Source organism: Leptosomus discolor, chromosome 8, assembly GCF_034619465.1.
Source record: "Leptosomus discolor isolate bLepDis1 chromosome 8, bLepDis1.hap2, whole genome shotgun sequence".
Taxonomy (NCBI): Eukaryota; Metazoa; Chordata; class Aves; order Leptosomiformes; family Leptosomidae; genus Leptosomus; species Leptosomus discolor.
Genome location: NC_141398.1, coordinates 45465213 through 45536926, shown reverse-complemented (window position 1 = coordinate 45536926; position 71714 = coordinate 45465213). Strand labels below are relative to the sequence as shown.

Here is a 71714-nt window from a genome sequence, read left to right as displayed (position 1 = left end):
TCCCTGGACTGGCCACAAAGCAAGACACTCAGGCAGCTAGTTCATGTGTAGCTGTGATGCTTACAGACACATCAGGGCCTCTGTGTGTGCAACTGAATCTTTCTTCACCATGTGGCATTTAATATCTTTCGTCAGTTACACCCATTGCACTCTGAGATTTTTATGACATTTTCGTGTCTCCCTTCTCTTCTGCCCTCTTTGCTCCATGCCCCATTTTTCGTGAGAGCAAATTCCTCTGCTCCCTCTCCTGATCCTTTTTTTCCATTTCATTTTTATATCATTTTCTTCTTATATTTTCTTTGCAGTACCTGCGGCAGCTACTTTGCAAGTCCCCTGCTGTGCAAATCGCCCTTCACAGAGGAAGATCTTCCTGTCGGTGACTGACAAGAGGTGCCAGGAGCAGGCTAGGAGACTTTTAAAACCCTTGAGTTGGCAAATCAGCAGGTACCTGTGTGCAATTCTGGATACGCCCCCAGCATTAGTTCCTATCTTGTATCAAAGAGTTTTTAGGATGATACGGCCCACAGGCAGAGTTTCAGGTTAAAAGGAACACACTCATAGTGCTTGGCTGCATCTATCATCTCGATTGCTTTTTGTTTTTTGGTGTTTTTTGTTTGTTTGTTTTAAATATAATGACACCAGCAGTTTGTTCTTGAGGAGATTTTTCGCTTGTGTTTTGTTGGTGTGCTTTGTTTTATTTTTTACAGGGATTGCATTTACAACAAGGAGAAATGTTCTTAGTACTGAACAGCTCCTGTCTGTCTTCTCCAAAGAAATAAAGATATCTTTTGTATTTTCCAAAGTGACAATCTTGAAGAGACTAAGATGCATCAAAGACTGAAGGGAAAGAGGAAGGCACCTGCTGTAACTACCAGTTTTATAGGGAAAGATGTGGGATTTTAGGTGAGACAAAAAACGCCCTGGACACTCCTCTCTCCTTGATGTAAAGGAGAAGGCAAAGGGTCTGGAGGAGTTTGGAAACTTGGTTTAGTTCCTGAACCATCTTAAAGAGGTTTTAAAATCAGTCCTAAGTGAAAGCACTTTGCACAAGAAGGTGTAGCTTTCGGGCAAAACAACACTTGAATCGAAAACCTGAATAAAGAGCATAGAATTTGGTCCACTGATCATTTGATCTGAGTGGCTTAAGGTTTTGCATGCTTCATACTTGCAAATCAGCTGTAAAATGCAGGAAATACAAGTAGCCATGGTCTGATGTTTCCCCATCTGTTCCCAATATTTAATAATTTGCTCTTTTCTCTGAACATATTAAGTTTATTTATGAATTTTAGAAATGTTTTATTTAATATAATGAGCTTAAAGCTATAATGGCCTTTTTGCTCCAAATTGCTCAAAGCACCCTTCTTTGCCAGATGGAGGGTATTTCTGGAGGAATTTGTGTATAAGGTACAGATGGACAAGACTCACTTTTTAGTACACCAGGCTTTTGCCTTGCTGTTCTGTGTGTTTCTACTCTCTAGCGCTTCTGTGCAGTGAGTGAGTGTCTTGAAAGGCCTAAATCCTTTTTTGCCTTGCTCTAAGGATGATGGAGAGTGAGAAGTAAACCCTGGTTCTCACAGCTGAGACTAACGTTTTACTAACTGGAAAAAACCCTTTCCCTTTGAAAAGCTTGCTAAGAATCATCCTCAGCATGTTGGAATCAGTAAGAATTTTGTTGAGCTGAACAGCACTAAACACAACTAAATGGCACTTCAGTTAAGAACAGCTTCTAAAACATTTTAGGGAAGGCATATTTTCATATACGAGATTATAAATGCTATGGGTAGGAAATACTGGAAATATACTGGATGTAAACGTGAATGTACTTAAAAAGTGGCAGAATACAATCTCCCAGATTTGTGCTGATAGTATCCAATTTTAGCTAATGCTGTGTCCACGCTCATTCTATGAGTGGGAGGTGGTTGTAGCTTCAGACTGCATGCCCTAGAATGCTACACTAAGAAGTGCTGACCTAAATACCTTTCTGGCCTCTGTGCTTCGTAACTTTGGTTTCTACAGCTCAGTCTCAAATCTTTTTATTCTGTAGTGATTATAATTTTGAGGATGTCTCAAACCGAAATTTGAATATCTGAAATAAAAATATACCAACGGCTGCCTCCTGCACCTGGTTATATTTATGTAGCAATCCAGTGAAGTGAATGAAAATATGCCTATTTATATAAAAATTGACTCTGCTCCAAAATGGGTTATTTTTCATATAAAGATACAGTTCAGTAAAGGCAAGTGGGTTTTTAATTTAACAATATGTTGTGTAGTTACTTCATTACAATGTATGGATTGATTCACAATACTTTTGTCTCCCAGCAAACTGAAGATAGGAATGGGAACCATCATGGGAATAGGCTATGTAAGTAAGAGAATCCTTTCTGGGTTTTGTTTCAGATTCATTTGCCCTCTGTCAAGACAATTTTGTTTACAAATCTGTAAGAACTTCTGTTGGTTATAAATTAACCTGTTTTACTCTTACCAAGATTCATAATTTTTCTAAAAAGTGACCAGGTTCCCACCTGAACTGGAAATTGGTAATTGAAGTAATTCTAATGTTCTTGGTGATTGTGGTAAGCTGATACATTGGTATTATAGTATTTCTTTAACAAATTAATTGTAATGGTGAGAATAAAATCAGTCTCAATCAACGTGAAAAATAGATCTTTTCGAATAAACCTGACTTCATTCTCTGAGAAAATTAAAAATCTGGTTAAGGAAAGTAACCAGATAAGGAACATATTTAGGCTTCTGTAAATCTTATGACTATTAAATAAAGAACATTATAGTTTGTCTATATGGAAAATGTTCAATAATTAAGAACTGGATGACAGACTTGTCTTACAATAGCTGTCAAGAAAAATTTTCATCATATAGCAATGCTTCCAGGAATGGTGTATGTCAATACTAAGCCTGGCATTAATCAATATTTTTCACTGTAATATTGCTGCTATGACACTGTTGATGGCAGAATGTCAAACAAGGGCAAACCTGTCCTTCCAGGTGACTTGGATTGCAAAGCAGGATTGCAACCAGAATAATAAAATCTTTTGTTATATAGCCAAAAGCAAAGTAATAAATTAAGTAACAGGGACCATGAACTGTGCCTCATGATTAAGACTGGTATTGTGAAAGCAGGTACTGTGAAATATGCTTGGGTACCATAGTGGAGAAGTAACTGAACATACAACACCAGTAGTGCAGCAGGAAATGGCACTAGAGAGAGCGTTCACCTCTGTGCACGGCACTTCTGAGGTAGTCCAGGACTATAACATGCAGCTCTAGCATTAGCTTTCTAAAATTATACTAAAAATGGGCAAGATGTAGGGACTGAACAGCAAGGGAGAAAATATATATGTTCAGTGGATCTGCAACCACAGGAGCTATAACTGATACAGTCCTTATCCCATGCTGAAGCATGGCTATCGATGCCTATAGGCTGTTCAGAAGCGATGGGCGATGAAGGAGGGACAGAGGCGTTGCCCTCTACATCAAGCAATGGATAGAGTGTGAAGACCTGTCTCTGAAAAATAGCCACGAGCAGGTTGAAAACTTATGGGCAAGAATTAGAAACTGAGGCAACAAAGGGAACATTGTGATTGAGGTCTACTACAGGCCTCCCAATCAAGGGAAGCCTTATGTATAAAGTATTCTTACTCCAGCTACAGGTGGCTCCATGCTCACAGGTTGTCATCCTGCTGGAGGACTTCAACCATGCCTACATCTGCTGGAAAAGTAGCACAGAGATCTGTATGCAGTCCAGGAGACTCCTGGAGAGCATGGAGGACAACATCGTAAGCTAGGTACTAGACAGCCCTACCAGAGGGGATGCCATACTGGACTTGATGATCACCAGTGCAAGTGAGCTAACTGGTGGCGTCAAGATTGGAGGCAGCCTGGGCTGCAGTGTTCACACACTGGTGGAGTTCACGGTCCTGAGGGATACGGGTCAGGCAAAGAGTTAAGTGAGGACCCTGAGTTTTAGGAAAGCATAATTTCAGCCCTTCAAGGGTTAGTCAATAGGATCCTCTGGAAAACTGCCCTCAGGAACAAGGGCACAGAACAGAGCTGGCAGATCTTTAAGGATGCTTTCCATAGAGCTCTCAATCCCCAGGTGTAAGAAATCAGGAAAGCAAGGCAAGAGACCAGCATAGCTGAATTGAGACCTGCTGGTCTCCTCCTGGCAAGAAGGAAATGCATAGACAGTGGAAGCAAGGACAGGTATCCTGGGAAGATCATAGGGACACTGCCTGGTTATGTAGTGATGGGATCAGGAAGGCCAAGGAGCTGAACTTGGCAAGGGATGCAAAAAATAATAAGAAGGGCTTCTAAGGTGTGTCAACCAGAAAAGGAAGGTTAAAGAAAGTGTAGGCCCCTGATGAGCAAGACTGGCAAACCAGTAACAATGGATGAGGAGAAGGCTGAGGTACTCAATGACTTTTTTCCCCAGTCTTCACTGGCAACATCTCTTCCTGCACTTCTTGAGTGGATGGGCCACAAGATGGGGACTGGGGTAGCAAAGTCTCTCTCACCATGAGAGAAGATCAGGTTCATGACAACCTGAGGAACCTGAACATACATAAGTCTTTGGGACCTGATGAGATGCATCTCAGATTCCTGAGGGAATTGGCTGATGTAGCTGTCAAGCCACTCTCCATGATATTTGAAAAGTCATGGCAGTAAGACAAAGTCCTTACAGGGACTGGAAAAAGGGAAACGTTGCACACATTTTTAAAAAAGGTAGAAAGGAGGGCCCTGGGAACTACACGCCTGTCAGCCGCACCTCTGTACCTGAGAAGATGATGGAACAGATCCTCCTAGAAGCTATGCTAAGGCACATGGAGGACAGGGATGGATTTGAGGCAACCAGCATGGCTTCACCAAGGGCAAGTCCTGCCTGATCAACCCAGTGGCCTTCTATGATGAAATGACTACATCCGTGGACGAGAGAAGAGCCATAGATGTTGTCCATCTGGACTTCTATAAAGCCTTTGACACGGTCCCCTACAACATCCTTCTCTCTAAATTGGGGAGATACGGATTTGATGGGTGGACTGTTCGGTGCATGAGGAATTGGTTGTACAGTCGCATCCAGAGGGTAGCGGTCATCAGCTCGATGTCCAGAAGGAGATCGATGACAAGTGGCACCCCTCACAGGTCCATACTGTGAGCTGCTGTCTAGTATCTTCAATAATGACATAGATGTTGGGATCGAGTGCACCCTCAGCAAGTTTGCAGATGACACTAAGCTGAGTGGTGCAGTCCACATGCCTGAGGGACAGGATGCCATCCAGAGAGACCTGGACAAGCTTGAGAAGTGGGCCTGTGTGAACCCCATGACGTTCAATGAGGCCAAGTGCAAGGCCCTGCATCTGGGTTGGAGCAACCCTGAGTATCAGTACAGGCTGGTGGATGAAGGGATTGAGAGCAGCCTGACAGAGAAGGACCTGGGGGTACTGGTGGATGAAAAGCTGGACATGAGCCAGCAATATGCACTTGCAGCCTAAAAAGCCAACTCTGTCCTGGGTTCCGTAAAAAGGACCGCGGCCAGCAGGTCGAGGGAGGTGGTTCTGCCCCTCTACTCTGCTCTGGTGAGATCCTGCCTGAAGTACTGTGTCCAGCTCTGGAGTCCTCAGCACAGGAAAGACATGGACCTGTTGGGGTGGGTCCAGAGGAGGGCCACAAAAATGATCGGAGGTTGGAACACCTCCCCTATGAGGACAGGCTGAAAGAGTCGGGGTTGTTCAGCTTGGAGAAGAGAAGGCTCTGGGGAGACCTTATTGCAGCCTTCCGGCACTTGAAGGGGGCCTATAAGAAAGGTGAAAAGAAACTTTTTTGCAGGGCTTGTTGCAATAGAACAAGGGATAACAGTTTTAAACTAAAAGAGGGCAGATCTAGACTAGATATAAGGAAGATATTTTCTACAATGAGAGTAGTGAAACACTGGAACAGGTTTCCCAGAGAGTTGGTAGAAGCCCCATCCCTGGAAACATTCAAGGTCAGGTTGGACGGGGCTCTGAGCAACCTGATCTAGCTAAAGACTGCTCACTGCAGGGGGCTTGGACTAGATGGTCTTTAAAGGTCCCTTCCAGCCCAAACTATTCTGTGATTCTATAATTCTTACAGATCTTGTGTCCGTGGTGGTATATGTGCCATGTGTCTGTCCACGCAACTGTAAACCAGACACGATTTTCTCTGTTCTTCATTTTGGGGAGAGCCTTAAGGGGCAAGGATTCCATCTTCCAGGTTTTGTGTTGTTGATTTTTATGGTAATTGAGCCTTGTTCATTGTTTCCATGCAGCACTAAGTGAAACTATTGCTCCACTTCATTACCTTGGGTCTCTCAAAGATAAGAATGAGCACAACTTAAGTGACACTGAAGTGTTGAAGACACTAAAAGCAGTATAAGTCTTCCAGTTTGAATTATGTTGTTAAAAAATTACGGCAGAAGTTGAGGTATCTCCCAGCTATATTCTGAACATCACCAAACCCTGCTGCACTGTGGCCTGTTAAACCCTTAAGTGTGTGTCTGTATAAAGGCACTTGGGAACGTTAATTCACAGCTAAAGTTCATTCAAATGGATTTTCCTGAGGTTTCCTGTTTAGGAAAGCCTAAATTTATTACAAGAGGTCTGACTAACAGCCCTGAAACCAAACTTATCACAAGAATAAGCATTTCTATGACATTCCTGCAACAAGCCCTCACCACTAATATTTTTCCTTGAACTCCCTGCCTCTATATCCTGAAAATAACACAGGTAAATCCCTAGTCTTTTACACATATTGAAAAGCCTACTAAATGAAAGAAATACCATAATAAATAGTCAAGTATAAAAAGGTGCTTTGCTTTAGGTGTTTCCCAGAAGTAACACAACAAAATTAAAATCAACTGATTCCTTTGGAAAAACACTAATACATGTCACTGCAGCATTCCTCAACATGTTTCTCTAAGTTTAATATGGTTTCTGGAATAGCTTTTTAGAATGGTTTTCACAGAAACTACTAAAGGTAGGAGATGTTACCTGAAGGAATAATAACAAAATTGCGCTAAGCAGGTGGTACAGAGGTCTAGGATCTAATTTCTGCCAGACTTCAAACGTGGCCATTCAGCTGCCTTTATGTCTTCTATGTGAGGATAACAAAAACAGCTTTGGAAAACTCCCATCTCTCCCTGTATACTTTAAGTAATTTCTAAGCAAACCTCTGAGATTTATTTTTTTTTTTCTGACAAAGTTAGTAGTGTTCTTAGAGCTGTCTAAAATATGGAGCTGCAATAAAATTTTCACTTGAAAAATTTCATTTTCTAGTAGGAAATCCTTACAGTTTATAGGGGATTGGGAAGTTTCCAGTCAGATTTTTTTTTTGTAAGAAAAGTAATATGAAAGAGTAATGACTTTCTTGCTGAAAATGAGTAAAGATTGACATTAAATTTTTGATTCACAGTGCAGCTTTCAGAAAGGCATTCTGGATTTCTGTGCAGCATACTATAATAACAGAGATATTCATCTTATATTAGTCTTTTTTTTTCCCTTTTTTTCCACTTTTTCTTTTTTCTTTTTATTGTGTCTATAACTGCTGCCTTTTTTTCTTTTTTCCGCCTGTGCACTTTGTTAAATTTTGCTTCTGTGTCAGCATTTTGTTATTCTTTTAAATCCTTCCCTTTCTTCCTCATAATTTTAAACCTCTCTAGATTTGACTACTTTCTTTTCTTTTTTTTCTTGTCTTTATCCTCTTTCTTTCTTTCATTTCTTCTTTCATCTATTTGTTTTTTTTCATAAGCTTCCTTCTTAAAAATTCTGCAGTTTCTTGTACCACTTTCTTCCCTCGTGGAAGACCAACAGTCAAGGTAGCCAGGAGACAGCTGCTCTCTTAGTAGCTAAACAGGTGTATTGGGTTTGCACGCAAGGTTTTGGTAGTGGGGGCTATGGGGGTGGCTTCTGTGAGAAGCTGCTAGAAGCTTCCCCCAAGTCAAATGGAGCCAATGCCAGCCAGCTCCAAGGCAGACCTGCTGTTGGCCAAGGTGATGGCAGCACCTTTGTGATAACATATTTAAGAAAGGGGAAAAAATTGTGCAACTGCAGCTGGAGAGAGGTGTGAGAATACATGAGTAGCACAACTAGGTCAGAGAGAGACACCAAGATCAGTGAAGAGGAGGGGGAGGAGGTGCTCCAGGCACTGGAGCAGATTCCCCTGCACCTGTGGTGAAGAGCATGGTGAAGCAGGCTGTTCCCCCATGCTGAAGCAGTTCGTGAGGAACTGTATCCCATGGGAAAGACTCATGTTGGAGAAGTTTGAGGAGGACTGTCTCCTCTGAGAGGGACTCATGGGAAGAGTGGAGCAGGGGAAGAGTGTGAGGACTCCTCCCCCTGAGGATGAAGGAGCAGCAGAGAACTGACTGCAACTCCCATTCCCTGTCCCCCTGTGCTGCTGTATGGGAAGAAGGTAGAGAAAATCAGGAGTAAAGTTAAGCCTGGAGAGAAGGGAGGAGTGGGGGGAAGGTGTTTTAAGATTTAGTTTTTATTTCTCATTTTCGATCCATGAGCCTTTCACTATACTTTCTCTCCCCTGTCCAGCTGAGGAGGGGGAGTGATGGAGTGGCTTTGGTGGGCACCTGCCCACTTGGGAAAGAGGGTGCTGATAGATGGAAACTGGAGTATCAAAATGCAGGCTGCAGTTTAGCCTGTGCAGAGCAAACCAGCTATCTTAGCTAACATATATGAAAGTTTTGGTTCTTTCTTTTTGCAGAAATGAATTAATTATTTTTTTTTTTTTTAGTTGTCTATTTCTGAGTACTGCAGCCTGTAGCTAGAAGAACATAAGAGATGTGGAAGGGCTGGAAGTCAGGGGACAACTCAGCCTGAGGACATCAAAAAGCACTTACCTCTCTGAGTGCTGGACAGGGTTAACATGCATATCTTGACATTTCAGTAGCCCCCTCTCTTCGTTCTCTGAAGAGCACTATTCTTATTGCCATTTACTTTCTTAATTTGCAGATTCTCTTTCTTCCCTGATGCATCTCTAACAGTTAGTTTTGCTCTGTAGGTATGGAAATTACCCATACATTTTTATCAAACAGTGTCAGGGCTCTCTTGATATGCCCTGGAAATTTTTAACAAATAAAATAAAGATAAATAACCAAGTGAAAACCTGTGTCTTCCTGAGGTGATCCTAAAAGAGAATCAGTATTTTTTCCACAGTCACAAAGATCGAAGAGCAGGCCTTTTTTTTTAAACAGTGTAGGGCTTCCAGTTTCACTCTATTGAGGCTACAGACCTTAGTCATCACTAACTCCTGTACAGGCAGACACCTGTGGAATCTCTGAGAAATGTCTCTGTTTTGGAGCAGGACTGTATGTTACATTCAGCTTGTGCTGCTGAAATCCTTTTGTGAGTTTCAAGCTCTACCGGCAAGTTGCTGCTAAATGCCCTTTCCAATACTTAACTTTGAGATTTGTAAAAATAGGCCAAAAATGTGTCCTGCTATTCTGAAGATGGTACTGTTTCTTTAGTAAAATGCATGAAATGGACAGTTCACGTGAAAAAAACATGAAAGATCTATTGTTTCGAATACAAGAGGCACGGTTTCTCTGCAGGTGTTTTGCACGAGGGAAAGCTGCAAGGACAGCATTTGTGAGCTTTAAATGATGAGAAAAGAACTGTGTATCTTCCCCAACCAATGATTTTTCCAGTGAATATGATCACAAAGGAAATGGAATTCAAACAAGCTTATTCCCATGCTAATTAATGCACTTTCTGACTCTCTCACAAGATAACAGTAATCCAGACAGAATCAAACTCAAAAGTGACTTCTGTTTGTCTTTGGTGGTTAACGTTGTAATTGTATTTTGGTTATTATAAATAGTACTATTTTAGAAGAAGAATGCAGCCCTAAGAGTATGTGTGATTGTGACTTTGGACCAGATTCAGGGCTGCTGTTAATTGCTGGTTCAGCCCAGTGAAGCCAATGGCAATAGAAGCTGAATCAGGGTGTCTGTTTGTATAGCTCTACTCTGCCCCAGGCTACTTCCCTGGCTTAATCCCTCCCCTATCCACCCTAGAAATGCATTTCTTTTTCCTATTTAAGTCTCTATAGATCCTTCATATTTAATATTAGTTTAAAGGGGAAACAAAGCCCCAGGAGAAAGATCAGAGTTTCTGTTCTGTTGAAGCATCAGAGTCATTCCTCCCTTAATGAAGAGGAACAGCAGGATGGATAAAAAATCAATGATTTAATAAACTGGATTTTTAATTTAAGTTTTAAAAAAAAAATCTTTCTTGAATAAAAGTATTTAAAATTAAGTTTGAAGCCTATATTAAGTCCAATTTATTCTGATGTATTAAATCATTCAAAGTTTAAAGAAAAAAATCCCAAAACATGTGTGGCTGGCAAAGTTTGCACATTGGGCCAGTGAGTCACTACTCACTAGCAGTGAAGAGAAAATAATTCTTCTAGGTTCCATTTACTCACTTAATTTCATTCAGTGACTAAACTCAACTCAAAGAAAATTGAGATATTTGTTTTCACTGTGTATTTTTCAGTTATTTTTGAAAAAGATAGCAATATTAAATTTTTTCCTTGGAATTAAATATATCCATTTTGCCATATCTGGCACTCAGCACCAAGTCTCTGAAAAAGCAGGATGCCTATTTCCCTCTACCATCTATGGTTAAAAATGAAGTATAAGATGAAACCTACTAGTTTTCAAACCTTGAATGACATAATAGTCAGAAACAACCATTGCAAGTCACTTTAATAAGTCTTCCTTTGTTGATTAAAACAATTAATTTGAAAAGCAAAATATATTTTGATAATTTTATGTTTCCCCTTGAGAATACTTGAATTAATTTGTATTTATTTATAAATATTGATTTATAATTGACGTTTTTGTAGACTATTGCCTTCTATAGTTGCTTTAATAAATGTGCATAGTTAGAAAACTCTGTATGCAGGCATAATAAAATGGCTATACTTAGTCATAAATCCACACGTTTTAAAAGTTACCAGCCCAACAGAATCGTTCTCTCCTTAGGAAAATAACTGAGAAGCACTGATGAAAAGCAAGACAAAAACAAATCAAAGCTTTCTGGTTGGTGACTTAAAGGTCACAATTCTCTATCAGGCTCTTCTGTTCTAAGCCTTCATGTAACTTGCTAAGAAGACCACAGGTCTTGCTCATCAGGGTTTAATATGCAACTGACCAAGCACATGTGATAGCACAGGTTATTCACAGGAAAAATCACAGTGCTACCACCTTTTGGCTTGTCTGTGTCAGTCTTGAAAAACAGGAGCAGATTCTCTGGACATCTGCCGCAAAGGTGATGTTGAAGGGTGTGTGTGCTGTTAGGAGGAGGCTCTGTAGGAAATGAGCCTGCCTTTTGATTCACATGCGTCTTTGTTTCCTGTTTCATTCAAAGAACTGTCTGCCTGTCCTACCTTAGCAAGACACCTCTCTATCTGCATTTGACCATTATCTGGAGTAGAGAAAGCACACAAGCAGCCCCTGAGGATGAGATTGGTCAGCAAATCTGCAGAAGCAAATTAGAAACCGGAGTTGGAGGAGGAATTTTCTCAGAAGGCTGAGCAGCTCATCAGAACACAAATTAAAATCTTGCCACTTGTTTGGGACTGGTCTCAATGCACACACACTTCATTTGATCTATGGGGTTTATTCCAGTTGATTTCAATCTGAGTAAATGGAAACATCCACGGTTTCAGGGCCTAAGGATGTGCTAAGTGCCTTCAGTCCTCACTGGAATGAGGGTCTTAGCACTAATGGACAAAATTCACTTTGAAAATTAAAAGAGTTTTGTTCTGGCAGGTCCTGAATAAAGTAATGTAAACTATCATTCAGCACTGAAGGGTAAAGGCCTAATCTGGATTCGGATTCTGATTTTTAACACTGCTGTGTCATGGGGTGGGAGGGAAGCTATATGTTACCTTTTCAGCATGTGCAGTGTGTGTGTGTGAAGGGGGAACAGCATAAAGAAATTAAGATCCACATTTGCATATGCAGCTGTTTCAGATTTACCCCAATACAGATTATTGACGGGAGTAATATTTCTAGTTGCTCATCAATATCCTGTTTTGTTTCTTTTGTAGAAGTTTTCCACCCCCTCTCCCTTGCACTCCCATCCCCCTGCTGTCTTTGTGCCCAGTATTTTTCCACACTTTATTTCCTAAAAGACTAGCAGGTTTGACGATGCATTGTGATTTCTTTTCTACAGGGCTTTATGAAGGAAGCTGGAGGCAGTTCTCATTAGTCTCACTGACATCTTTTATCACTTATCAGAGGAACAAGCAAACGGAGAGCAATTCCTTTGATCATGGCAAAAGTAGAAAGAGTATTAAAAACCCTATGAAGATTCACTAAGTAGAAAGTGAAAAAGACAGTCTGTGGCATGTTTCAAAGAAGTAACATGATTTAAAGTTGCCAGATTTGCTTGTATATATTAAAGAATTGTTAATGATGCTACATTTTACATGCATCCTTAGGTTTTTTTTGTTTTGTTTTGTTTTTCTTTTTTTTAAAAAAAAAGCACAGGCAAAGGAGTTCTTAGGTAGAATGGATGGATTAGATCAATGGGAAAATATATTTAAAAGGTGAGCTATGTCAGAGAGAAATTCTGTGATTCAATGAAAATTCTCTAAAAAAAAAAGGTTTTAACAGTGGCACAATGGATTAAAAAAAACCCTGTTCTCATGGGAGAATGTTAAGAAATCTTAAGAATTCCTTTTCTTTTGGAGGCATTCTGTGGTGAATCAATATATGTTTGTGAAGACTGCATATAGGAACTGCAATACTTGCAATTATCCATGTATACCTGACTGCCTAACTCAAACCTCAGAGTGCCACTGCTTCTTCATTCTATGGAAAAATAAGATTTTTCTCAGTGGTTCTGAGTATTGATTCACCTAGTACGATGCCCTCATCATACGCCTTGCACTATTATCAACAGGGCCAAGAGAAAAAAAAAAAGGTGAATATACCCTTCTACCCACAGCTATTGAGCATTATGTAGTCTACATCCACTAGCGCTTTTCTGTATGGCTGCAGCTCAGTAATCCACTGCTTATAAATCCCTTCTCAATTTCTGCATGTGATCAGCTCGTATCTCAAAGAATCATATTCGAATTGCCCTTGTCGGCCCTTGTCTTAACCTGTGAAAATACAGAGATAACAACTGTTTAGGCATTTACTTCCACCATAGAATCCATGCTAGCCTTATCCCTGAAGCGTTTTTTACTACCATAGCTAATTTTTAACTATGTTGAATTTGATTTGGATACGATGCAATGTAGTACATTTCTATAGCACCTTTTACGCAAGCATCCCCGGAGCACTTTCTGATCAAGCTAAAATTAGATCTGAACTACATACAAATTCCTAAAATATTCATTTTTTAAAAAGAGCAAAGAGAAGGTAGATATGTATGCACTCAGTTCAAAGTTAAAACAGGCAGAGGGGCAAGTTCTTCTCTCTTACCTGGAGTAACAGAGGAGGAACTAATTCAGTGTATTGCTTTATGACAGCCTTGGGGTATGATTTTCAAAGTGATGCAATACACTGCTCTAACAATGCTGATCAGAAGGAATTGCATGAATGCTGTAAATGACCTGGAGGTGGCAGCTGGAGCAATACATAGGTGAGTTATCGGATCTCCCTTTATGTACGCATTGTTCTGATGTTTGCTGCTTCTGAAAAGAAACGGGAAAGCCACACAATTCTTCATGATACATGGCTTCCACAAGGAAGACAGTGGGAAGAATAAACAAAGAGCTTTGAGAGATGTGAATCATGGATCCAAAATGATAGAAATCTTTTTGCCAGAGCAAGGGGCTTGGAGATAAAGCAAACTCCAGTTGGTTTCTCAGGATTAAAAAAAGATTGTTGCCAGAAGCAGTCAGGAGGGACAGGCTGACATAGGGTGACATGCTGAGGAAGGAGGCTAAGAGTTAGATCTTTTCCTTGACCTAGCGATCTTAATGAAAATCAGACTAGCACATGATCTCTTTCATTGTCATAAGACTTTCTTTTGATCCTTTTCTTTTAAATAAATAAAATGTTTCTTTGAGGAAGTAATTTGATCATCACCATCGCTCCTTCATGAATGAGAACTGTAGGGCCTGAAGATATATCAAACCTGCTGAGAGAATCAGAAGACAGATTGCTACCTGAGACAGGTGATGACAGTCTGAACTAGCAAGAAGGGAACTGAACATAGTTCAGCGTTCTTACTAATAACGGTCATGCACGTTTGTTACATCTCTGCCTCTACCAAAGGTGGTAGTCAGGCTGGTGGAAGTACACCTCCATGGTTTGTCCCTGCTGTTTCCAGAGCAGTGAGACAAAGGGCATCAGAGGCAACTTCAAATCATTGCAGCTGTGTGACCACCACAGCTTGAGGGTCATCTTCAACAGGTAGTAAAGCCTTAAATGGCAGTGAACAAAAAGAAGACAAATTTTATAGCCACGTGTTTAGGCAAGACAGTGTTTGAAGTCTGGCATGTATTACAAAGAACAATGAAAAAACTCTTTAGAGAGAAGTCAGACTTTTAAATAGAACTCTACAAGGAGATACAAGGTCTTGTAACTATAGCTAATAGATTAAGAAACTTGCATTAATTTGTGCAGATGTGCCTTCTAACACTTCATGGCCCCAGACTAGCTGAAAACTTACTGCAGGGTGCAGCTGAGCTGTACTGCAGTATGGTGGGAAGGGCAGGAAGCATGTATGTCTGAAAACTTTATCTTAGGCTGAGCTTTTTAGATCTCTAAGGCTATACATGCTTTTGTGAAATTAAGAACTTTATAAAAATAGAAAGACAAAATGTGGAGAGGGTGTACATTCAGGCTACAGTGTTCAGTGAATAAATCCTATCTGGGCCTGAGGAAAGACCAACAGTATAGGTCAATTAGGAAGTTAGGGGCATTTCTGGACTCTGTTCTGATGCAATCAGTCCTTTATGCTGTGGTGAATCAATTGTCAAATGTGGCAACAGTGAGGTGAGAAATGGTCTCCAAATACATTGTTTCCAATTTAGAGACCTTTCCGTAGCTAGTAAATAGATCTATTTTTCTCCAAATATAATTGCAGTGTCTGAGGCAGAGAAAATGGGATGGGAGGAAGGAGCAGAAAGAAAGTCTGTGGAGCCACATAGTGACGTTGTCAAATAGTAGCTATAAATACATCCAGTGGAAAGACTGAACCTCTGGACTGACACACAAATAATCTGCCCAGTTCTATGATGTGCTTCCTCTGACTATGATTAGCTGCGTAGTTGTTCTTTGTCTCGGCATTCCACTTGTTGCTGTTTATTGTGTTCACTGCTCTCTATTGTGAGCATCTACAGTGTGGCAGAAATAGGGAAAACATGCTGAGATCAGATAAAGTGTCTCCCTCACACTGCCTTTCATGCTCTGCCTCTTAACTTTGGTATTGAAGGGTTTTGGGGTGGCAGCAGCAAACAAAGGCTGTTTCAGAGTGCTCTGTTTTCCCAAAGGGAAATGAATTCCTTTCCTATACAAGAGATTTATATGGCAAATTAGGTCAGTTATCATTAAGCTACTGCACAGCAGGACAAATCATAATTTTAAATACATTTAAAATGCAAGTACATTTAAAATACATTCTGATGCAGTACAGATCAAGCCTCTTACAGTTGCTATGTGGACTAGTCGTATGAACATGGAGCATAATAATCAAGGAATAAGTTAGTTGGGTTTAGTTGGGTTTACTGCTGCTTGCGAAGACTGTATAATTTATACCATTTTTTATGTTTACTTGCAATCAAGTATCCTCACTGCTGTCTCCTTAGGATAAGAAAAATATAAATGCATAAACCAAAACCAGTTCTTCCTATCAGTCTCTCTGAGTTACTGTTTTTATCTTAAAAATCTGCATGACCTCTGTTCTGCAGAGGAGATGAAATGAACAGAAACTTATGCCCTTCCTTTCTCAAAGTTTTCCAACACCAACTCTAAAAATGCAGCCATCTGTTATGCAACTGACCAACCATTTGTTTGCTTCTTCCCAGATTTGTTTTCTTTCTTCATGATTCACAAATAATAAAGTTTTCTTCCTGGCTGTGCCTTTTTTGAGTCTTCTTTTTTGATCGTCACAATTTAATTTCATGGCAGACTTCATAATCTCATGGGCACCAGAGCCCTCTGCCAAGGTTTATGCAGATTTAAAGCCTGGATTAATCTGGCCTGGTATTTATAAAATGTTCTGAACATGTGAAGCACTATAAAGGCACTGTATATTATTACTGAGTCCACAGAAGTCTGCCCCTCCCACCCCCCCCACTAACTCAGCACACATTTAAGCTGCTGTTCCTGGAGGTGAGGTGCAGTGACAGAAAAAAACAAATCCATGTCTCATCTTCTGAGATTATATCTCCCTGTCTTTTCTTTCTTTCTGTCTCGCCCGCCCCCCCTTTTCGTTCCAGGATTTCTGGAAGGAACTGAATGGAAAGGAAGGAGACCTCCTTCAAAGATTTCACCTCCTGAGAGTATTCTTTCAAAGACCATGGCGTAGTCTTACTGCTTTTTGCTGCCACTGGACTGCCCAGTTCCCTCATGCTGTTTCCTAAGCACTTTTAAAAGCTAGCAGTTTCTGCAGAAACCTTTTGGAAAAAAAAATCTTGATGCAGGGGGAGGCTGCTTTCAAACTCTGGTCTGCAGCTGGCAATTGATGGGGAGAGAAGCCAGTCTCCAAATCCAGACAGCCATCCCAGCAACTTGATAAAAATGACTAGCACAACTCAGGGAACTGTAGGCCTATCCTAGCCAGATCTGCCATGTTTTTCCAGGGACTGCTTCCAAAAACATTTCTGTGTTTTGCTACTTAAAGCAAGATGAAGGAGATGACTAGCAACTACCATCCAGGTTTAGTCATCACGTCTTCCCCTTCCATCTTTTCAACAAGAGGACAAAGCTCAAAATCAAGCATATGTACGAATAGTGTTTGTGGTATATTTATACCTTTATATAATTAAATTAATAGAGCTTTAAAATACTTTATAGTAGTTGGACTCAAAACAGAATCAGCTCTCGTTTTCACTTGGGAGTGCGGCTATCTAAAATGGAGTCAATGAACTTTCCCCGTCACTGTTCAGAAGGCATTATGGGTCCATTTATTTTTACTTCCCTCCCCCCATTATTTGATAGTTCTTTTAAGAGTTGTGAGTTTTACTTGGTTCCTTTTGATCAGAAGGAAAAGGTACTGTAGGAACTGAGACGCTGCAGTGACTCTGGCTTTGAACTCACCAGGTCTAAAAGCCTGCAAGAACATTTTCTCTTTCAGTTTTCCAGGCAGCTCATAGAGCTGGCTGATAAAGGGGTAGGTTAAATTGTCCTGAAGGACAGCTGGAAAGTTAGGCCCTACAGTCTGAACTCACAAAGGAATTGACATAGATATATATATTGAGTTTAATCATATTAAAATTTAAATGTTAGACTTTAGAGTAGATTTTTAAAAAATTTCAAGTCGTTAAAAAAAAAAAAAGCTTTTTTCCCATTCATTCAGCTTGCGGGGGTCCTGAGCTCCTGCAAATGCTGCAGCTCCATCTAGTGGCACTGCAGCCAGTTGTCAGGGTGGCAGCAAATCTTTCAGAAATGCTAATAACGAAGAAAAATATTAGGTTTCAAATTCTATATTTTAAGTAAAATTATTTAAGATCTCCTTCCGGTTATCAGAGTTAGAGTCTACTCTAATGCTGTCTGGAAAACAAAATATATAAATTACACTAGTTTAGAGAGAGTAGTATATGAAAGTCCATCCAGTCTATTTCTCGCCAGTATTTTTCTTGCCTGAATAATCACAGACTTACAGATGTATTCCTATTTCTAATAAAAGAAGGTAATATCTTTAAAACTATGTATGTATATGTAACCACGTGGTACTTGTAAAAGTAGCTTTGATCCAAATTTCTTAAAACCCTTGGCAAACATTTATTAAACATCAAAACTTTCAAATGTGTTTGCTCTATCCACTCATCAATCCATCTGTCCATCCACCCATCCATCATGTATAGAGGTAGTGCATATGTTTATACAGACAGTAGACCTTATTCTGCTCTCAATTACATTATAACTTAATTAATTTCAGTGTAGTTACTCTCAACTCTCACTGGTCTGACATGAAAATTAGTGTCTTGTGTATCTGTATATAGAGCAAATACATACTCACAAAGTGTGATGAACATATGTTGTAATGTGATCTTAATGTAAATAGGTTGGTTCTTTGGGGTTCTCACCTCATCCAGATGGGAATTGACATTCAGTATTTTACACCATTACAACTGTGTTTAGTTTTTCAACACATCTTGCTCCCGCCTTTGATCTAATCAAAAAATAAACATTCTTGATTTGATCTGCTCAGCTGCTCTCTGAGCCAGAAAACCTAGGTTTCATCTTGTGTCCTGAACTCGACTCCCATGCTGCTTGTACAAATCTGTTGAATTCAATAAATGTGTTTAGCCTTATTAAGATTCAGGAAAGCAAATATTATCCTCCAGTGATGCAGCAGATAACAGGAGTTAATAACAAGTATGTGATAAAGATCACAGGATTCCCTGTAAACAAGATGCTGCATTGCACTGAGAGCATCTTGTCTGCATATGTTTCATAAGTAACTAGGCATCCTCATGGGCTTCTTTAGTTATTTTAGAAAGTTGTGTAAACAGTATTATCTACTTAATGCCCCAAATGATATAATAATTGATATGGAAATGGGGCAAAGCTCAATAGATCGTAATACAAATCTCCATGGACTCTTGGAGATGGTCTGCCCAGATTTTATTTTAATTTTCTCCTAGCTCATATGTATGCAGCCTGTGATTTGTTAGACATGCTAGGCAGATGTTGGTTGGACAATTATTTTCTTTTCTTGACCTTTTTTTTCTGGAAAAAATTCTGAATTTATACTTGGATTATTATCTGTTGTAGATGTACTTCAGAAGTGTCCACGACAATGTAAAGAGTAAGATCATACTGAAAAATTCTGATGCATTGTGTGCTGTTGTGGAGAAAAGTGGATAATAATGGATTGCAAACATATGTGGTACTCCGTAGTGGTTGTATGATTCTTCTTGTTTAGACTACAAAAGCAGTGGGAAGAAATACCGGAGTTCTAAGAAATTCTTAAAACTGGAAAAATGTATTTGAAAATATTTTTCTGTTCCTTTTTGTGGAAAGTGATACTGAAGTCTGGAGATTTTTTTATATATTCTAAAAATCTGTTATGTAAGACTTTCTGTTCTGTTATTTTTATAAAGTAGTGGTTAAAATATTTTCCCTATTTAACCACTTATTCGTTCTTCAAATATATTAATTAGTCAGACTTACTCAACTGTTTTCTCTTCCATAGATATCACATGCAATTGTTTTAGGTGTATGATATCAGGCAAAAATTAAGCTGTGTTGTGGTTGTCCATGCAAGAAGAACTCAAGAACATGCAACTGTGACATGACTCTGTTTTGCACAGCTGTGATGCCAGTTATACTCAACCATTTCCCCAGACGGTTAATGTGGTCCCCAGACGGTTAATGTGGTCCCCAGACGGTTAACGTGGTCCCCAGATCACTGTATTAGACTTCAGGAAAAATCCGTTCTCTTATTTGTACCACATTTTCCTAATCTGCAAAATGGGGAAAATGATACATTGGAATGTACTGATAAAATATAAGTAAACCATAGCTTTATAGAAGAGGGCAAAGCAATATTGGTATTCAAAAGAAATCTGAGATTTGATTAGACTTGATCAGGATCACTCAGTGCGCTTGTGACGTTGCCAAGAGCAGAGCTTGGGTCTCCAGACATTCTGTCTGTTGACTCCAGCTGCCTTCCAGGTATGAAGAACGGCTGATGAATGTTAATAATGCAAACAGGACAAATGCCAGCAACTGCTCATTTCCATTTTATTTATTAAACCAAAGAAATTTTTTGTAAAAAGCACAGATTGTTTTGGGAGACAGGAAATGGATGAAATGGATTTATTTATAAAACAGGCTTTTATCCCTCAAATATTGTACAGCAATTAAAAGTGGAAGTAAAATGGTTGTCTAGAAACAGGAATCACCTGCTTAATTTATGTTCCGTTCTTGCATATGTGATAGCGCCAGATGAAGCCAAAATAGCTTCAGTGAGGCAGTGCTATTCACTTTTGCTGGCCTGGCACCTGGAGAGGTGTGATGTGCACTCTGAGGACACCATGCAAACCCCATGGAGAGTGCACAAGGATTTTAGTCGTTGTTTCCCCAATGGCTTCTTAACAAGAGTTAAGGAAGGGCAATAGATAAGTGAGACAGGTAGATGTGGATGAAAATGTTAGCTATCTCTTTTTTGAGCCATTCTTAAACATTATTCAGGGGAAAAACGAGATGAGGTGGCAGGTGGAGACCATCCATTTAATTTTTATACATCTTATGAAAAGGCCAGGGCAGATTCCACTAATGAATGGGGGCTCTGCACCCACTATGGTATCCCTGAACCAGGCAATGTTAATGGGGAAAGACACTAGGTTTTCTGATGCCCTGCAGGAAATCTGCCCTACCTGGCTACAGGTTTTTAACTATGGAAGATAAAGTCACATGTACAACCAGAGGGAACCCAGTCCACACAGGCTGTCATTCCAAGTGGAAGATGGTAGGGTCAGGATGGGAGCAGGAATGCCATTACCTTTTAATTGTAACATGTCACTGCTGAATACTCACTTTGCTGAGTGAAAAAGAATATGCAGAAGTTGACTTTTGAAATATGAGTAAATGAAAGCAGAACTCTTTTGGCAGGTCCAACCAGTCTCTGAGAGTACACAGCTACAAAATCAGATTGCCTACGGAGCTGATGAGCTAGCATGGTCTCACTACAGTCCGATGCAATAAATAGCTAATTTTGTAACTTCCCTAGTGTATAAGGAAAGCCATGCCTGATTCTAAAATAAGACTGCATTAGTAAAAAACTATCCAATCAACAATAAGCACCCAGTTTTGGCAACTATTGCCTATAAGTTTGCTTCCATTTCAAGATATCTTCAAGAAATTAAATAAGCTTGTTTAAATCTAAATTGCTTCCATCCTGATGTACATTTCCAAGTTAAATGTTGGAGTTAACTTATTTGGTCAAATTTCACAGCTTTTGTGTTCAGTTAGTGCTGAAAACCTGAATGAGGAAACTCTACTGGGGAAGTATTGGGTGAGGAAATACAGGCACAGAGATTAAGTTACTTGGGAAAAGTTCAGGCCAAGTCTGTGGCAGAGCTCCAGGTGAAATCCAGGCCCTGTGGGGCCCCATTAATTGCTATCACCTACCAGCTTTCTCTCTTCAAGGATTTTCAGCGTCATCTCTGAAGAGATTAATAAAGCCAAAGGTCACAGGCTCTGCATTTGTAAGAAGGGAACATACATTATTTGCTTGGGGGAGGTTGAATTGTTGGGGGAGATTTTAATTTTCTTGTATTCTAATAGTAATGAAATCACAAACTGATTTTATGAACACTACACTGGACCCTTTAACGACACATGATGTAGGTTTTGTGGATTCAAATATGAAGTAGCTTGACTGGAACTCAAGCAGAAATTGAAATCAGCCCTTTGACTTTGAGAGCGGCAGATTATATGTTCTTCCTGTGTAGCTCTGAAGACATTGTGGCTGACTGGTTGCCACAGATGTCCCACTGAAAAGGTTCCCCATTAAAGAAGTTCAGTGTGGGGGAATTATTCAACAGACACATTGTTCTTTCTTCACATCACTCCTGCATTTATTTAGTTCATTTTCCCCCATAATACAAGAGACTGACCCCTGCCTTCTGGCGGACAAAAACAAAGTGACCTATTCTAGGACCATTTTGCTGACAAAACTCTGCTAGTACATTATATGGAAAAGCATTTCAGAAGAAATTTGGCTTACACCAACAAAACAGGAGGGGGGGGCGCAGGGCATGGGGGTAGTGGCACTGTTTATTTTAGTGCCTTTTCAATTATGTAATTTTTTCTCTTAGCCAAATCACACTTCCTCATATTCCTAATGTGCACTGCCATGCCAACAAAAATTGGTTACCTCTGGAATCCTTCATAGATGGAAAGTTATAGCATTACCAGGGAAGTTTTTCCCTGATGTGCCGCTTTCCTGGTACTTGTGCTTGCTAGACAGCATATATTTATGGACCCTCTAATGTTGTAGTCAGCTGTAAAGTGAGGGTCTGGGGACACAATCAGCTATTCACATACAGTCCCATAGGAACCTGAGGAAAATCCAAGGCAGCTGTGCCTGGGATGCTGCACACAATGACGGGAAGGAGCAAAAGGGGGGAAATTACTTTTCCCTATTCTTTTCGTCTTTCAACACAAACCACTGTGGATAGAGCAGCATGGTGGCCATGCTTCCTTCCTGCCTTAAGTTCAAGTCACCTGAGTGTGATGTAGAACTCGGACATGTTTTCTTCTTCGCCACTTTGTTACTGATTCAGGCATGATCACCTAAGGAGGTGCTACCTTTGATGCATTTTAACTGTTCTGCAATATGGTATGTTGTGGGAAGATTAGTCCTTAAGTCTTTTAATTAATCACTCTTAATTATCTTACTTCTGGTATAGCTAGAAAAAAAAATAATAGTCAAATAACAAATAATCCACATATTTTGAGTTTAATGCCTAGCTGTTAATAGTTACTTAAAATACTAACTTTCCACCCTAGACACTCCTATTATTCTGTATTTTTTCCAAGTCATCCTTCTTGTAACAATGCACAGCAGTGTTTTTCAGGTTCAGTGCACTTTCAATTAGCTGATTTTTTGACGTGTCTGGGAGGTAAGTTAATACAGTTAGACAGTGTCATTGTGGTGCATGTAGTATCTGTACGTGGAGTACAGGTCTGAAAGTACTCAGTGGACTATGTTCAGCAGAGAATAATGACCCATTCTAGCATGACATGTTAATTAAAATATTTATGAGAATTAATTTACCAGATTATTAAAATAAGTGTATGGGAGATATAATAGAGTTGAGGGAAATTACAGAAGCAGGTAAATAGAGACTCTTCTAGCTCTTAGGAAGCTTTCACAGGAGCATTAGGGACAAGACAAGCTTCTTATTTGTGTATGTGGATTGGATTCCTAAAAGAATTAGCTATAATATCGCAGTGCCACCAAGATGATATTTGCATGGTATACCAGGCTGTAAAATTAAGGCAACACCCAATTTACATAAAACTCTGAAAGGCAACTGGGAAGCACATGCTTAACACAGACTGACTGTTAACCCAGTGTCTCACAGCTTCATAATAAATGCTAGCATTATATTAGCCAGATGTTCTCCCCAACAGCACCCTTCTGTGGTTCCTTTCCATTATGTATATAGTGCACGTGGTGTGAATTTTCTACCCTGGTCAAAGCTGTACTTAAAGATCACCCCAAACAAGAGCATGCCTTCAACGCAAGTCATAAATCTATATCAGCTATGAAAGGGAAATGAAGCATACTCCCTCATCTTTGATGGAATGATCATCGCTTTTTGTTTTGCTTCTACCAACATTGATCGTCATGCCCGCAGCTGTTGACTTCAGTGGGAACAGGACCAATCCCATCATTCTCAGAAATAGAAAAGTGCTGTTTGACCAGGCTTCAGCTGGAGGAGTAAAAAACTACATTCAGTGTCTGAAGATGAATCCTTTAGATTGCATTGACTGAGAAGATATTTATCTTCTTGAAAGCAAGTAGTTTCCACACAAGCAAGCCATGCTTCTGATTCTGCAGATTCTTAAGTGCTTTATTCATTGTATTTTCCTATTCTGACTTTTCACACAAAATCGACTATGTTCAAAATCAGCAAACCATAAATGATTTTTTGTTGCAAATTTCTTTCCACAGATCTTAATAAGCTTAGGTGCTCCTCATATCTGTAGAGTAAATATAAAATTTCCAACATAAATGTTAATGTACCTTTTGGACATGGAAGATATTTAATTTTTTTTCTATCGATATAAAGTTATGTTAACTAAACAGGTAATTTCCAGTTCTTACTCTTTCAAGAGTTTGTGTTTGGAAAAGAAGCTGACAGTTTTGCTCTTTAATGAAATTGTGTCTTGTGTTCATTATACATACTCCCGAACTGCAAGTTCTTTCAGGGTAAAAACCCGTACAGGATCTTTTTTTGCCTTCCATTCTTCAAGTTTTTCTTGCAAAGATAAAAAATCCTTGCCAAGTTCATATGCCAAAGTGATCATTGTTTCTAACAATGGCATATAATATCTGTGGCTGGTATGCACACAAAGGCGTGATAGAGCTTTTTCTCCATATTCAAAGGCACTTGCTGGGTTTTCCAGGTCCTTGTGGCACACCATAATAGCACAGAGGGTAGGGACAACAGAAACAGGGTTGCCTCTCGTCAGCCTTTCCTGCAGACCAATAACTTCTAAAAGGATTTCCAAAGCTTTGGTGTACTGTCCACCCCGCAGACAACCATATGCTTCCTGAAGCTCCGGCCTTGTTAAAAAGTCAATGAACTTTTTTGATCTTCGGATATATTTCATAGAATATAGAAGTCTCAGGTAGTCCTTGAAGGCTAATTTTCGCTCATTGATTATTTCTTCTGTGAAGTTCCCTGTTAGAGTTTTTTTGGGAAAGGTCACATCTTCCATTTCTTCACTAAACTCCTCCAGCAGATTTCTGTGCAATTTCTCAAAATCTGAATAACGTCGTTCAATTACAGACTTGTTGCTGTCAAAACTCCCTGTTTGCAAAACGATGATTTTATACATCTAAACACAATTAAACAGGAAAATAAGTATGAGACGGACCGTTCTAGCCCCACTGCAGTCAGATTTCTCTGTCACTGCTTTGAAAAGCTTGTATATTCCACCAGCTGAAACCTTCCTGCACCAATTTTATGTGTTTAATCTTGTATACTCCTATGGCTTATAGCAGTGCTGCCAAATTAGTTGCTGCCTGGGATTATGGTGCATACTCAGTGAGGCCTGCTTTTTGAAATCTGCAGCCATCAAATTAATAATTCCCACCTCCTGCTGTTCTGTACTTTTGCCATCAGACTCAGCCTTAGCATGTAAGTAAGTTGTAGATAAACAAGCACTAATAGATCCCACCCTGCAAGGTGCTGGGAATGGTGAACTAGCAGCAGACTGAAGCATGTAAAATCACTTATAAAGCATTTCTGTAGCTGTACTTTATTTACAACAGCCATGGCTGCCGCAATCGATCATCTTCAGTGAGCTGCATGGATTTCCTGTCCTGGTTTGACTGGAATAGAATCACAGCCCAGCCACGCTAGGCAGGCTCAAGTCAGCCAGGGCAACTGACTTCAGTTAGCTACAGGGGTAGCCCACCCCATAATGTCACGGCCATTACAAAGGGGGAAGGTTTGCTGAGAAAGAGAGCTACTGAGGGGTTCCTCGCGCTCCCCAAGACTGCTCTTCTGTCGATTGTGACAGCTGCATATTCATTTGGCTGAGTATAACTTTGTATGCCTTTGTTGGTATCAGTGTTACCTCATTAAAATCTGTTCTCCCTTACCCTCACAGGTCTGCTCTCCTTTTTCCTGATTCCCCTTCCTGGCTGCTGAGGGGTTGTCAGGTGATAGAGAAATTGTTAGAGTTTAGCCCAGGGTACAGGCTAAATGTAGACATTTCCTAGACTTAATATTGAATGTAATCTATTTTACATTGGTTGTAATATTCAGAAATGTTGTTTGTATCAGACATTTCTACGGATTTATGGGTGTTATTAATTCTGTGAAAGAAGAGGGAGTATTTGGCAATAATATTTGGTGTGTACAAAAACAAGATGGAGCAACTCCAAAGCCTTTTTTTTCCCCTCTAAATTATTGTCCTGTTATTCAAACTTACTTGCCATATAAATAATGCAAAAAAAAGTGACATTTCTACAACAATCTGTTTGCTAACTAAATCCTTCACTAACAGCTAACAGGAAAGCTGTCCCACATTAATAGTACTCAAGAGTATGTCTTCCTCAGCTCTTCACTAGCCTCAAAATGACTATAATAAATATGATATTAGAAAAATAGCTGCAAAACAAAATTGTGTGTTATGTATTGTACAAATAGATTCTCTTCTGGTCCTGATCCAAGCACAACGATGTTGAGGAAGGGCCAGGTCCCTAATACGCGTAAACCAGTGGAGCTCCACAGAGGCCAGCTTAACTGTATCACCATACACCAGCTAAGGACACAGACTGTTGACCTTGCTAGCTTTTGGACAATGACCATGTACACATTCAACTTCACCCTGTTCCCATTAAATTATACAGGAATTGGAGTAGTTTTACTTGTGCCAGTTGTTTTCTTTGCTGCTGTTGAAGGGTGCAAACCAGTACTAGCACTAGTGTCTGTCTGATTCTCTTCCTTGTTTTTCCTTAAAGAGAAATTCTCTCTTTTAATCTTCATAAATGATCTTTACAGGCGCTTCTTGAAAGGTTTCTAAATTTCAGCTGACTGCTCTGATCTCTTTTCATTTGTAAGCACTGTGACATTTTCCTATATTTTGTCCTGCTCCCTGCTGGAAAGTGTATATATGCCTGATGCATATCCAAAGCAATCATAAGAGCAGGTTTTTAAGTTATCATTTTATCAAGGCAGCTAAGTGAATAATTTACAAGTACTTGTTTTTTTATTTCTGGAGTATGCATGAAAAAGAGAAGAAATACCATTTATCAGACTATCATTCAAATTGGCTCAATTTTGTTGTAATGTAGATGTAGAACTTTTTGCCTAGGTATGTAACTTACGACTAAGTTTAACTACATGCATGTACACTGAATGATACTCTCATTGTCATACAGTTATACTAAAACAATTTTTAACTGTTCAACAAACTGGATACTGTTGAGTGTATGCAAGAATGGCAGCATCTAAGTAGGTGTGTAGAACATGCAACAAGATCTTAGGACAGTCTCCAGAACATTTACCTGCTTCAAATTCTACCAAGCTGCATTACTCAGCATCAGCAATGCTAGTATGATTCTTAGCGTTTTTCATCTACAGATCTCGGAGATGGTTGCAAACAAGGAAAACATGCATATCTGAATTTCACAGGAATACTGACAGATACTTGCTCTAGAGCAGTCCCCCTGAAGGCCAGGAGCAGAATCAGAAATAAAACCCAAGTGTCAGTACTGTGAGTAAAGACACAAAAATCCAACCTGTTCTATTGTTCCTGTCCCTCATACTCAAGTTTCACCTTAAAAATATGACAGAAATATGTCATCCAGCGGAGCTCTAGGTAGGGAAAGGGAATGATCCAAGCAATATAGCTGGAAGATGTCTTTGACTTTGTCAACATCAAAGAATTTTGCACATGGCTAAGCTAAATCTCTGATGTGGAAGTTATACAAATGCAATACAGCTGCTACAGCAGGCTAGCTCAGTGGAAGTGTAACTATATTGACATTTTTATACTTGTGTGAATTTCCTATCTTAAGCATACTCAAGCTACTAATTTACTTGATATCACTTTCCCACTGATGCAGATTTTGTGAACTGATTGTCAGAGGTTTTTTTTTTAGGGGCAGGTTCCACCAGCTATGCCCAAACTATCAGTGAGAACAGGTTCTACTCAGTATGATCATCACGGCTTGCAAAACTTGGCCCTCAGTAAGGCTTTCATGTAGTGAGGCATGCTGTGTGCTGTGCAGACCCCTGTAGAGTGAATAAAAATTAATGACCTTCTTACATATTCATTTCTTAGCTTACCACATATTTAGAGAAGTGGTGCTCTACAATTCTGGTTGATGGGATTTCAAAAAGGAGCTTGACTTGTCTGCATTGGCGTTTTTCATTCCTCCAGTATTCTTGAAGTTCCTTAGTGGTCATCAAAGAGTTGGGACTTAGGGATGCATTGGAATCTAAAACGAATTTATTTAGTATTTCAGATTATAACCTTTGCCTTTGGAAAGAAAAGTCTTATGCATTTATTGTGAGAGACTAGAGTTTTTGTTGTGTAACAGCAAGACCTAAAGACTGATAAAATAAGTGATTTCACTGCTACTAAAGACAGGTCCAGATTCTTTGAGGAAAGCTACTGTGGTCTGAAATCTGGAAGGACACCGAATCAGCTGCAGAATAAAAGTCATAGAAAAAGTACTGAGAAGAAGTATTGTATGTCTAGGTTGTAAGCTCAGGCACAGCCTGAGCGAGGAGGTATGCTTCACCATCCCAGAAGTAGCCCTAAGAAATGTCCACTCTGTCTTCTGAATCAGATGTTTCTCCAAGCTTCTTTGTTGCTAACGAGGAGGTAATACAATGCAGCTGCACATCTGGACATATATTCAAATACCGACCCTAATAAAATACTGGGTTTCTGCAGTAAGAGGTGAAAGCTCAGAAAATATGAATATCCTAACCTTAAAGGAGAAACTCAGATAACCAGCTCAGCTGAAGTAGGAATTCTCACCTCTTTTTCTTTTGTGGCTGAACTGATGCCCCAGTCCAGCTACAAACACTTAGCATATCTCCCTCCCTTCCTCTCTCTCTCTCTCCCCCCACCATCACACACGCACACATTTGCATATATAAAAATGTAGGGCATCTGGTTGAAGATTCGGCTTATAGAGGAGTTGGACGTAGCTTTTCAAAAGCGTGAGTTCTCTGTCTTTGAAATCTACCGACAATCGTTTTCATCAGGTGGCATACAGGCTAGCAAAGTGGATAAAAGAAATGGAATATTTGTATTTCAGTGGGCACACCAGTTCCAATTTCCAATCAATAATGTCTCTGTCAATGCAGTCAGCCGAAGTCAGTCTGCAATGTGTCTAGCATTCAGACAATGGAGGTGAATGACCACAAATGAATGGGAAGATAACAGCCTGATGCAGAAATAGAATTGTAAAGGCAGCATAGTACTCCTTCAGTGGCCCTGCTGTTACATGTTATTAATCATTTGGCCATACAGTTTTAATTATCAAGGCCTTTGGGGTTTGGCTCAACCTCTACAAAGCATGCATTTCCTAAGAGAGGTGGTGTTTATGACATCTTTGCAGACTGAAAATCTTGATGAGATTATATATGTTTTGGATTATACATAAAATCTTATTTAATAACAGATGACAGCAAGCTTAGGTGTAGTAAAAGTTCAATGCTGCCTCGATAAGGCATATGAGAGACTACTGCTTGAGATTAGCTTCAATCTTGGTGTCTTTGCTGATACTGCCAAGAAGTTCAGAATTTGTGATATACAGAAAGTGCACTCCTGAGACAGGCCATCTGAAGATCATTGTTTTGGTCCCTAGTGTGTAAATTAAATCTGGAGTACATTTTAGGTGCAAGGGATTTAAAAGGAAAACTCTCTGTGTGGATATATACACCAGGATGTGCATCTGTTTCACTGTTGCTACACTATTACTACAAGTTTGATCAAGGCTTATTTTCAGTGGAGTATAGCAGTGTGAATCTGGACTGCTGCTGCAATAAATAAAGCAAAGGTTTTTCTATATAAAAGATTAATGGCATAAATAGCTACATGAGAAATAAAATTAAAGGATAGCATCAACCTTGCAGGTCATCTTTTTCTGGGTTTTCTTTTCTCACTTGACATGAAATTTCAGCTTTGGGTTGATTTTGTTCTTCATCAGATGGACTCATGGTAGAAAACGTAGCAATCCCACTTACACCCTCCAACAGTTCCCTTTCTGCTATGCAGTGCAAGTCTTGGTCCATTGCAAGTTATCACTGAAAGATTACAAAAAAGATGACATTTCTTAGTAGCATGCCTTTAGAGGATCCACTTTGGTAATCTCTTCTATTGACTTAGTAGTTCTCTGTGAACTTGTATGAGGGCAACCGTAGTTTCATAAAAACTAAAGTAACAAATAGAAATATCTACATAGCTACCAGTGAAGAACCATTCCTACTACCATTACCACTGAAAGTGTTCGGATATCTTTTGGGCAGATCAAAATCAAACACGAAAACCCTAAGAACTTACATTGAATAAGATTAGGTGGGGAATTCCATTATTATCTATGAGAATTTTGTCACAAACTGCAGTGGGGGGCAGATTTTTTCTCCTTGTTGTTTGCCCTCAAGCTTGCAAGTATGAGTCCAGATGAACTAAAATCTTGGAGATAATTAGTATAATTAGCAGCCTGGCCCTCTTACACTGCTAGAATTTACTGTTCTCAAGACTCCAAAACTTGCCATCCATTTTTAAACAGAACCTGCAGGGCAAAATAGGGTGAGGTCTAAAATAGTATAATATTTTTGTCATAGTATCAAGTTCTCTCCAGAGACTTGTCTCTGTACTGTGAGAAGAAAACAACTGAATCTGACAACAGCTAGGTGGAAGGAGAACTGAGTTTTCTAATTATTACACACAAGTATTCTCCATTTCCTTGTCCTTTTAACCTACATACCGTGCTTGTAGTAGATCTGTACGCCTATTCTGCTAGAACTACTATTTTACTGCATACTGACATAGTGCCTAACGCAATATGCTCCTACTCCATAGAACAAATTGGCCATTCTGCAGGGTGTTTATTTTTTTAATTAAAACCCCCTACCTGTTACATCATTGTGTTATACTAGCAGCTGAAAAAGTCATAAGAGCATTCTAACAACTTTGCCAGGGGTCTGCATTCTGTTAGTTAGCATGAGAGAAATGTTGCTCCCAATTCAGCCAACAGTTGAAAATCAAATAATAGAACAACCTACTTCAAAAAAAAACCCAAACCAAGTCTCCCTGCTACAAATGTAAAAATAATGCCCAAGCAGTGGTTATTAAGTAACGAGAGGGTTTAGGACACGGATGTTACTACATATAACTTTGCCTCCATTTGTCTACCACACAGTTATGCAATGCTGGATACGGAGGTGATGAAACTCCTACAGCAGACCCATTGATTTCTGGCAAACTGTGAGGCTATGAAAAGAAAAGCAATTACTTTCCCCACCGGAAATAATGGAAGTGGCAAACCACTTTCCTCTAACAGAAACCCTCCCTTTGCCTGGCTTGGATAAGCAAGTAGATACATGTTGACATCCTCCCTTGGCACCACGGAAGCTCTTATTTTTGGACTTCAGACTAGGAGGTGAAAGTTTTCACTGTTCCTCTAGTCCTCCTTAAGAATTGCTTTTCGAACATGAAGAGTAGCCACTTACTGTCTAACTGCTCAGTCTTTTGAAAATCATGACAGTTCATCCCAAGAGCATAAACTTGCAAATATTTGTTTTTAACATAAAGATAATCTCAAGTAGTAGAGATTACTAGAGTAGATTAAATGAGGAATCTTACAACGGCCAAACAAATCTAAATGACGTTTTTCTTGGTTGTGAGTTGGTATAACCTTATAAGCAAAATTGTATTTATATACAAGATCCATATCTTTATACATATATATAACTTTATATACACAAAATATGTATATATATATATATGTGCGTGTATATATATATAAATATATCACTTTAAAACATGATTTACCAGAGAAGCACAACAAACTTGCAAATAGAAGAATGGAGAAATGAATGTTATGAGACACAAGTCTTCTGCCTTAAATATATTTGCTTTGAAAACTGTCTGTACTTTCTACAAATGGTTTCATTTTCACAGGTAAAAATCATTCTAAGCTCTTTTAAGTAAGCTACTATTTATTGTTATATATTAAAAAAAATCCAAACCAATACAAAAACCCTGCAACAAATTACACAATTTTACTTTGAACAGACACTCATCCTGTTCCGTTTCACGGTAAATGCCACCCCAACTGCTTCACTGAATTGTAAGCAACACCAGAAAGTTTGTCCACACGAAGCACACAGAATACTCACCTGGAAACTACTGAAGAGCTTTTAGTTGTGGTGCACGTGTAGTCTGTATGAAGTCATGAAAAGCCTGCTTCACATTTTCAAAATGCAGAAAAATATGTCTGTGTTTTCTTCTAACAGGCGCATTCTGTGTTTTACAAAAAGGAAGGAAGAAGCATTGATTAAATCAGACTTCCTCATCCAATTGGCGCACTGGTTCAGCGCTAACTGATTACGCATGAAATTTCCTATCTGCCTTGAACAGCCCTTGCACTGTCTGTGGGTGAGGCACGGCCTGTTGTTCGCAGTGCAGTTCCAGCAGCAAGGGTAGGTTTCCAAACCTGACTGTCAGAATCACACTTGCAAACACAAAGTTGGGCAGAGGAAAGTGTTCAACAGTAAATACAATTAAGAAATCAATGAAAACTTCTCTGCGTCGATTTCTGAAACCAAAAAAAACACATTTGGCAAAAGAGAGATTAGGAAAAAGAGCCAAATACGTAAATGTACCTATGTGGAAAAATATGCCCCTCGGGGCATCTTTAAAATACAGACTTAACATCCAGGTCAGAAAAGAAAATGCAGATGGTACCACAATAAATAGCCTCACTCTATGTAAACTTGCACTTCTGACAGAAATCCCAGTTCCACACAGTGCTTAAACATATTATTAATTTCAAATATCTGCTCAATTAAAGTTCAAAAAGGAGCATTATCATATCTGACATGACAACTAAACTTGAAATGGGCTTATGTGTGTGCCTAAAATTAATCCTGTGCTTAAATTCTTTGTTGAACTGAGGACAAAGTGAAGAAGAATCATCCATTAATCCGCATGTCCTTTGACCCAGATGCTTCCTTTTGCAGTTCACTTCACTTTGGAAATTTGCTTTAAAGGATCAGGATAGCTATTTCTGGGGTAAATAACATGGATACTATCTTTTTTTAGTAATGTTAGTTTCCCCATTTACAAAGCTTGCTCACTGAAAAACCAAGTGATTTTAAAGCAGCACAAATGTGGGAGGCAAACATCCAAAGGACCACATGGCTCCTGCCCCACACATTCCCTTAGAACAAACAATTTAAAACAATGTAAAACCAGGGACATAAACTGGCAATGCTTCTCTTCTGCTTAATTTGCAACATAAAACAATGCCAACTTTAACTTGGATTCAGTCTAAAAGTAGAAGTTTTGCCAAAATAGCTGTCAGAATGATGAAAAATCACTCCCATGCAGCTACAGCCATACTGGCAAAAGCCCTAGTGTAGATGCCGTTATATTGGCAGAGTCTTTAGCCAGTTTAGCGGAAAGTTGCACCAGAAAAGAAATCTGTGCTTGCCAATACAGCTCTAAGGTGTAGTTATACCAGCCAACCCTTTTAAGTGTAGACAAGGCATGTATTTCTGGCTGAAGTCTTGTTCTTTTAAAGTTAGATTTATAGGTTTGGTTACAATTGTGAGCAAAAACCAAGGGGGATTTCAGTGCATTTCACTCACGCTGACAGTTCACAGATGTGTCTAAGCTTTGAATTCTGAATCTGTTAATTTATGTGTTGCCAAAAAGCAACATATTATTTTGTGATGCTTAGTGCTATTACTCTGCTCTTGATAAAGCTAAAAAACCAGTATATTTTTCAGCATATTAAGTATGACCTCTACTTTCAGTTACTTTAGAATAAGTAAGTCCTGGTCAAATTAACTTGGATGATTAAAAAAAAAAGTGAAATCTGTTATTACGAGCATGGTTGACTGATAGAAATAATTTATAAATCAAGGGTGTTTGCAAGAATTCTGCCTGCCTCAGTAGAGCCAGCTGTTGTGGTCACAGATGGTTCCTGAATGGGTTCCTCAAGCCCAGGAGCCGTGACACCCACAGCGGGTTTAGGAGACTGCTCCTCCTCATCCTGCTCCCATGAGCTTGGTTTTGGCCCAGACAGCCCTGGCCCTTCATGGGGACCCAGTGCTGTTAGTCTGGCAGCATTTTACCTTCCTAAATGTCTATTTGATTAGCACATTCAAAACCAGTCTACAGTATACAGGGGTGTTTGCCAGCAGAATGCGTAACTAGTATCCTTTTTATACTCTCAGTTCCACTTCCAACAAATGCTGTGTGAAGGGTTAAGCAGTGGAAAAGGGGAATTTTCACCATGGCAGCATATCATTCTAAGAGATGGGCAAGTGCACTTACACCATCAATTTATCTGACTATTCACAAGACTGTGGTAAATTTTAATGGAAAAGCATGTTCTGTCAGAGTCAGCGATGGAAAAGGGATCCTCATGCACTGGCTCAGAGTTTGTATTCTGGGAAAGCGCTGACTTTGGCTGGCATACATAAAGAGCACAGTGTTAAAATGCATCTACCAAGGGACATGGAAAACAGCGTTCTGCAACAACACAGGAGCGAGGCAAGCTTAAATCGTAACACTGCAGTGCATAAAAGTAGTTGTCATAGGAGTTAGGTCCTCCACATCGATTTAAGATGAAAGGACTCATTTTAGGAAGACTAACCTGAAAGTTTATGTCTAAAACTCGGTAGCCAGCCACCAGATGAGTTAGCCTTGCGATGCCACGTTAAGGATGCCTGTATTGAAAGACCACGTTTGTGCTTTTGATAGTTACAGAACCAGAAGGGACTGCGGCAATAGTGTCAACATCCTGCCTTGACTTATACCCTGATTGGGGTTCACATTTTCCCAATCAGATAGATTACATAAACCCAGACAGACACAATATTTAACCATAGAGTACAAAGCTGGTATCAGCTTGAAAAAATGTAATATAAACCAAAGTTACATACAAACTGCAGTTTACTGCCAGATTTTATTGGCGCTTTATTATAGGCACAGCACTGTCTTATTCTTGTTAAAGAATGTGGCTGTAGTATCCCTATTACAAAATACTTTGCAACCTCTAGACGATCTTTAAGGTCCCTTCCAACCCAACGTGATTCTGTCCTAACAAACAACTTCAGGCAACCTGACAGAGTCTGAGTGCTGCTTTTCCCTCTCAAGCCCCAAACTGTGTAATTAAACCTTAGTTATTTTATCAAATCATTCCTTAAAACTGTAGATAATGAGAAAAAAAAAAACAAGAGGAGGCAGAAATAGCTAACATTTATCCAAGTCCTCTTTTATCACATAACTAATATTTAGAAAGTGCTGTAATGTTGTCTTCGATGCTTCTACAAGAAACTTTCCTCTCTTTTTTTTAATGCAGCTGGATAAACACTCATCATTTCCATGTTTGAAGTAGCAGAAAAATGCAGCTGTTCTGCATGAATATTCTGCACTTTTGGGGGGGTGCTGTGATATATGAATACCATACTCTTACTCTGGCACAGCACAAAATTCTGTTCCATGCTATTTATATGTTTAATTGTATAGTGTTGTGTCACTTGAAAGTGGAACTTGTTTACCATACTTCATTATTACAAAACATGTCTCTCTTAACAAGAGTGTGATTTAAAGAAACAATCTGCCATTTAATGGCGAGTATCTTCTGCTGGTGTTAGTGACAGGGTTTTCAACATGAAAGAAACATAACAGGCCCATTTTACACTGCCAAAGCCCTGTTACTACTTTACAACTCCTTTATACTTCTAAAGGAGTACGAAGGAGCTTTAGAGTAAACAACGGTCTTGGCCTGCCTTTCATCCGCGGTCTGTCAGTGACACAGAGCTGTAATGCTAGCCCAGTGGGTCAACAGGATACCAACGTGGGTTAAATGTCACAAGCACTATTCTGCCTGCAGAACAACAGACTTTCTAAATGGCTATGTTGGTCATTTTTCCTGCTGAAATCATAGAGGGTTAAGCACATAATTACATGGACTGGAGAAATATTTTTAAGTACTTAGTTTTGAGTTATTAGGTACACCACATGTAGTCACTCCTATCTAGGACTTTGATATTTTATTCTTAAAATGTGTCTGTTTCTTTTTCTTCTCAAAATAATTATTTTGTACTTAGACTAAAACTTATAGTGACAGTCCATGTGTAATTTATTTATACCCAAAATTTAAACATAATGAAATTTGAGATAACTGGATTTATAGCAGACGTGCTAATGCATTTTGTAGTAGCATAAATGGCAGCTCTGCACATGGAGGAGAATGCAGCTGCTGTGCATCGATAGCCACCTTGAGGATTAGCAGAGCATAACTCGGCTTTACTGTGTATTCTGCAAAATGAAGAAATGTAATGCATAAATCTTTGTATCTTTTCACTACTATTTATTCTTTTAAAATTAAATACGACTTTAAAATGCAATTTTGCTCTTAAGTGACTAAACGATTAGCGTGAGCATTTTCCATAGTAGATGGAATCCCACTCCCTCAGGAGTTTCCAGCCTGGTGGTTTCTGACACTCAGACTGTGTCCTTTCCCCCTTGCACACACCCACACTAACAAAAGCCTGCGTTGCGCCTTCCCATCTCCCTTCCAAAAGCTGTGGAAGTGACCCACATCGCTTCGGAATTCAGAAGTGGGCACTCAGCCCTGACCCGAGGCTGCACTGGGTCTGCTTACTGACTGTCTCTCTAGATTCTGGAGATCTATAGGGGACAGAGTTAACTGGAACAGCCTTTACTTTAGCTAACGTTGAACTGTATATGCTACTACATCACATGAAAATGTGTATTAAAGGAATGTTGAAGATGCTAAGAAACTAGAAAAGTGTTTATTTGTATGTCAACATTATTGTAACCACCTGAGGTACATGATCACACGCTTTTTTTTTTTTTTTTCAAAGATTCTTCTTTGTAGGAAGTCCATTTCTAGCAGTACAAAATTTCAGAAGTGTTTTAAACTTAAAGCCCCAGTTCAGAGTACTATGTGATTAAAAAAAAAAAATCTCCTCTAAAAACAAATGTTGTCTTCCAGAAATGCTGAATGCGTGAATAGAGCCTTTAAACGTAACTGTCCTGCTGAGCAACTCTTTTCTATTCTGGAGTTTATTCCATCGTTCATTACTTAAGAAAAGCTCACTCTATATAAACAAATACTGACACTAAGTGGATAAAATACAACAGCAGTCAGATGACAGTCACATTCAAAAGTAGGTCCGTTAAAGAGGAGCTACATTTGGCTTTTATTAAATCAAATATTCAGTGTCATTACTTACCTTTCCTGAGAGTAAAAATATTTCAAAACTGGATTGTGAAGCCAGATCAAGCCTGACACTCATGAACAGTCTCTAGGTAACCCTACAGCCACCTGCTTCATACTCGAGGGGTACCTGAAATTACCCCCCGTTTACCAAGCGGTTGCAATTGCTGCATACTGGGGAGCGAGCCTGTTGTACAACAGCACCGCAAAACCCACCCTTGCCATCTTCTCAAGCGAAGGCCAATTCACCTGCCGGCAGTTTCTAACTCGGGGCGTTTTTTGACTGCGAACGGGGCTGCCGTACGCTCCCCACAAGTTCATTTCTCCCCGTCTCCGCGCGTCGCCCCTGCGGGGCCGCCGGCTCGCCAGGCAGCGCCCTGCGGCGCGGTCCCCGTCTGCAGGCTCCGGGCCGCTGGCCGCGCCGCGGATGCGGAGCGAGACACGGTCGCGCTTCCCCCGACGCGAGCGCGACGCCGCCACCGAACACCCCTCCCCGGGCGCTTCCCCGGCCCGCAGGCCCGGCACTGCCGCCCGCCGGGCGAGCGACGCACGCATGCATGCATGCGCCCCTTCCAGCGAGCGCTGCAGAGAGCAGGGCCGGGCCGGCCCTCGGGCAGCTGGGCGCCCCGGCAGGACCGGCGCCCGACCGGCACGACCGGCCCGCCAAGCCCCGGGGCGCAGCTCCCGCTGTCTCTCTCTCGCAGCCGCTGGCGGCCGCTCGGCGCTCGGCACTCGCCAGCCCCGCCTCCGCCGGCAGTGGGGCACACGCACGCGCCACCAAATTAGCTCCGCCGTAGCTCCCGACGTCCCGCCTTCGCGCTCCGGACGGCCAATCAATACCCTCAAGGAGGGAGCGCTTCGCCAACCACTTCTTTGTGACCTCCCCGCCTCCTCCTCTGCGGCTCATACAATCTTGATGGAGTGGAAAACCCCGAATCACCTCGTCACCTGGCAGCGCTCTTCGCCAATAGCGCTACGAAGCGGTGGAGCCGGAGCGCTGTGATTGGCCGAGAGAGAAGCCGGAGGACAGGAGGGCGGGCCCGCCGGGGCAGCAGGGAGCGTGTCGCCGGCCGGAGCGCTGGGCGGCTGTGACGACGATGGGGCAGCGGGGAGCGGGCCGGGCCGCTGCGCCGGGCGCCGCGGGGCTGTGAGCCGGCGCCGGGGAAGTCCCGCGGGCGGGCGGGGCGCCGAGGCCAGGGGCTGGGGATGAGAGGTGAGAGGGCGGGCGGGCGAGGGGCCGGGCGCTGCCGCGGGACGTTGCTCGGCGCCGTCAGGTAGGGGCGAGGCGGCGGCGCGGCCCGGCCCCACCGCCCCGCGCCGCTCTCCGCGGCCGTTTCCGCGGCTGCCGGGCCCCCGCTGGAGGCGCGGCCGTCGCTGCGCGCCAGGCCGCTCCTGGGGCGGTGGGGCCGGGCCGCGGTGGCCGCCTGGCGGCGGGGCGAGGCCCTGCGGCGGGGCCGGGCCGGGCCGGGCCGGCTCGGTGGGGCGGTAGCTGCCGTTAGGGCTTTGCGGGGGCGCCGAGCGTGGGCCCCGCTGTGCGTTTCCGATGGTTCAGCGTTAAGCCCCGGGCAGCCCGTTGCTCCGACTTAAAAAGTGTTTCGGGGCTTTCCTTCCCTGTCCTGCTCGTAACGGCCTGGAGAGGTGGAGAAAATTCTCAGAACTGGGGGGGGGACGGGGGTAATTATTCTCAAAAAACTGACGCGGTAACGAGCCTTGTGACTTGCAAGTACATTGTATGTCGCATCTCGCCTTGCTAGATACGTCAGTTCTGCCCTTAAACACTCTGTGAATGAACAAAGTGAAATACGATCAGGTTGTCGTTTCAAAATCTGAACGTACGCGTTTCATTTTATCGAGAGGACTTTTATATCACGTTGACAGAAGGGTTATCTGCAGAACAGTGGTGGTGGTGTGTTGGTGTATACTTGCCAAATCCAGTAATGTCATTCTGGTAGCTGATAATGATTTTTGTTCTTCTTCTAAAGTAGAATATTTGTATCAAATGTATAACCCCTAATAAAATTTAGTGGGGTTTTTCAGCTGCATTTTCTTCTGGAAGTCATGTTACCAGTATGAACTTAGTTGTATCAGACAACATTTCAACCGCTATTTTGAAGAAACAATTTCTACTTTTTCCACTCATGGCTTCTATTTCAGTCATGTAATTCTTTGTACCTTGAGCTACAACTGAATTTACTTGCTTCTAGTTTTAACGTTCCCTGAAAATGATTTTTGGACTGTTGAAGAATATAACTTTGCTTCTTAGCTGTTTAAAACTTGGTATTTAAAGTGAAAGTTCTGTAAGAAACCGTACAATTTATTTAGCTTCTTCATTTTGTACTCTGAATCAGAGCTATAGATTTGTGTGTTCATGCTGAAACCTGATAGCTGATTCAGACATCTCTGTATAGTTCATCTAAGGCTACTGCAGAGTAGAAACAAAGTTCTCATATTTCAGAGCAAACTGTTTTTGTGATGAGATGTCTCTGTAGTGACAACCATAACTCCAGACAGGGTGGGGGGAAAGGAAGTTAGGGAAGCTTTGAAGTTAGGTAGCTGATTATGGCCTACCTCTGACATTGTTTTTAAATACTTTTTTTTTTTTTCCAGAGTATGTAGTGTTGCAGTCAAAACTGTGTTTGGGAAGCTGTTGCTTCCCAAAATCCTTTGAGCACGAAAATAATTTGGGTAGTAGGTGGGGAAGAGGAACACAATTGAACAGGTTCTGACACATGACCGTCCGTGGTGATGGTCAGGTAGTCTCTGGTATGCACAGAGTTTTGTAGTTGCTGGTGTGTTGTGCAGTATAAGATGACTTGTTGCTGAGCATAGTTTGGTTCTCAAGTTAATTCATCCTGAGGTCTGGTAGTTTATTCTGGTCTTAGTCCAATATGTGTGTGCTGTTTGTCCAGCAAATATACTTTACTCGCAGAATAATCATTCCATGGAAAATGGCTGTAAGAAGATATCTTAAAATCAGTGGTTTATGTACATATATTTATGATATATTGCCAGAATGTTTTTAGCAAGTGTTTCTGTGCCCTTAAGATACTAATTTATCGTTTTTGTTATTCGAAAAGAAGGGGATTTGGTTTTTAGAATGGTGTCTTTTCTTCAGCAGGGGACAGTGGTGGTGGATAAGTTTCTAAAGGAAGGCATTTTATATAGTGATAATGAACTTTTTCATAACAGAGGATGTTTTGGTACTGTATTTAGTGGCTTAATAACATCTCTGTAGATGACTAGAACTTTGAAAGACTGACCGTGCACCTTTATCATTGTATAATCTAAATGCAGCTCTTAACATGTCCTCACACTGAATTCTTTACTACTAATCACGTGAAGATAATGTCATATTGCAGCAATGGACCTGCAAACAGGGTATACTCATTGAAAAAATAGATATGATAAATAATATGTTTAATAAAAATTACTCTTATTTTTTAAGCTCTTGAACAGACTTCCCTCTTAATATATTGTTTCCATACATACTTACTAAAATTAAAATGAAGTATTTCTGGAAGTGAGATAGGAAAGGTCATGATCCCTGTAACGTCAGAGATACTTGTTTGCAGTGTATTGGGGGTTGATTGACTTCATGGAATGGCTCGCAAAAAGGAAAGTTAAGTAAGTGCATCAGCCTTTGAAAGCTGAGAACATAAAATGGAACTATGAAGAACAAGACAGCATCTATTTTTTTCCCCGTGTCTGGAAAAAGTAAGGGGAGGGAACTACATAGAACTTGGATGGAAAACTGGTATCTGAGTAAACTTATAAAAACCGATGGTCATTTAATCATGTTTCCTTGGGGTGGAGGTGTGTGTGTGTGGAGATCCTGTTGTGTTCTTCATCAGTTTCCATATAAAATATTACTATTTCAGCCCGATACTGATACCAGACTTTTTTGTTAATTGTCAACAAACATTAAAGCCCATTTATGTGTATCAAATGAAAATGCAGAAAAATATTTAACTTGACAGCAGATTGCCAGTCTGCCAGACTATCTCAGTGAGGTCTGAAACTGTCCAGATTCTGTCCCTCAGATGTTAATTACTTTGCAGATGGAAACACTTTAAACCACATAATTGCTGTGAGCTGCTGCAGCAGCCGTGGTGTCAAAGTGGGCTGATGACATTACACCCACGTGCAACATCTGCGAAGATGAGGAGTGTGCTATATTCAGTTGGAATGGCTGTATTGTACAAGAGCCTCACTAGGAGGCTCAGCAAGTCAGCACAGAAATGTGTGAATTCTCAGTGACTGAAAGATGCTACTTTGCATAAATTTCAGGTCCTCTGTGGTTGTTATTACTTTTCTTTGGGGGAAAGAGTTTTGTTAAATACCCTTGTTTAAAAACAGATGATTAAAAGAATTATGTTACTACTGGGTCCAGTTGCTTTCTGATGGCTTCTGAAGCTGGATTCAAGTTAAGTGGGAGAAATAACAATGGATTTTGTGGTATTTGAATGCTATCAGAGAAGAGATCTGGAGGAACAGAGTAGCAAGAGGAGGCACAAGGACAAAGAGTATTTGCTTTTTATTTACTGAAGTTAAATCCATAAATAATCATTGAGATTCTCCTTTAACTGAATGCAAACTGTGGCATCACAGATTACTAACAGGAGAATTTACGTGATGGTATTCTTAACTTGTATGCTACCCTTTTCTGTCATCTTTAGAAGAACAAATCCCCTGTTAAGGTACTGAATATCTTTCTTCATGTATCCAGTACAGTCTAAACTGTAGACATATGTGTGTATGTATTTTGGTTTGTATCTGCTACCATGTGCAGTAAAGTATTTTCAAATTGTTCTTGTTTAGTTTGTTGGTTGTGAAGTATAATTCTTAGGGTGACGTTTAACTCAGTTGTTTTCATCCAGGGTATTTTAATAACTGAAAGTGATATATTTCCTACTTCGTTGAAGTGAATTATCTTTCTAAAATGATAAAAAGAAAAGCCTCCAAGTTTTTCTTGCGAATTGCGTGTTGCAATGCTGGCGCAATTTGTTTTTCATACATTGTTTATTGCTTACTGGAACTGTCCGTTTCTATTATTTAAAGAAGTGGCTGTTACAGATTACTAAAGTTTCCATTTTCTGTGGCTCTATTACATTGACACAATTTTCTACTTCACTAAGTCAAAATGTTATGTGGGATGAAAGATGCAGTACTCTGTGTCAGAAGTAAGTAGTCACTAAGCATGGGAAAAGGTCTTCTTAGTTGAAAGCTTCCATAAGATACTGTTTGTAACCTTGAGCAGGATATTTATTCCTGTTCATCTGAAACTAAGATTTCTTTTTCCTTTCACTTGTGTGTTTTCTGCATTTCATTACACTTTTTCCATAGCTGCTTGCTTCAAGCTAGGGAAGGAAAGGAAATACACAGCAATAACAAGCAGAAATGAATGTGGCTGTGATTAACAGTACTATGGCTGTTTTGAGACTTACGTTCACTGTCTGAGATTTTGCTGAACTATTTTTACTATGTAGGAGGAACGGGGCTGGTCACAGATTTAAATGCTTTTCTGTTGTTTTACTCATGACTCGCTATAGTTCCTCAATTTAATTTTGCCCTTTTTTTTTTTTTTCCCCCCTATTTTATTCTAGGCTTTCTGCTCTGGATATCATTCTTTGCAAAATAAATACCACATTCTTTCACAAAGGTTGGACCCTCCAGTAGAATTTGTCAAGATCAGTGCACGTAAATCAACGGCTTGTTTTTCTTGAAGACTTCTGTGCAGCTTTTAAAGTTTCAGCCACAATGAATTCAGGCTTATGGAGTCAAGAAAAAGCAAGTTCATCATATTGGGAAGAGCGGATCTTCTACTTGCTTCTTCAAGAATGCAGTGTCATAGATAAGCAGACTCAAAAGCTCGTGAAAGTGCCCAAAGGTAGCATTGGGCAGTTTTTTCAAGACCGTTCTTCTGTGGGACACTCAAGAAATATTCCTTGTAAAGGCAAGAAACTGCAGATTGGATTAAAGATTCTGGAACAGCCTCATGCCATCCTGTTTGTGGATGAGAAGGATGTTATAGAAATAAATGAAAAACTAGCTGAGTTGCTTTTGGCTATTACTAACTGTGAGGAAAGATACAGTCTGTTTAAAAGCAAAAGCAGGTTAACTAAAGGCATCCAAATAGATATTGGCTCGCCTGTTAGAGTACAGCTGAGATCAGGAGATGATAAATTTCCTGGAGTTGTTCGCTTTAGAGGACCCTTAATGCAGGAAAGGTCCCTTACAGGGATATACTTTGGAGTGGAGTTGCTGGTAAGTTTCTTGCTAAGAGGGAGCATCATATATATTTTATAAGATGAGCTAAAAATCTTCTATTTGAAGAGGTAGTAATAAATTTTTTTTCTAGAAGCTTTACCACTAAAAATTCTGTAACCTTCAGTCTTTTCGTAAGTATTGTTATTAAATACCTGTGAACACACCATATCACGTCAGCCTTGTATTCTGCATGTTAAGTGTGTGGTGCATGGGCTGTCAGAAAGACTAGAACATAGTCTTGACTCTTCCAGCCTAGAAAAATTTAATTACTTGCATCCCTATTGTGGCAAATATCTGACTGTCAGATGTCTGTTGAGTATTTTATTTTTTCCTGCATATGGCAGGGTACAATCCATAAATACAGGCTTGGATTTTAGGGCTGCTGGTTTTGTAGAGCCCTAAAAGTCAAATGGCAACTAGTTAAGATAGATAATGTTGCCATTGTGTGCTCCTAGTGAGGTATCTCCACAAAATTGATGTCAGCCATAAGCTTTTGAAGGATTAGATTCAGGAGAGTGCCACTCTTGCATTAGAAGTATGTTTTCAAAGTCCTCTTTAAACTTTTCCCAAATTGTTTGCAATTACCACTAAGAATTCTCAGGGAATATCAGGCCGAAGTTGTTCTGAAAATGAGCTCTCTTTATTTGGCACCTAAGTGGTATTTTTGAATGCTTAGCATTATGTCTAGTTTGAAGTAGTCTTGTCTTGATACGGCAAAATTTGATGATGGAAGCAAGTTTCGCACCTGAAAAAAACCTGCTTCTCTGAGTAAAAAGGCTTCTGCCTGCAGCTACTCTCTGACTGTTTATTCCCCTAAAATAGACAGTGTGTGTATTTGCCACAAATTCCGACAGTAGAATTCCCTGAATGTAATGATAGTTCATCAGGCAAATTCTTACTGCAGTTTCTGCAAAACACTGCATTATGTTACTGCTTTTGTAGTAGTCTGCTTTTGCACAAAATACACTGCTTTTTTAAATTTTTTTTTTTCTTCTTCTTTTCCCTCCTCCTCTTCCTCCTCTGACATTTAGGAAGAAGGTCGTGGTCAGGGCTTTACTGATGGACAGTACCAAGGCAAGCAGCTTTTCAGATGTGATGAGGATTGTGGGGTTTTTGTTGCTTTGGACAAACTGGAGCTGGTGGAAGATGATGACAATGAACTGGAAAGTGACTATGCAGCTCCAGTTGACGCAATGCAGGTAGAACTTCCTCCTCTGGAGATCAACTCCAGGGTTTCTCTGAAGATAGGAGAGAGTATAGAGTATGGGACAGTTATATTCTGTGATGTCTTACCAGGAAACGAAAGTTTAGGATACGTTGTTGGAGTGGACATGGTAAGAAAATAATCTGACTTTAATAACTTTTGCATGTGTGTTAGCTAGTAAATTACATGCAATATAGAGGAAGAAACGTTATCCACAAGCTACTTCAGCGGAGGCTGACCTAAAGTGGGAAATAAACACTTGTGTTCAAAGATGCCCCTTGGTGCTAATTGTTTTTTGGCATCAGGTAAATGGTATCCTGTTTGGTGCTGAACAGTTCAGGAGAAATACTCTGGTTACTCTGAGGAGCCTCCTCTGAGCTACTTGCAATGTTAGATGTCATTCTGGAAGTAATAGAGTGTCTGTCTTGTGAGACTGGCTTTGTTCTGCCTTTTAAAAAAGTAGGCTGGATACCTTTGTTAGCTATTTCTAAAAGCTTTCTTTCATGTAACTGTGGTTCATTTGACTTTGTTCTACCTTAAAAATACTGTAAAAGTACAAAAGTTGATCTTTCAAGAAAATGTGAAGCTTGTAATTAAAAATTATTTCCAGCACCTTGAATTTTTTAAAATGAACAGCTTTTTCAAATTTTTGTTAGTTAAAGGGTGTTTTGGTTTTGTGTATCAGTTGCTTCTGTTTTCGTGATTGCGGTAGCTGTGCCTAACAGTGCACTGGAATTGTGCTAACTTGTTTATAAATAACGGACTTTAGCAGAGGAATCCTTGTTAAAATAGGAATTGTTTCTCAAAAGAATAATTTTTAAGTTTGTCTTTAAAGACTGTAATGTTTGACGGTTCTAAATACAAAGTTTGTAACAGGAAAAAGTAGATGTTGTCGAACCTTTCATTTTCCTACTTCTTACGTTCCTAAAGGCGTTTGTGTGTTCTGTATGATATAAATCTTCTCTGGGGATACATGTAACATGTTCTTCTGTTTTTAGGACAATCCAATTGGAAACTGGGATGGAAGATATAATGGAATACAGCTGTGCAGTTTTGCAAGTGTTGAAAGTACACTTCTTTTGCATATCAATGATGTTATTCCAGGTATGCTCTGCTTTCTTAACCAGAAGGCAGACTTTGATAACATCTCAAGCTAGGCACAGTTATATGATTAAAACAATACTGTGGAATTAATATCCTAAATTCACTTGAATTATTTTAACCTTCTGTATTGTACTTCTTTTCAGTTTCTTCCTCCTTTTGGTTACAGTCTCACTAGTAGAAAAGGTTTAATATTGAACAAAACTCATGTCAAATTGTATAGTATTTACAATGCTGTACAGTTGCATAGTATCCATGAGTATGTGAGTGTCTGTAGTGGGAATCTTTTCCTTGAATGTTGTTCAATTTACTCCAGGAGTTTAAATATCTCTGATCAGAAAGCTGTTCTTTCTGTGCTTGAAATTATTTGTGCGTTCTGTGAGTAAATACTTGAAAATTCATAGCAGGACTGTGGAGAAATTCACTGTCTGCAGTAATTCACTGAATAGTGTTAACTTGTAACCACTACGGTCCCCCGATTCCTTTTATGAAGAAGGAAAGAAGTTTCACATAAAACTTTTGTTTATGCTCTAACTGAAGGCAAGTACTAACGAGCATGCAGTCTTGTACAGCCTCTGGTCTGTAACTGTTGCCCTCTCTCTTCAGTTGGCTGACTGTTATTATATTCACCTCCTACTTGTTGGTTTAGTTGAAATGAATGTTTTTGCATGAATTCTCCTCTCTTCTCTGGAGAATTCATGGGGGCTTCTCTGTTTTTGGGAAAAGAGCGCTTTTGTACATGTATTGGTAGAAAACAAAGTTCAGAATTTCATGCATCGGTTTCCCGTGATGGAAGCATGCACACGTGTGGAAGAACGTGAAGGCGGTCTATTTGATGTCTTCAAGAAGTAATGATAGACTTCAAAGTAAAGTAATTGCTGATGTTAAAGAAACAAATCCTATGTACTTAAAATGTTGGTTATGTGCCAAACAAGGCTTTGCTCCACTCAGTTTTAAAACTTACGATGCTAGACCTTGGTTCAGCTACGTTTCAAGTTGAACTTCTCTGTGAAGCATAGAAAGGGAAGCTAATACTCTCTTCATGTACCACATCTTAGAGGCTGTGTCACAGGACAGGAGACCTCCCAAGCTTGCCTATACCTCACGAGGTGGTGGTGACAAAAGCTTGTTCAATCATAGTAAGCCAAAGGCTACAGGTACGTATGGGAAGTGATTTTCTTTATCTATGTAAGGTTACAGATTTCTGTTTCTTGGGAGAAAGCATTGCCTTGCATTTTCTATCACTTCATTTATTATTTCAGTTGCATATCAAGTTAAATTTCTCTGAATATAGATAATAAAGATGGTAAACAGTTTGTTAAGACTGCTGAAACTACCTTCACTTTAATGAAAAACAGTTTGAGGTTAGCAAAAATTCAAAAGCATAATTACCTAGTTGTCTAGTATAAGCAGTTCAGGGCTGCATTGTTTTTCTGTGTGGTGTGTGTTTGGTGGTCGGTGGTTTGTTTTTTTTTTAATAAATATAGTTTGCTGTTGTCTTCCTTCTGTAGGACTAGAAACGTCCAAATTTTTAGCCCGGGAGCAGATCTGCTTAATAGTGAATTTTGCTGTGATTCATAACCAAAATTGAATTCCTGAAATATAAACTTCTTTTGACTCTGGTTTTGGCCAGCTCTGAAAATCCTCACAGGGGAAAAAAAATCTGTAAGGGAAATACTTTTTTTTTTTTTTTTCCTTCTTTAAAGTCAGAAATCAAATTCAGTGTCTTTTGAGTTTACTAGTGGCTATTTTGGGTTGTAGAATACTAATGACAGTATATTCTGTAAGCTTCCATTCTACCTGGCATTGGATGCTGGCAGACACGGTCTTTGCTGACATGACTATGGTTGTATGTTGGCACAAGTTGTAGCTGTGTGGAATTGGATCAGTATTTTATTTGCCTACTCTGAATTTTTTTTTGCTTTAAAACCTCTGTATCTCAAATACTTTCTTATATCCATTATTTATAGTAATGAAAAACTTGCACTCGAGGGGCATTTTCTGCCTTCTTTTCAGGTTGGTGACTTGAAATTTCAGCTTGGAGGATTAAGTTGGTTTGGGATAAACTGAAGCCTTGTTGCAAGCTTGGAACTGTGTTAGCTTTGATGGGAGAGTTTGCTGCTTTGTGGAAAGGCAGTGTAATCTTCTTGAAAGTATAGAAACAAATTTATACTGTGAAGTAAGAGTGTAGCTAATCTGTAGTAAATAGAGATTAATCTCTTCAGTAAAACTTGTTGTTTTCCAGGATCTACCTCTGAACCTGGAAATAGAAACAGATCTGAAGTCTTCTACACATTAAATGGCTCATCAGTTGACTCTCAACCTCAAATGAAAACAAAACCCCCATGGTATATTGATGAAGGTAAAGAGAGGTGATAGTCTTTCATGTAGGCATACACTTGATTTAAAAAAAACAAAGAAAACTAGTGTATTGATGTTCTTTAAATAAAACAGGTATGAGTTTAAATTTAAAATAGTTGGAATACATTGACTTAGTGGAGGACATACTATATCGTAAAAAGCATTGTGGAACCCCTGTGAAAATATATTCTGCCCTAATTGACAGACCTATTGTTTTATCCTGCATGTAGGAGATTACATTCTTGGCAACGTATGTGCAGCTTTGTGGGAATCCACATGTCTTGTAAGCGAAATAAAAGCTGAGGCTTGGAAGGAAGATACAAAGATATTCATTGTAGCCAAGCGTATAGAGCAATTTTAGTTTGCCTGGCTTTTTATAGTTAATGTTGCAGATTTAAGGGGACTGTAATATTCTACCGTGCTGGCTAATCAGTCAGGAAGTAGGGAGAAAAATGATCTGACTAAGCATACATGTGTTTTCAGTATTTTTTAGAGTTATTCCTGTAAAATCTCTCTCTGACTTCTTACAAGTATGGGTGCATGTACCCAAAGGATCAGTATATCTTGATTTGCTTCCACATCTAAATTTTCTTTTTTTTAAATTTTTTTTTTCCTTGTCAACTTTTCTAAAGTTTGCCTGGCTGGCTTAGTGACTGAAGGGGTAAATACTAAACTAATAGTGTTAATATACATTGGAAGCTTATAGCAGTCATAGCCCCTGAATTCCATCAACCATAAAAGAAAATGGGTTAAAATTGTTCTTGGTTGCCTAACAGATGTTGTTCCAACAGCTTGGACCTCTGTTAAAAATTACTTTATTATAATATTTAAAATAAACAAGGTAAATATCCTGTCTAGGAAGGCCTATGTAAAGTAAAGGATCAAATAAGTAAAAAAAAAAAATTGGGACATTAACTTTGGTTAATAAAACAGTGTGGGGAGAAGAGGTCATGAAGAAGAGGCTTTTGCTCTGTGAATACCAGTTGTGTAATAGAGACCACGTAGAGAGAAGAGAGAAGATACAGAACACTTGCGCTATTACACGTAGTTTTGATCTCCTTTATTAAGTGCTGCATTAGTCGTGACTTAAATTTTAAATTCTTTATAGACACTGGTAGATGCCTTGTGCTAGAACCAAAGTACATTGTGATAGAGCCAGGGGAATGAACACTTTTCCATTTGCAAGTTGTGACTGCAAGCAATTACTCATCCCTGTATAAGCTGTGAACCAAATTCTTTCTTCGCACTGACCAATGAGTTCTTCCTAGTAACAGTTTTCAGTCTAACCCTTCCTGTAGTTTCTGGCTAACATCTCCTTTTACGGTGCTGTTTGTTTCCATCACTTGTGGTAAAAGTAGTAGGGCTACAGCAGTGTCTCCTCAGCCAGCCCTTTCTCTCCAGTGTTGCCAAGTGACGGACACCTTCCTGCCTGTTAGTGCTTCCTGTACAGGACACGCGTTAAATCAGATGTGGTTGCAGATACGCTTCATTGGTTTGATAGCTAAGTCTTTCCTTTTGTAAGATGGGGGGAGAAAACCCAACATTTGCTAACGTCTTGGTTTTGATTTTTAACAGTTGCTGAAGACCCCGCAAAATCACTTGCTGATTCATCTCCTGGATTTGGGCATTCTTCACCACCACTGCAGCCTCCTTTAACAAACTCTGTGTCTACAGAAAACAGATTTCACTCCCTGCCTTTTAGCTTGACAAAAACGTCAAGTACTAATGGTACTATTGGACACAGTCCTCTCTCTTTATCCGTTCAGTCAGTCATTGGTGATGTAAATACTACGGCTAACCAGGAGAGTCCATCAACAGCAGGCCCAGTTGGGAACTCGCATGGTCTTGAAGCAGGTTCCTTGGCTGAAGTTAAAGAAAATCCTCCTTTCTATGGAGTAATCCGCTGGATTGGCCAGCCCCCTGGAGTAAACGAAGTATTAGCTGGACTGGAACTGGTAAATATAAGTTCCTATTAATTACGTGATACTAGTTTTGCTTCTGAGAGTTCGTGCCTGTATACTTTGCAAAAGCAGTCAGTCTTGAGGAATTTGTCCAAACAGGTTGCCGTGTGCTCTCCTTGTAGCATAGCTAAATTCTTAGATGAGCTCTGACTTCTTTGGCTGCTCTAGACCTTACTCTGTTAATAGGCTCTGAGATGTCTTTGTGTCACAGTGGGTAATTGAATTTGTAGGACTGGACACTTACTTTAAAGGAGTGCCCTTTGCTTACGTTACAGAGATTTTAATTGAAAATTAAAAATTAATTTTAAAAGACTAAATGGTCTAGAGAAGCTGTGGCTGCCCCCTCCCTGGCAGTGTTCAAGGCCAGGTTGCATGGGGCTTTGAGCAACCTGGTCTAGTGGAAGGTGTCCCTGCCCCTGGCAGGGGAGTTGGAACTGGATGATCTTTGAGGTCCCTTCCAACCCAAACCATTCTATGATTCTGTGAAAAAAGCCGACCATATGTAAAGGTTTTTTGAAATGCAGATTTGCATAAAACGCCCTGGCTGTAAGAGCCTTTTTCGATTATCAGGTTTTTGTTTGTTTCTTGCAAACCAGCAAACAGGCAGCATCAGAGTTATGACTGTCAGAGTCATAACACTGGTTTTGATAATCGATGGTAGTGATACTGTTGCTTTGACAGCCATGTGCTTTATGTGCTCCTGTGGGCCCTTTGTAAATGCATCGTTGCTTCAAACATGAATTGCTGTTATGCACTGGTATCTATGGCAGCTCCTGCCAAATTTGTGATTGGCTATTAGTTAAATTAATGTGTACGCAAGTAGGGAGCTGGGGTTCTTTATTTTGGGATAATGATCAATAAAATTTCAGGTAAAGTGGTGTGCAATTATGTAAAACCACAAACATCTTTACTAAAGTAGGTGAGAATGTGACTGGAATTTCAGCTGTTAGAAAAAATCCTGATGCTTGTGGGCTTTTTGGGTGAAGCTCAAGCTGTAATTTGCTGCAGATGTTCTGAGATGCATCTTAGGATACCTTGTGTTAAACTAGGATCTGGACTTGGCTGTCATGCATTTCTGTGTGAAAACCTAGTACCTGTGAGCAGACAATATGCCTTAAGTCATGTTGTCAATGATAAATAATGCTAACTTGTTATTTTTCATACCTAGTTTGTGTTATCTTTCCTTGATGTTTCCTTCCACATTTTGTGTGTTCTGAAGCAGGTATTTTTCTTGCGCAGGCCACAGTCACACTGAAAGTATTCACACTACCCAATGCTTACTGATTTTGATTGAGTTTTAAAAGGTGCTCAGTAGTGCCTGTGTGGGTGCTCACTAGTGCCTGTGTGCTCTTTTTAACTGCAGAAAGAACCTGGAGTGACTAGCGAGCTTAGTTAAGTTCCTAATGTTGACTGGGTTTAATTCTCACTCTCTTCTCTCCCCGCTCCCCCCCCCCCCCAAGCTGCTTCTGATGGAATTTTGTTTTATTTTGGATGGAGTAAAAGTTTAAGTGTGAAGGGAAAAAAAAAGTGTGACTCTTAATTTCATCAGTAAATCCGTGTAAAGAACACCGCAGCTGAAGCTTTGTATACTAAAATGCAGGAACATTGTATGTCAAGCTTCAGAGTAGCTGAAGGGTGACTTAAGGGTAGATATTTTATCAGATGTCTTACTGCAGAATTCTAGAAATAAGAAAAATAGTGAATTCTCACTTGAATTTTCAGGAAGATGAATGTGCAGGTTGTACAGACGGAACATTTAAAGGAACTCGATACTTCACTTGTGCTCCAAAGAAAGCTCTTTTTGTTAAACTCAAAAGCTGCAGGCCAGATTCCAGGTTTGCCTCGCTACAGCCTGTTTCCAACCAGATAGAACGCTGCAACTCTCTAGGTATGGAGCTTCTGCTTAATACCTCCTTCTCTGCTGGGAACTGACCTGGGTTTGGGTTTCATTTATTCCTGCAATATGTTCTCTGTATCGAACACTTGAAAATCTGTACAGGTATTACTTAAATGAGATTAATGAATAGAAGATCAGTCTGTACAGAACTTAATTACTTTTTTATGCTTTAAAACAGTGAAATGTTCATATATTTAAAGAAATTTCATAAGATTAAGGGATTTTTTTGTTATACTATCCTTTTACTTTAGAAGTTGTAAAGCAATCTTGCTGAAAAGGATATTTGCAACTCCAGCAATATGCACTATCAGAAATAAAGACAGTTATTTTTCTATAATTATTTTTTTTCAAAATATTAACATAGAAAAGTGTGTATTTTTATGGTGGAAGTTAGTGGTGAAAAACTCAGGTTTTTTGGTAACTGCAAATAGTCGAGATTTCTTGGGTCATGTTGTATTGTCTGAGACAAGTGCAAAGAAAAAAGTCTCTGATACTTTGCACTGTAAGACAGTGTGAACAGGGCGTTTGTAATGAGAAGAGAACTTCATTCCTACTGGATAAAGTTAATTCAGTGCTGCGGGCTTCCTGAAGCACTGTAATGTGCATTGCCAGTGGGATGGGTGTAAGGCCTTGTTCAGTCTCTGGAAGACAGTGAGTCTCAGCTGTAATAAAATGTTATTGCAGTCCAGAGAAGGAGGTACACTGAGGCAGCAACTTGGCTATAAAACATTAATAGGAGAATCTCAAGGGGTATAAAATTTGAGGCTTTAAAGTGTCTTTTGAAAAAAAAAATTTCAGCCTTTGGAGGTTACTTAAGTGAAGTGGTAGAAGAAAACACTCCTCCCAAAATGGAAAAAGAAGGTTTAGAGACAATGATTGGAAAGAAGAAAGGTATCCAGGGTCATTACAACTCCTGTTACTTAGACTCCACCTTATTCTGGTAAGTTCAAAATTTATATAGTGGCATCCCATGCTAGAAATGCAGAACACGTAATCTTTGTTGTAGTGACTGTCCGTCTGTGTTACTGGGCAGCTCAGAGTCACGTGCTGCATTCTGACGCGTGACTGTGCTCTTCCCATCTGAGCAAGTTCTGCAGCGTTTGCTGCGTAACGTGAAGTGCTAACCGTGTCCAAATTGTACCGGCCCTTCCGTATCTGTGCTCTCTCTGACTGACCTGTAAAGGGTTGAAGGATGAAAGAGTACACGTGCTGGCGGTTGGAGGGAGGGAAATAGCTCTTATAACTTATTTGCAGAATCCTTTCTGGGCAACTGGTTTTGTACTCTGCTGCAGAAAGGATACTGGGTTAGAGTGGACTTCTACTATTTAGTACAGCTGTGTTGTCCTCTGTCCATAATTATCTCTTTTTGAGTTTGTTCAGTTCTTTAATTCTTCCTGTGGCTTTGCTTGGTTTGTCTTATGTTGCTCTGGCATCTGAATGGTTCTGTCTTCCAGAATCAAAACAACGTTCCTTTTCTTTTTTTCTTTGTAGCCTGTTTTCTTTTAGCTCTGTTTTGGACACTGTGTTACTCAGACCTAAAGAAAAGAATGACGTAGAGTATTATAGCGAGACTCAAGAACTGTTGCGGACAGAGATTGTGAATCCTCTGAGAATGTAAGTGAAAACATGAACTGGTCTCTGGTCTAATACAAATTTTATACTAGATCCTGCTGTGTATGCACTCCTATTGCAAACCTGAGAAGTTTGGCTAGCTGCTCCTGCCAGTCTGGGTTTTTTGGGGGTATTTTTGCTTGTTCTTCATGGTAAATTTAATCAGTGCTAACTGGAAATAATTACTCATTGTTTGGTGATTAAAATATTATTACTAGTCTGTATTTGGAAACGCAATCAGCATAAAGCTATTGTAGAATTTGTATATGTATGGATATAAAACCATCCATAAATACAAGTTATGTTTATTCACAGCATTCATATTTACATGTTTTTAATGCTATTCTTGACAAGAAAAGTATTTGGGTTATCTTATGTGGAGTTTCACAATTGAATAGATTTGGCGGGGCTTTAGAAGTTTCATTAATTTTTACATGTGGTCTGCAAGTGGTCAAAACACTTTTATTGAAAGAACTTAACATGAGCATTGTAATTTCTTAGGCACAATGAACAAAGGAAATATGACAAGAATCTGCATGAAAAGTTATTTGTCTTTTAGCTTAATTTTTTTTAAACATGCGGATAATACAGTTATAGTTCTGATATTCTGTGGGCTGTCCCTGAACAACTTATCACAACGTTTCTCTTTTGATTCCTGGAATGAAATGATGGCTTCTGAACTCTTGTTCTTGTAAAGGCATGTGTACTTTGCCTGGTGTGTTCCAGGGTTCTGTGGTATAGGTAGTAGGATACACACGAAGTAGCAGAAATCTCAAATGGCTAAGACTGAAAGTCTTACTTCTCCTACCTTTCCACCATGTTTAAAACTTCCTTTGTGCTTTTGGAAAAGTTTTAGATGAAAAGATTGAATGCTCAAAACTTCAGCTTCTTGGGTGAGCGATACAGTTCTGTCTTTTTCTCAGATGTTGAGGTGGGTTTTTTTTGTTAACAACTCCCACAGTGCTGCTGTTACATGACATTCTGAAAATGATGTATTAAGCAGTGCAAATTAGAGTGAAAACAAATCAAAATACTTGGCTGGCAAATCAGAAAGCAGTTATCCTTGTAAGTTAATGTTTAAAAGAGGTCTGTTTAACAATACATCGTTTTGAAGAAATACTGTACACAGTTAAAGAAGGATCTGAGAGCCTGTATTTTAGCATTTAAGAGCTGTGGGTTGTTTCTTCTTCTCTGACTTGATCACAAACTAGCTAATAGTTTATTAAACCTATTTATCATAGATATGGATATGTATGTGCTACAAAAATAATGAAACTGAGGAAAATACTTGAAAAAGTTGAGGCTGCATCAGGATTCACTTCAGAGGAAAAAGGTAACTGTGGATGTTTTCCTTTCTTTGAGATTTGTAAGAATCATAATATGAAGGAATATTATTATAAATACCTTACTATGTAATTGTACCAGAACAAACCACACAAATATTTCTCTGTAGCAGTAATATCTTTACCAGAGATTTGGGTGACTATTGAGTGGTAAAAAGGTCTTTTCTGCTTCCTCAGGTCTGTAAGAAGACCTAGCTGAACTTTCTGCTCTAACAGTCTTTCACTGACTGGATTTCTTTTCTTGGCTTTTCTGTGCCCGTGTAACTCCCTTCTAGCAGTTAGAGGAGATCTAAGGCTCTTCCTTAAAGTGAAGACTGTGATAAGGCTGAGGTGTTTGTCCTCTTTCAAAATGTCACTTTGGTCCCCGAGGAATAATCTTTCCATTACAGCATTTCATTGTCACAATGGTTATGTAGTATTTTAAGAAATAAAATATGTAAATCATGTTAGAAAAATCAGTTCCCTACATTTTGATCCTCCACTGCATATAATGATTAATTAGCATTGTACTGTGTAGCTGTTTCATTTTTGTTTGGGAGAACACGATTTTCTTTGTAAATGCTAAATGCTGAAATCCAGTATTTATTGCAGTTGGTGGCAGGAAGAGAAATATACCAGAAACTTTCAGTGTTGGAGGAGAATAGACTTCTGGGAAGCTAGTGTTGGCTGCATTCTTGATCAGAGAACTTGGTCTCTAGTTTCGATGAACTTTGTGCTATTGTGTGTTTTTTATGTAAGTGTTACTGTCACAACTCATAGATTCTCTACAGTTTCACTCTTTTCTTTTGAAAGCTTTTATTTTTCCTGGAAAAGTTGTGTGGCACCAAATGATTCCTCTGAAATACAGAGCATCTTTTTGATCTTTACTGGAAAGCTTTGTTACCCTGTTGAGCTTGTGCCTTTTATTAGGGCCGTTTGACATCAAAAGAGTAAATAGAGGTTTGTCATGAAAATGTTCATAGTTTGTCATAATGTTACTGTGTTGTTAAACCTGTAAAAATGAACCTGTAGTTTTTTCCTATTAAAATTTTGAAAACTTTCATTTAAAATCAATCTTGAACAATGTAACTAGTTTTGCATACTAACAAGACTTTTTTTTTTTTCTCTCCCCCTGCCCTCCCCCCGCCAGATCCAGAAGAATTTTTGAATATTTTATTTCACCATATTCTAAGAGTTGAGCCACTGTTGAAAATAAGGTGAATCTTTTTGCTTTGTTGTACTCATGTATTTGTAGAGGCTGATACGGAGTCTGTATCTGCTGCCTTTCAAATTGAGATACCTCTTAGAGCACCTTTGACTTGTGAGTCATTTCTAATAAGACTCAATATAATAAAGTTATATTGACAAATTTGGTACTATTTCCCACTTTTTTTGGTAGTTGAGTTTTGCTCCACTGGTCTCTTCTTGCAAAAGCTCATGAATGTACTTTAATGAGAACTGGACAAAGATCCCCTGTCCTAGTGCTATCTACTTGAGAGCCTTACGGTCTTCCTGTGGGTTAGGCTGGAGAAGGGCTGCTGTAAGATGGCCCTGCAGTACTTGTTAGTGTAGCCTGCAGCTTGTAGCTGCTTGTTTCTGGGACAAGCTGCAGAGATGCTGCGTTGGTGTTTAGGCCACACAAACTCATTTGCATTTCTTATTTAACGCTAGTGAAAATACTTCAATGGTTTGCTTTGATCAAGTTTGGCTTATCTTACTTTATCACAGTAACAGATACAGGCATTTATGTCATGCCTTCATTCTTGACTGTAGCACTAAAGGATTCAGCTGTCATAACTGAGCTTAACAGAGGTAGGGGTTGTTCCCCACTGCTGTCATTGTGCCAGCTGGCGCCTGATATTTTGGGGTTCCTTGCTGCATTCTGTGGCAGCAGCAGTGTTGCAAGGCATTTCCCACAGTTTTTCAGTCCTTTCTTCGTTGCAGGAATTGCATTAGTTTATATGCTGCTTTAGTTCAGAGGTGCATGAGGTGTGTAACTGCCCACTGTCTGTTGTGTGGTGCAGAGATACCAGAGCTATGACACCGTAACTAGAGCATCTGTGTGTAGGACATGTAGTTCACTGGGTAGATGCCATCTGAGTATACTGAGGGTATCTTCTGTGGTAGTTCCGTAGGGAAAGTTTGAAGGGATGAGAGATCAAGGCTTATCCTGAGTTTGGAACTGCGGTCCGATAGCTTGCCATCTTAAGACCATCACAGTTGTTGTTATTCCTTCTCTTCAATTCTGTGAAATACAACATGCTGAGAAACCCCTGTGGCTAATGTATTATTCTGGTGAAGCAGGTGGGGTACAATACTATAATTATAATAATAGTATTTATTATCATATTTAGGATAATAGATCTTTATGTAATAATGTATGTCTAGTTTTTGGCAGTTAACAGGTGTGCTCTGTGGCAGAAATCACAGCTGAAAGGAGTAAAGTAAAAGCAAGGGAAAATGCTTCTTTTTGCACTTGTACATTTCTGCACTGTCTTCTATATTTCTTTAATCCCTCTTTTGTAAAGCTTGGCCTTCAAGGTTTTTTGTCACATCGGTGCAGAGGAGAACAGAACCTATGTTCTGCCAGTCAGCTTTTAGCACCAAAGTTGGTTGTGTTCTGTGCACGTACCTTAATTCTTGAAGAGTTAATTTGGCAGTCTCCTTTCTTGTTAGAAAGAAGCCTTAAAATTAATAATGGTAACTTCAAGTATCATACTCTTAGAATCCTTTCAACACCAGAGTACTCTAAAAAGCAACATTGTTTTAAATGCTGGCTGGGATGGGAGGAAGTTACCGTTTATAGCAAATTTGATGAAAGTTCCCAGGAGACACTGGGATGAAACCGTTCCTACCAAACTTTTTTCTTTTGCTATTGGAGGCTGGTTACTCCTGTGTGCTTTTTCTCCATGATAGCAAAATCCATTTCTTCAATGTGAGCACAGTCTTCTACATCCTTCCTTATGTCCCTCCAGAGTAGGCTGAATTACTCATCTGAAGCTCTCTTCCCAAATAGCTCAGATTTATGTTGATTTAACGAAGTGTTACCCAAAGCCATCAGTACTTAATTTTGACTTTGTTTCAAAACATCTGACCTCCAAAGTAACTTGAATCGGTATGTTAATCCTTTGTCCCTCTCCCTATCCATATAAAATGGTTTTGTGGTTCTTGGTTTTAATTTTTCTTGTGGGGGGTGTGTTTAGTGGAGGGGTTTTCTGGTGGGTGGTTTTTGGTTTGGTTTGGTTTTTTGGTGAGGATGAAGATGTTTATCCAAACCACTTACTACAGCTAGCATTGGCAGTTAATAATTGGCCTGACTCCTGAATGTTTGCCTAGGTGTGGGAAAGCTTCTTAACAATTAGAGCTGGACAGCCCTTAAATCTGGGTTATCCTTTTGGGGAGTTCTCTCTTAACCATATAGGAAGTCTAGCAACACCAGCCACGTGTGTGAGACTTCCACCATAGGAAGCAGTCTAAATATCTCCCTGATTAAAGGAAACGTTTCATTAAACCCAGTCATTTTTTTTAACTCCTTATTGGGAGTATCATGCTGAAGAGAATTACTGTTAGTCCTTTTGATGTGTTATTACTGAAACTCTTACTTGTCTTTCCAATGAAAGCTGCTTTAGTGGGTTGGAGTATTTGATGCATATGTTAGGAAGTATTTCTGAGTGGGTAGTTCAGTAATGCATAGGCATGTTTTTAAAACATACACTGAAACTTATACTGCTTTTGTTTCTTAAATATGTGTTGGTTTTTTTTCTACAGTCCACACTTAATACTTAATTGCCTGTCATCTAAGGCACTTCATTGTTGTTGCTGGTTTTGGTTTCTGTTTTTTTTTTTTTAAAGCACAATATGTTTCAATGCAGAGAGGATGTTGTATCAACTATTTTCTGGTAGATGTTATTTTCCTAGTAAAATACAGTCATCCTTACAGAGGAGCTTCAGAATCTGTTTTTTTTTTTTAAATCTGTTTTTAGATCAGCAGGTCAGAAAGTACAAGACTGTTACTTCTATCAAATTTTTATGGACAAAAATGAGAAAGTTGGAGTCCCAACAATTCAGCAGTTACTGGAATGGTCATTCATCAACAGCAACTTGAAGTTTGCAGAGGTTGGTGGCAGCTGTTGCTTTCTTAGAAGTGATGGTACCTAGATATTTGCCCATTCAGCAGTGGGACGAAAGTAGGATTTGGTGTGAAAAGAAAATGCGGACCTGTTGGAAATGGGAGTACTAGGTCAGTGCTACAGGTTGCCTACAACTGCCAATAAGTCGTAAGGACTAATATTTTGATATGCCTCTGTTTGTAAAAAGCTTTATAAAAAGCTTTACAAAGGGAAGATTTTTTTTTCCTTTTTTTTTTTTTTTTTTTCCCACCCCCCCTGGATTGGGGAGTGTAGTCCAGTATATTTAATACCATACTTGAGCAGGACTGGGACTTAGGACATTTGACAGTGCTTTAGATGCCACTTTCCTGGTTTGGTTTTGTTTTGTTTTTTTTTCAGCTGTAGTTTCTCTCAAAGACTTAATTTGTTTTGCTTATGGTCTTGTTAACTTTGAAGGCAATGGGCTGCAAGCTTAAATATAAAACAACTATAGCATTAGAAGTATGTCTCTAAGTTTAGCTAATTATCTGTCAAGCTCACTACGTTATATTCTGGCATTTTACCTAGGCACCCTCTTGCCTGATTATCCAGATGCCTCGGTTTGGAAAAGACTTCAAAATGTTCAACAAAATTTTTCCATCTTTGGAATTAAATATAACTGACTTACTTGAAGACAGTAAGTACATAACATTGTGTTGTGTAATGAGAGTTGTCGAGAGTGACTAACACAGTGAAAGTAAGTACTCCTGGTAGTTTTGGTGTTTTGTTTGGTTTTTATTAAATATTTAACAAGGTAGTGTGAGATGCTCAGGCTGAGGAGAAAGGGAAGTTTAATGATTAGAACGCCTTTTTTTTCCTCATGTCAATTAAAAGTTAGAATTCAGAAGAATGTATAGAATATAACTTGCTTGATTATTTAATTCTTGAGTATCTGTACAACTAAACTTCTTATTTCAAGATGATGTTGTTAAAATTGAATTATTAGCAAAACAATTCATTAATATGGCAGGTAGGAAATCTTAAAAGCGAAGTGTAACACTGAGATGATTGGTTGGTATTTACAATGTTGACTACATTTCATTAGTCTTCATCAGTTTGTGCTGCTTGTTTCTAAGTTTTTTGTTATTAATTTACCAAATTAGAAGAAGAGAACCTGAGATTAGTATGTAGACCTGCAGTGTATAGTGATGGTGCATTTTTCAACTATAGCGCTTTTTTTTGTGTGACCTAAATTTCTTGATATTTGTCATCTGCTGAATTTTTCATTGCATTATGTGAGGAAAGACATTTGGTCTTAAATTTGCTATAAGAATTAATAAAACTGCTAAAATTTATTGGAATAATCATATCTGAAGCTGTCATGGCCTTTTCTTTCACTGTCATGGCCATCAGCTTATGCTATTTATTGGTTTCTGTTTGGTTTTTTTCTGGTGTTGACAGACATAGGGGCTAAGCTAGCTGTATCAATATGATGAGAGAGAACTAACTTGAGTTAAAAGCCTGTTTCTAGTTGTTCATGTACTTGATAGAACTTAATTTTTAGCATCTTTTGTTTTGCAACTTACCACTCTATACTTTCTCTTATTCCACATTGTGTCAAAAGAAGATGTTAACTACAGTTGTACATTTCTGCTTTGATTGGCAGATTAGCTTTTTTTAATGTAGTGTTTTTCTCCATTTCAAGTAGTAAAGTAGTAATCCTCCCTCCTTTCCATACCCCTGGTCTTAAAAAAACCCAACCAAACAAAAACAAACAAAAAACCCAAAAAAACCACCAAACAAAAAAAGCCTCTCCAAATTGGAGACTAATACCTTCTTTAAAAACACAGCTCCCAGGCAGTGCCGTATATGCGGAGGGCTTGCTATGTATGAGTGCAGAGAATGTTATGAAGATACTGATATTTCTGCTGGAAAAATCAAGCAGTTCTGCAAAACGTGCAATACACAAGTAAGTTGTTGTCTTTGTTATTCTGCATGGGTATATGCTGTAATAAGCAAAAGAAAAGCATAAGAGCGTAGTGAGACTTTCTCACCAGCCCTAGTGTAACTGCACCCCCCAAGCGCAGCCTTCGGTGACAGATCAGGAACTCCACTTGACCCTACAGTATTTTCATCAACAATTTCTTACTAAAAATAATGTCAGCTGCCAAATCCAGGACTGAATACAGTGGAGAAGTAGTAATTGTAGGCAGCTTGGAATCTGTCTCCTACTTTAAATACTGATTTTACATACATGCTACCTTTTTTGAATTGATAAATTTGTGACATAGAACCACTTAATTTTGAGAGCTGTTTGGTAGCTTGCATGAAGCTGTCATAGCGTGGCTTGTTTTCAAGTCTGAGCATAGCAGAAAATTGTTGCACTAAATCTGACCTCCCTTCTAACCCTAGATTTCAATTTTCTGGGCAATATTTAACTACATTGGTGGGGAAAATAGAAGAAATGTTTCGTCTGGTACTGCTATTGCAGTTCCTTCTCTAATGCCATTAATCTTCAGTTCAGCAGTAATGTTCTTTTTAGCTTTGTCTGCCACTGAAACAAATAATCTTACGGGGTGCTTTTTCCCTTCTGAAATATCACTTCAATTGTAGGTTCATCTTCATCCCAAGAGACAGAGTCATAAATTCAATCCATTGTCACTGCCTAAAGATCTGCCAGACTGGGATTGGCGACATGGCTGCATCCCATACCAGAAGATGGAGTTGTTTGCTGTTCTCTGCATAGAAACAAGCCACTATGTAGCTTTTGTCAAATATGGGAGGGATGACTCCGCCTGGCTTTTCTTTGACAGCATGGCAGATCGGGATGGTAGATCTTTTATTTATCTTATTAATTTTATCTTAATTTTTTATATGTATTACTATTTTAAATTTCAGTGCCTATTTCTTAACATGTTTGGGGCTATTAATATTGTTTAACTTGATGTGCTTGATGTGACCCAGCCTTACCTCAGCACATTGATTTCGTAGCAGCCGCTGATTTGCATAATCTGAATTTCACCTAAACGGGATGCCTTAGTAAGTAGATGGTACAGAATTAACTGCCAATGTTTTCTAGCGGCTCTCCTTAGACATTTTTCTATACTTTGCAAGTTTGACAGAGAGAATTATTTTTAAATAATCAACTGCAGAAATGTGTTCTTTCAGCCTGTGTGCAAGTGGCTGCACACAATTATCAGATAGTAAGCAAATATTTTTATTGCTTTTGCTTAAATGACTTAGTGTAGGTGTCTTTAGAAAAAAAGAAATAGTCACACATTACATCATCTATGCCATTCCTTTGAATCTTTTTAGAGTTACCAGTGGAAAACTGTTAACCCTGTAATAATACAAATGTCTGTAAAACAGGTGTTCTCTTAGATACTGCTGCATTAAATAGTGCTTAAATAAGGACCCTGTTCAGTTCTGGCGCCCGAGAAAAACAGTAGATGGAAGTGTCAGACTCACAGTAACGGTTCTTTGCATGAAGAATTCTTGAACCCCTCTGCTACAGTGTGGTTTGGTGGAGGGAGAAGAATCTTGCCTCCTGTTGAAAATGAAACTACTACAGGATTAAAGTAGCTCAGAACAACCAGAAGGCAATCAAGCTTTGTTTCAGAGTGTTTGAGGTGTGTGTGACTGAAGTCTGTGAAGAACCACTTTATTTCAAGAACGTATATCCCATGAAATATTCACTGGATATATCTCCTGCTGATATTGGGGGGGGTTTGCATCACAAGTACTTTTCTTCAGTTCGTGCTGTAAGCTAAAACTGTCTGCTGGGGAAACAGCGACATGGATGTCCATACTTGTGGTGTTGGAATTTGCTCATTCTTAGGTGGAAACGGGCCAGGAGCAACTGCTGCTTTAGTCTTGCAAGTCTGGTACAGACTCTCATAGCTTATAAATTCATTGTTACCAGTTGTCACATTATTAACAAATTCAGTAGCATTTGAGGTGGAGGAGGTATTCGGGTCACTCTTGCGAAGTCATACAGAAATTTTAGTGTTAACGAAAACCCCAAGTTTTTGTTCTTGTGGGGGTTTTGTTTGGCGCTTGCGTGGGTGTTTGTTAGAGAACAATACGAGATATTCTGATGCCATTGCAATTTTTCTTGGACACCACACTTTTCGTATAAGTTTACTCTGCAGTAGCCCAGAATGGCATATTTAGGCTTTTTTAGAAGGTGTTTTCAAGAACTGATGATGCTGTCATAATTAAAAGAGCAAATGTATGTAGATGCTATCCTGATTATTCCTCTTTCTTTCCTTCTGGTTAAAAGGAGGTCAGAATGGCTTTAACATTCCACAAGTTACCCCGTGTCCAGAAGTTGGTGAATACCTGAAGATGTCTCTAGAAGAATTACACTCACTGGATTCCAGAAAAATTCAAGGTTGTGCACGAAGACTACTTTGTGATGCTTACATGTGCATGTATCAAAGTCCAACGATGAGTTTATACAAATGAACAATGTCCTCTGGAAAACTGAAGAAACCATATAGAATTATTGACTGTTGCATTTGCTGCATTTTTGGTTAGTTTTAATGCAACCGTTGCTGGCAATGGATGCGATGACAAGGAAGAAGTTGACTATGAAAGCAAAAGGATTACTGTTCCAAAAACTACATGTGGAGTTCTGTAATTGAAGTATTTAAGCATTTTGCACTCTAGGAAGTGTGCTTTTGTGTGTTTGTTTTATAAACAAAGTCTAAGTGAAGTTACTAAAACTTAAACCTTTAAGTGCATTGATTATACACAGGCTTTTTTGAAATGTTAAAGGTGGAATTATATCAGGAGAAGCCTCCTTAGTCCATCAAGAATGTAAAAGATACACATTTTTCTTGCTCAGTGCATTTCTGTGGACCAAGGATGATGATTCTCTTGTTTCTGTACCCTCCACCCTCACCACTTCTCCCCACCCTTGATCTTTTTAGCACCATAGATTCTCTCTCTTGAAAAGAGAGTAACTTCAGTTTTAGCAAGATACATTTTAGACTGTTCATTGCACATTAATTCTGTTATCTGTCTACTGCATTCTTTTCAGCTCCCACATTTGCATCTTCAAAAATTAACGTTCCTTTAAAGACCTGAATTCCTATCTTGTGAAAATCAAGCATGCAAATTTGCTATCTGTTAACCTGCAGTTTTTGGAGGGGAAAAAGAGGAGGGGAAAGAGGGTATTAAGGGGAAGCATAATTGCTGAAATACAAAATTAGCAATGAAAGTTAACAGATGTCTTTTTCTAAGTGTCTGTTTTTAAAGAAACAAAGCAGTCTGGAACAGAACAGCAACTATATACAAATGATTGGAGGACAAAACAATAAAATAGTGGATTGCCTCAGGGAATGTTACTGAAGTGGATTCTAGTCCTTCGTAAAACAAAACTGACTTTTCTACAGTACGTTAAGCTACTACCTGGGAATATGTTATACATCTGACTTCATTTCAGGATTACTAGTGGATATTAAAAAACTCTGCCTGGAAAGATGAAACTATAAATAAAAGTAGGTCAGAGTTTTACTTTATACCAAGTACCTAATGAAAACGAACAGCTGCAAAACTTGTGTTGATGTAAAATACTATACTTTGAAGTCTGTTGGTTCCTGTTTGCAATGGAAATACTGTTGCTTTAGTTGCTTTTTAGCTACTTCTGTCTACACTGACTAGCAAACATGCAACTATCTAGACAGTAAAATCTGGTTGTACAAATTGCATATATAGGAGCTGTACATTTTTAAGATGTTTTATATGGAAAAATTCCTTTTTAGGATCAAGTCTATAGAAGAAGAGGTCACAAAATACAACAGAGGAAAAGCCACTGCTTTAAACATGATGGAGACTGATCCCATGTTCTAGAAAACGTGGTTACTTCGTTCTTGGAAAACCTAAAAGCTTTTTTTGGGATGCACTCTACCACAGAATAGTACTGGAGAAAGACTTGAAAACTATTCTTGAAGGACTAATCTGTCTAAAGCAAGGGCTGCTGAGGGAGTTGATCTGTTCCATTAGCTGCTGCATGAAGTGTGCTCTAATTTTTCACTCTCAAGAGCACAGAAGTTATTAAAAGTGTCACTGCTGCTTTTGCCTCTACTAGTCTCCTGGCTTCCACGTTCCCTTGCCTTATTTATCTCGTCTGTGCTCCTTGGCAAAACTCTTACTTCTTTAGTTTCAGTACTACTATGAGCTCTTGAACTTTTTTCTCCTGAAAAATTTCAGTGATGGATTCTATAGCCATCTGTCAATGGGTCGGTTATTGTCCACTGGCTCTTTCTTGGCTACATCCCATCCTGCTCTGGGACAGCAGCTGCAACTGCTCAGATGCGTGGATAAAGATGCTGTAGAAGCATCTCATAGGCAATATAAGGTAAAAAGACAAGCTCTAGGCCTCAGCTAGGCAGCTTGTGTTTGTTAAAATGGACTAGAGCACACGTGCGTAATCTGAGCAGCAGGTATGGAGGTATGGTAACCAGCTCTTGGCTGCGTTTTGAAGACAAAGTCTGGCCCCAGCTTCCTGGTACCTCAAGTGATGGTTTTTAAATGGAGCTGTTTGCAAAGCAAAGGCAAGAGGGGTCTTGCAAAAAAAAAAAACCCACCAAACCCAAAAAAGGCAATAATAATACAACAGACTCTTCAAAGTTTGATACCTTGTTTGATACTTTCATTCCCCTGGCCCCATCGCGACTCTCAACCTGAAAGTAGGTGCAGGTGGTGTCCCCTTCTGAAGAAGGAGAAGGAGCAAACTTAAAGGCTTTACGAAATGAGCAAGCACAAACCTATGTACCAATGAGACCAGTTTGAATGTCTGGATTCTTTCTCTTCCCTATCTCTAGATTTATGTTCCAGTTTCCCCAATGCATTAGCTTTCCATCCTTTCATTTGTCTTCCACTTATATTGTCTTTTTCCCTCCCCGCCCCATATATTCCACACTACCTAAAGTTATAGTTGCCTTACCTCTTCCTGCCTGAACTCAGCCTTGGAATTGCTGTGGCCAGAGGAGAGACTTGGCAACCATAGTCAAGTCATTTAGATGAATAATCTTGTAGCAAAATATCCACTCTTCCTTACAACTGCAAATATCCAAGAATCCCCCTTTTTTTTTTTTTTTTTTTTTTTTTCCCAGGATGCATATTCTGTTAGCAGAAGTGAATTAAAATAGATGGGTGTAAATGAACTGCTTGGCTTCTTGTCTCCAACCTTCTGGCCTTCGAGTGGCAGTGGAAAAGCAGTTGTGTGAACTTCTAGTAAAGAATGTACAGAAAAACACAGGGAGTTTAAATGCATTATTGTGCATGCTTCCTGGTGACAAATACTGTGTTTCGAAATGCAGGTGGTACTTTACAGCCAACTTCTTGTACTGCTTTATATTGTTACAAAACAGTAAATAGTTTTGCAAACAGCATATGATTCCACAGTTTATTGCTTATCAGTTAAGAGGGCAGAGATGTCTTCTATAGCATTTTAAAAAAAAAAGTGTTGGTTTTGACAATTGAGTCTTTCCTTCGTTTAATCCAGAATGCATTGCTTGATGGTGTACGGCATTGGACTGGAGATAATCTAGCAATGTAAATGAAGTTTTATGGAAATGAACCCAATTTTTTATTTCCTTTCTCAGAAAGGTGTATAGAGACAGAAAAGTGATCTCCCTGTGAAAGGAAACTTGTAAAATAACTTCTATACAAGGAAGGGTAAGAAGCTGGTTTTAGCCTTCAGCATATATCGAAGGGGAATTGAATAAACTATTTTGAAGTAACAGCCTGCATTTTGAAGTATTGCTGTTAAATGTAATGCCCAAAGAATCCAGTGACTAGACACCCAACTTTTGTCTGTTTAATGTATTTGGGAATATCCCAACGAGTTCTTCTTTCTCTCTCTTTTTTTTTTTTTTTTTTTTTAAATATTTATATAGTGTATGTGCCCATAAATTAATAACACTGAGATCATTGCTTCCCAGTTTGGCTTTTAAATATTGTAACAATGGCCTTAACCTGTGAGTAGGAAAACATATAGAAAATATGGTTCCTGACAGCCTGTAAAAACATAAAGCTTCATACTGCATAAACTTTTGTAACTGGGGAGAAAAACTACACCCCTACACCACTCAGCCCCTACTTTGCTAATCATTTTTAGAAATAGGGGTTGAAGTAAGTAGAAAATGGAACAAATCACTGTGTCGCTAAATGCTTCTTTTGAAGATAGGGGGTGAAGAGAAAAAGATAGTAGTTAAAGGTGATGCCTTACACATTACTAAAACAAAAAACGCCAACCAAACCCCAAATCCACAGTAAGCTACATCAGAATGCTTGTCTCTTGGTGTGGGCGATAATTGGAGGGAAAAAAAATACAAAAATATGTATGTTCAGTAAAGGTCTTTCTAATATTTGTGATACTGAGTCTGTGTTCATGAAAAATGTAGTACTGTGTTTCACTCAACAGCCTGTGAGGTTTCCATTGTAAGCAAGTACTATGTGTAACAGGAATTATTCATAATCATAAATGGTTCATTTCAATGCACTTATTTTTCTTGTGCACTTTATACTCCACTGAATAGATGAACTTGGTCACGACGGACCCTAATGATAGTCTGTTTAAACAATACTAAGGCACAACGTGCTGCAAACTGGAATTTTATGGTTTCAGAACTGAGTTGGTGTAAAAAGCAGCTTGAAAGCTTTGTGTATTTTTACCACTGTAACAAAGCATGTTTTTCCTTTGTTCTTGATGTTTTGCTAAATAAACATCCCATGTTTTGTGCACAAATAGTCTCTTAAACTTACAAAGGCTGCCTCCAAGATGAGTTAGCGAAACAAACCATTGTATCAGGTTGTCCTCAACTAGCCTTAATTCCCCCCCACCCCACCCCACTCCCCCCCCCCGCCATGGTAGAGCAGAAGTAGCTGCTGCTGGAAAGGAATGTACCATGTGCTATTTCTGTGTTAATTAAAAATATTATTCCTATGGCTCTATTCATTTCTTTGAGGGCTTGGGCTTTTGGGCGTGGCACAAACAGTAATGAATACAGAGTGGAATTAGCTTGTTTTGTGTACTTAAAGGAGGATTTGGTTGGTTTTTTTTTTAATATTTTTTATAGTCTCTCTCTTTATTTCAACATTTCTAGGAAACTCAGGAAGTGCCGTACTGTATCAGCTCAGGTCTAAGTATACTACTGTCTTACCAATCAGTGTCCAGTACTATAGTGGAAACCGAACAAAAAGCTGCTATAGCTAACTGTAGTTTACCTGTGGGGAAAAAATGAATTTATGTTTAAATGCTTAGTATGCTACCTTTCTGTACCTTCCCTAGATGATCAGCTCCTCCTCAGATCATGCTGGAGCTTCAGTGCCACTTCCATAGCTACCATTGAGAAGACCTGCACACCAAGTTTGCATGTATTATCTAGAAAAATGTGGCTATCCAGTATTTCTATGTTTATTTTTTTTTAATTTCCTGAGTATTGTAATAATGATGATGAAGAAGCAGTCCTGTCTGGGACTGTAAAAGGAATTCTGTCAACTATTTAAAAAAAATCTTTATCTTACTGCAATTAAAGACTTAAAAATGCTTGTACAAGCTATTTTTAGGAAATGTATTACCCACTTCTGCAGTGGTTTGGTTTGGTTTTTAAATGGAGTTTTTCATTTGCAGTAAGCTTATTATTTGACTTTAAAAGCTAAAGCTGAGCCCTCCTGTGGATCACTGTGGGAAAGGTGCTCAGAACATCTCAACATTTTTACAGCGATAACATCAGTGTTTCTGCGTAGAGCTGAGCTCTGCTGAACAGCTGCAGCGGGAGGTTTTCCTGTATTTCGATCATTCAGTCACAAGAGGGCAGTGTCTGTACCAGCTGGAAACTTCGTGCTGATTCCCAAAGCACGGCTTTTAAAAATGAAGATTTATATTCATATGTGTCTGTACAGCTATTGTAATCCCATTTTTATACTGCTGCGCTTAGAACTACTTTTGGGCTAACTTAATTAGGTACATATAAAGCTCTCACAGGTTTATAAATTTTGACTATACACCAAATCTCACGCAAGGGGTCTTTGCTCAGACCTGGCACTATGTGGCATTCCCCGAACGGCCAAGCCCACAGAGAGTTCATAAACAGAGCTGTGCCCGCCCCCCCCCCCCCCCCCCCCCCCCCGCTGCGTGTGGGAGCGACCCAGGGGCTGGGCTGGCAGCAGGTCCTCGCTCCAGAGGTCCTCCAGAACTGCCCCTGCCTCTAGGCCTGGTGGCGCAGTGTGAGGCTCCGGTAATGGAAAAATGGGATCCAAATGAACCCTCTGTTCGAATGACTAAAGCAGGTACTACTGCGAGATGTGTAATACCGTGGGGCATCTGTAGAGCTTACTGGCAGCTAATGAAAATGGTGAACAACTTGAATGTAGTAGTAATTTTTCAAACCAAAAACTTTCATGCAAAACAAAATGTCATTTAAAAAAAAAAAACCCACAGCATAAGTCACCACCCTCAGTCACTTCATGAGGAGCAGGTCCAGCCACGGCTGCTGAACCCGGAGGTGTGATGCAGCCTCCATTAGCCCTGCCTTTTTTTCTTTAGGTTCTTCCTCAGAACGCTGCTCCTGGGCAGCTCAGGAAAGGGGCTCTGGCTGAGGGCCATCTCACCTGGGAGCTGGTGCAGGAGTTGAGTGGTTTTGGGGACAGAAGGAAGCCAGGGCAGGCACGGTATGTGTTTTCAGCCATAGCATCACTGATGCTTGAGCACACGAGCACCTTATGGTCACTGCCATCACTTTGCTTTTCAGGCTGGTTTTTACTGGGATGTGCTGTGGTGCGCGCAGTGCCCCACAGCCGCCCCACCACTGCAGGTGGCCATGCAGCCCCCCCAGGGCCCTGCTCCCTCGTTGCTGCCTGCCAGGGTCTGTAATGCCGGGGAGCGTGGGGGGCCCCAGGGCTGAGAGAGGCCGTGGGGCCACAGGGATCCTGTGCCAGCCAGGCGGCAGCCTGGGACTGCGGGCTGGGCCTGCAGACCACGGGGTGGGGGGGGTGCTGCTTGCGGTGCAACGGTGCCACATACAGCAAGCAACTATAGAAAGGGACAGTAGGAAAGAACGAAAGAAAAAAGGGCTGACTGCTGAGTCACAGCACAACCCGGCTGCACATGTGAACTCCCTGAGTTGCTGGGGTGGCCATGTGCAGCCCTGGTGGGAGCAACGAGGGAAGACCCATGGATGCTGAACTGCCTAAGTCCATGGTTGGAAAGGATGGAGGCTGCCATTCCCACTTCAGCCCACTGCTGGCACTACAAGCACTCAGGAGTGGTGACAAATACATTCGATGCATTTTATAACTAAGCTAGTAGTGCAGTAAAAACATCTACAAAAAGAGACACCCTCACCCCTCCCAAAAAACCCCACACCACCATGCATTGTATGGCCCTAATGGTCAAGTTTTACAGCTGATTGGCTTCTGTATACAGAAATTTGATAGTGGATATTGTTATTTATTAATAAATGTTATCAATTAATTAATTTTAATTAATGGAAGAAAAATTTGGAGTTTTTCTGGGTCTAGTCTCTATATGCATTCATAACTGAAAACCAAAATAATTCTCTGTGTGTCTTTTCTCTCTCTGTATATGCATGACTTTCTGCGGCCCCATTTGTTTTTGTTGATTGCTGTCTTATCTGTTAAGCCACAGATTTCTTCTCCCCTCCCCTGATTTGATGTTGCAACAAATGGGTGAGCTACAGCCTGACTGACAGGATGGGGAGCTGGTGGGGCTGGGCCTCCTGCCCACACCACACTTATGGCTCTGCTCATGGGGTGGTGACACACAGTGATCTCACCTACAGCCCAGAATACACACTTGTTTCATTACACCCTCCCAAAGCTGGGTACTACCTGCCTGCAGCTCTTGAGGCAATCCTCAGCTCAAATGGAGCCATCTTATGATGTTACATGGTAGCTTCACATTGGGGGTGTGTGTGGGGGGTGTGTGTGTGGAGGTGTGGGCTGGGGTGGTGTTTTTTCCGCCCTCCTCCTTAAGCCCTGGTTTAGCCAATGAAGTACTTGGTGGTTGCTAGGGGTGGAATATGGCCGTATGTCCTCTTTTGAATTTTGCCGCCCTGTGTTCAGCCCAGCGCTGTGGAAATGCACTGTCTCCACTGCAGCACAGCAAGCAGCCAGGCAGCACCCCTGGCCTGGGCTCTGTCTGCAAGGCAGTGACAGCCAGTACCTCCTGAAGGCAGGAGCTACATCAATACAGCCTTTCTAAGTGTGACACCCACACTAACAGAAAGGCAACCCTAGCTTCACTAAATGCTTTGTAAATTTCCTACCTTTAGGTTTCTAATTTTTGAGGAATCTTCTCTTCCCGTCCTATTTATCCTTCATTTTCAGCTGATTCCCTATTCCATGAAGAAAAGAGACACTGTGGAACGTAATGATAATTGCATATAAGTTACACAGTAATTTCTTTTTAAACAGTCTATAAATTGCCTGGATTCACCTTCAGTTTCTAATGGGACCAATTTGTATATGCTAGGGCTCACGCAGTAAGATGCTTTTCACTAGGTAGCATCTCACATCCCACATTGCATGTTGGTTGTTTTTTTTACCCATGCAAATTTCCCACCTTTTAAAGTAATTTGCAAAGGTAATTTTGTTTCTACTCATCCATTACAATAAATCAATGAATACATAAATTATAATGCAGCAATTAAATGTATAATGAGATGGGCAACAACTATTAATAAATGCAGAGCTAGTTGCCCAAAGGTGAACAGACTTCCCCTCTCTTCTTACAAGTCAGGTAATGATCTTTCAATGATCGAGAAACAAGCAGCTGCTAAACATGTAAATGAAACCAAGGGATAGATGAGTTCACACTGTAATACTGTTCTTCAGCCTCATTATTATTGTCACATTACCGGTTCTTCTGTGACTATTTCTCTGAATATTTAAAAGGGAGGGGATATGCAATTATTTTTAAACATCCTTCTACGAAATGACTGTCTGAATGAACCCAACCGTGTTGCTGAGGTGTTGACTCCCTTCAGTAACCTAGCTG

At 39.7% G+C, this 71714-nt stretch overlaps 2 protein-coding genes across 7 annotated transcripts; one reads left to right on the top strand and one right to left on the bottom strand.

Moving 5' to 3' along the window:
* Positions 1-24080: 24080 nt before the first annotated feature.
* SNX20 (sorting nexin 20) lies at positions 24081-29682 on the bottom strand. The gene is made up of 3 exons (XM_009951306.2): positions 29517-29682; positions 27721-27872; positions 24081-24757 (listed from the first exon to the last, which is right to left on the bottom strand). The coding sequence occupies exons 1-3, from the start codon at positions 29680-29682 to the stop codon at positions 24092-24094; spliced, it is 984 nt and encodes a 327-aa protein (XP_009949608.1). The 3' UTR covers positions 24081-24091.
* Positions 29683-42479: 12797 nt separating this feature from the next.
* CYLD (CYLD lysine 63 deubiquitinase) lies at positions 42480-64398 on the top strand. Of its 6 annotated transcripts, none has more exons than XM_086469570.1 (16): positions 42480-43136; positions 44171-44338; positions 45342-45447; positions 46503-46601; positions 47690-47806; positions 49381-49760; positions 51489-51654; positions 52462-52603; positions 53155-53277; positions 54516-54607; positions 55747-55813; positions 58580-58712; positions 59273-59381; positions 60535-60653; positions 61298-61514; positions 62967-64398. In XM_086469570.1, the coding sequence occupies exons 1-16, from the start codon at positions 42630-42632 to the stop codon at positions 63149-63151; spliced, it is 2730 nt and encodes a 909-aa protein (XP_086325696.1). In that variant the 5' UTR covers positions 42480-42629; the 3' UTR covers positions 63152-64398. The 6 variants fall into 6 exon arrangements, with proteins under 6 accessions (XP_086325696.1, XP_086325695.1, XP_086325694.1 ...); XM_086469569.1 differs by having other exon boundaries at positions 44171-44473; positions 49390-49760; XM_086469568.1 differs by having other exon boundaries at positions 44171-44473; positions 61316-61514.
* Positions 64399-71714: the final 7316 nt, after the last annotated feature.

Coding starts and splice junctions, on each gene's coding strand:
- SNX20 (XM_009951306.2), bottom strand. CDS start 29,682: ATGGACCAAGACTTGCACTGCATAGCAGAAAGGGAACTGTTGGAGGGT. Junction 27,873..29,516: donor AGAAAAAGATGACCTGCAAG/GTTGATGCTATC, acceptor AATTCGTTTTAG/ATTCCAATGCATCCCTAAGT. Junction 24,758..27,720: donor ACCACTTCTCTAAATATGTG/GTAAGCTAAGAA, acceptor AATTGTGTTTAG/ATGTATAAAATCATCGTTTT.
- CYLD (XM_086469567.1), top strand. CDS start 42,630: ATGAATTCAGGCTTATGGAGTCAAGAAAAAGCAAGTTCATCATATTGG. Junction 58,713..59,272: donor GCAACTTGAAGTTTGCAGAG/GTTGGTGGCAGC, acceptor CATTTTACCTAG/GCACCCTCTTGCCTGATTAT. Junction 60,654..61,297: donor GCAAAACGTGCAATACACAA/GTAAGTTGTTGT, acceptor CTTCAATTGTAG/GTTCATCTTCATCCCAAGAG.